Raw genomic sequence first — 70691 nt, 5'->3', positions numbered from 1 at the left:
GCCCACTAGGACAATGCTGGATCAAAGGGTATCACAGTGCTATAATAGCCTTTGGTCATTGTAATGTTCTCTGTTGGGGTTTTCGTGGGGTCTCTGGAGGCAGCCTTCGTTTCAGTTCAGTAATCACCACAAGTGCGGCCAGGGGTTAAAGCCCAAATCCTTTATTGTCTCTTTCATAGTCTTGTCTCCTTTCCTGGAGCCCGGTTAGCTTTCTTAGAGGCCTAGCTCTCTCCTTGGTTCCAAGAGCTTAAACTGCTGCCAGTCCTTTGCCTTCTCTCAGAATTTCAATTCTGGCTAAGGCTCCTAGCTTTTATGTTCCACACTGAGTACAAACCAATCATTACATCACAAGGAAACCATTATTTGTTGTAGGATTTAATCAATGCTAAACTAGATTTAACCACTGTCTCCTCAATTCCACTCAGTGCCTTGTTTCAAGTTCTGGCCCAGAACATCTCCTTGTAGGGTCAGATCCATCATACTGAACCAGGCTAAATTAGATAATTATTGTCTCTATCCATTCCAGTGACTTAGCACCTTGTAAGGATCCTTTGTTTCAAGTTCAGAGTTCTAGCCCATAACAGGTTATAGTTCTAGATTGTTCTTGACCAGCTTCACCAACTCATCATTCAACTCCACCAACAAGGTATTAGTGTCTCAGTTTTTCCACATCCTCTCCAGCTTTCTTGTTATCTTTTCCTGTATCTTAGCCAATTTAAGAGGTTTTCTCACCTTTTTAAATGGTCTAGTCAATCCATTCATCAGTTTCGAGAACCAAGCCTTCACGAACCCCTTGTAGGCACTAGAATACAAGGTGAAAAGATAATTAGTGCCTGCCCTTAAGGAAATGATGTTCTAGTAGAAATAACAGATAGACTCAGACATACAAATACATGCAAAGTGATTTGAAGGGGATTGTGAGTGGTCAGATACTGGGCACCTTCAGTCTTTATTTTTTCCTCCTGGTGACCAGTCAGTTCTGTGATTTCAGGGTCCCCTGGCATGGACACAGCTGGTATTGGTCCATTCATGCTTAGCTGATTTGCATATCTGATTGGGTCAGAAAGTTTTGCATACGTATTCCTCTGTCCTGATTCCTTGGCACACTACCACCATCCAGAAGTCCTGAAAATAACTTTGTAATTTTCTTTTGTTTCTTGATCAAAGAATTTATCACCTCAACACCAACGTAATTACTAGTTAGGAGGCCCCTTCATAATTTGGCTAAATTTATGCCTATCTTCCCATTTATATAACCTAAGTGGTCTATTTTGCCTTTCATGATCACCTCTAGCCTTCATCTGGTTTCGAATTTGGTCCCAATCACGGTATTGAAACATACAAACTTCCCTTCTTCTCCAACCTCTTTTATATTTGGCTATTGGTTCATTTAGAATGGATCATGGTATATGGTATAAGATGCTGGTCTAAACTATTGCATTGTTTTTCTGTTATATCTGCTTGATCAGCAATGTAACCTTGCTTTTGTATTACGGTGTGACAGATAAAGGATCAAAATATCACTTGGGGCAGGCATAGGGATCTGGTGAAGCGCATGAGCCTATGTTACATGACAGGGCATTGTTATCTGCTTTACTGCCAGTTGCCCACGCATCCCTGTTCCTTCAGAACTCCTCGGTCACTGCCTGCTGCGTGGTCCTAATGTTGGTGTTCTCCTACAAAAGTGAGATCGAAGGCGTTTGGCAGGGCTGGCTCATGGTACGTGTGGACTCATCTCTCCCTCTCTGGCACAAGGGAAGGATCCTCGGAAGTCTGGGCTGCCTCTTCCTGGCAGGCTCAGCAGCACCCGCCTGGTCGGCAGTGTTCTGGGGACTCGGGGTTTTTAAACCTAGCTATGTTGCTTTTCACCTTGAAGCTGTGAATCAGACCCTAAATCACAGACAAGCAATGACAGCAGAATTGTGGGGCTCCCGTCTGCAGGACCAAAATTAGCATCAGATCTGGGGCTGATGGAGTGGGCAGGAAAAAAGCTCAAGTCAACAGAATAGTATTTTCCGCCTCCCCTAAGTTGAATTTGTCACTAAAAGATCTTGTTATTCATCCCAGGTTGGGTCAAAAAACTATAGAAAAATCTATTCTTGGATGGCAAACTCTGCTTTCCCACACGTCTCCTTAGGTGGCCTGCTACGTGGCAGTGATAATCTTAGCAGATCTGGCCAACCTGGCCAGCACCGCCCTGACCATCACCATCCAGAGAGACTGGATTGTGGTCATCACCGGGGACGACAGAAGCCAGCTTGCTGGTAAGTCCAAGTCATTGCTCCACCTGTGAACAAGCCCCCATGACTTTATTACCCCGGGCAACAGGGATTAAGGAATGCCCTGGATCTTAAGGAATCATCCCAAAAGGATGAGTAAATTCAGTGGGGTCGTCCACAAGGAATAACTGTGGCTGTGAGAGCTATAACTAGTGCAGGGTGGTGGACCTCTCCTCAGGGTGCTGACGTGTAATGGGGGAGAGAAGGGACAGACTGTGATTTCCTAGGGAATTCGTGGTGAAAAATTCCCTCCTATGACAATTCTACCGAAATTAGTCTTATCCAGTGCCATACCGATTGAACTGCAAGAAATTACTTTCCAGAGCTAGGAAAAATAAGAACAGAGTTCATCGGGGAGAAAATGCAGGTTAGCCCCTAAAAAAAAATTGCCTGGGATCCTGAGAGGCCTTGTTGGTATATGCTACCGATATCACTAACCCTAAATGCAGGTTTTCTGAGCCAGGCAGCGAGATGATTTGGTTTATTCTCCTTTCTAGGGATGAATGCAATGATTCGAAGAATGGACCAAATCATCAACATCTTTGCCCCTCTCTCTGTGGGACAGGTGATGACGTGGGCATCTAACGTCATTGGTTGTGGCTTCATCCTGGGATGGAACTTGGTGTCTCTGCTGGTTGAGTTCCTCTTTCTGTCGAAGGTTTATCAGCTTGTCCCTCAGCTGGCTGCCAAACCTCGGCGGTGCACAGGGGACAGCTTTCTAAAAAGGCAACTGGAACTTGTCAGCTCCCAAGGTAATTTTCCCTTCATCGCAGTTCCCGACTTGGTCTTCTTCCTTGAGTTTTCTCATTCCGATGGCTTTTACTTTCTGTCTCTTAAAAGGTATTCCCTCTCAACTTCTCATCTAAAAATGTGACATTTTATAAATAGATTTTTATCGATATCTTTTATTTTTACATCACCTACATTTCCCTTGAATCCCTCTCTCACCCTCTCAATGTCATCCTTTATTTAAAAAAAAAATTAAAAAGAAGGAAAAAAATGAAGACGAAATTCATATTAAAATAATCTGATGCAATATTTCATATTACACACCTGTAGACTCCCTCCTCCACCCATGCAAAAGAGTTATGGAGGACTCCTCATATCTCTTCTTTGGAATCAGGCTTATTCTTTGCACTTTAGACTGCTTTGTGGTTGTTATTATCTTCAGAGTTGAAGCTACCATATATGCTATTTTCCTGAGTCTGTTTATTTCAGTTCACATAAGTCTTCCATGCTTCTTTGTTTTCATTATGTCCATTGATTCTCACAGTACAATTCCATTGTATTTATGGACCATGACTTGTTCTCCTATTACCCAATATATGGACATGTTTGTCTCTAGGTCTTCACTACCACAAAAAATGCCATGATTTTGAGTCTGAGATCCTTTTTTTCAATGACTATCTGAAGCATAACTTTGCAGTGGGATCTCTGGGTCAAAGGTATGGATATTTTAGTCACTCTGGAAATTGTAACTGTTGAGAGTAATTTTTTCGATAGATGTCCCTACCTGCTTGTTTAGGGAGGCATCCAATGGGGTACCAGCGAAACAAAACTGATCCTTTCCCACTTGATAGGAATCTATCAATCAATTCGTCTTAATTAATTATTATTATTTATTAAGTATTAATATTAAGTATTAATTAAGCTCATTCAAGAATTCCTAATCTCTACTCATGACTTAACTTTTAATGGGGGAGATAATAAGTATATATAAAATATGTACAGAATAAATATTAAACAAGTACATTCAAACTATTTTAATACAAGATGATTTGGGGGGAGAGCAATAAGGGATCAGGAAAAGCTTTTTTTTTTAAATTAAAATGGAGTTTGAGTTGTGTCTTAAAGGAAAAAAGAAACTCTCTGAGGCAGAGATAAAATGGGGTGGGGTATTCTAGATATGTGGACAAAGATATCAGTTCAAAGTCCATATAAAACATTTTTTTCCAAGAAATGGAAACGATGTTGTTCAGTTTTTTTTTTTTTTCAGTCATGTCTGACTCTTCATGAGCTCATTTGTGGCAAAATGAAAACTGAGGCAAACATGTTAAGTGCCTTACCTGGGAAGAGAAGGCTTCCTGACACCAGGCCCAGCCTCATATAGTATAATGCAATATATTGTCTCTATAACAGGAATAGTGTGTTTTTACAGAAAAGGGCAATGGCATTTCTATAACCACCACTTTAAAAAATGTCTTCCTTCCTTCCTTCCTTCCTTCCTTCCTTCCTTCCTTCCTTCCTTCCTTCCTTCCTTCCTTCCTTCCTTCCTTCCTTCCTTCCTTCCTTCCTTCCTTCCTTCTCTTCCTTCCTTCTTCCCTTCTTCCCTCCCTCCCTCTCTCCCTCCCTTCCTCCCTCCTTCCCTTCCTTTCTTCTTTCCTTTCTTCCTTTCTTCGTTCCTTCATTCCTTCCTTTTTTCTTTCCTTCCTTCCCAAAGTGCTGTTTTTTTATTGATCCTGGTTGCCTCCTCTAGCTCTATTTTCTATATTCAAAAGTAATATGGATTGTCTCCAGGGGAAGAGAGTTTGTCATGGGAAGAACTTTAGTTGAGACCACTTGTGAAGAATGCTATGGGATTTGGAGAAGTGTTTGACTAGGTGACATCAAACTGTTAGTTTTGTCCCCCGATTCTTGGACAAGGCACATAAAAAGCACTTAATAAATGTTTTACGAATGAACCAATGAGTGCAATTTATAAGATTCTACTCATCTCTCCTTAATACTATACAATTTCTTGGTTCCTACCAGGATTGGCCACTATTCAGATTCCCTTTTAAATCTTTTTTGCAAAGCTATTTTTTTTATTACACACATGATTTTGTTCTTTTGGCTATTATCTCAGAAAAAAACCCATATCTTACCTTAATGAAAAACCATAAAAGTAAGCAAGCATTATGACATCAAGAAATTTATTATTCATTATAATAGACTACATCTATGTCTCACTACAGGAAAAGCATTATACACACGTATAGGGGTAGATGTATATATGTAAATACAGTATATATAGGTACATATACATGGATGCATTTACCATATATGTGTGTAAAATGCTTATATATATGTATGTAAAAATTGTATTTGATCCTGCCTTTAAGGTAACTTGTCTTTGGAACATGCTCAATTCTCTTCCCATCTGCCCCACTTCCTGACACACATTTAGATCTGAGATTGAGATATGATAGGTCCATAAAATGGCCAATCAGACCACTTTGGAGACCACTGTTCAAGACGATGGGCAGAGTAGTAACACGATCAGATCCGGGCCTTTGGCCAAATCTTTTTCTAGTTCTGTGGGCGAGGAATTGGAGACAAGAGAGATCCAAGGAAGACCCATTTATAGAATGTCACAATAATCACCAGACAGGGAATAATTAAGGTGACGTGAGTAGAAGAGAGGGGACAAAAGCTAGACATACAACGGACGGAACTTGGGAAATGATTGGAAGTCTGTGGAAAGGAGAGCCAGGAATCGAGCGCAGCGCCAGCGTTTTGCTCAGAGAAGGCTGGGACCATAGCTGAGTCCTCAGCAGAGACAGGGACTTAAGGCAAGGGTAGTGACTGGAGAGAAGATGACAAGTTCTCGGTAACATCGGTCACGCAGATGTCCCCTTCATCTGGCTCGAAAATAGGTGGCAAGTTCAGGTGACACTTTTCATCTAAGATCTTTCTGGACTTTTTTAGGGGAAATTCACTCTTGCCCAGCCATGGATGAGTTTGCCAACATGCCCAAGGCTTTGGAAGCACCGGAGGACCAGCCGTCTCCTCTGGAAGCCCAGCAGGACGGGACTTCCAGGTCTCCCCTCGGCCTCCGGAAGATGCAAAGATTAGTGCGGACGTGCTGTGATGGCTGGAAGACGTACTGCAGGCAAACGGTCTTCTTGGCGGGATTGGGTTTGGCCTTCCTGTACACGACCGTCCTGGGCTTTGACTGTATCACCACAGGCTACGCCTACACCCAGGGCATCGGGGGCTCCCTGCTCAGCCTCCTCATGGCCATCTCAGCCTTTTCAGGCCTTGTGGGCACACTCCTCTTCACCAGGTTGAGAAGGTCCTATGGCTTAATCCACACGGGCATCATCTCCAGCTGCCTCCACATAGGCTGTTTGCTGCTCTGTGTCTTTTCTGTGTTTGCCCCTGGGAGTCCTTTTGATTTGGGTATTTTCTCTCTTCCACTAAGCCAGAACTCTTCCCTAAGTCACAAGATGCTGAAAGAGGGCCCAGTACATGGTTCATCCTTCGAGAGGAACATTAACCAGCCTATTCTTCCTGGCCGCTCCACCATCCACTGGACCAATAATACCGTTCTGATGGACGGAGCCCAAGAGAGCATCCAGCCCGAGTCCTATGTCTCCATCATCTTGCTCTTCTCAGGGGTGATCCTGGCCAGAATCGGTAAGAAGCTATTGCTCCGAAGGCTACGCGCGGCCACGAGAGTTGTTCTTGGGGATCAGGGAAAGGAAAGGTGATTTTTTTTCTCCCTATCAGGCCAGTGATCGTTTTGTTAGAGCTGGATCTTAATGGGGTAGTGGATGAGCCCATGTGGAAACAGGTCACTGTTTTCTGTCCCAAGCCCGGCCATCTCACCCAGACAGGCCTTTTCTTCTTTTCAGGGGTTCCTGTGACTCCCCCCAAGCCCTCCCTAAGAGACGCTTCATAACAACAGCTAACATTTCTTAGGCCCTATCCAGCTAAATTTCTAAAGCTTCATCAGGATGATGCCGTCAATATTTTGGCCATTGGAACTATTGAAGGACTGTGGACTTCATAGGCCAGTGTCCCCATCATTGGGGGGAAGGGAGTGGAGTGAGGATCTTGTAAGATGAAATCACAGGTTCTGAAAGAGTTGTGGTATTAAAGTCACTTTATTTCTTTGATTTATTCTAAATCTTTCTCCTGCAGGTCTCTGGTCCTTTGACCTCACGGTAACTCAGCTCCTTCAGGAAAACATCGCGGATTCAGAACGTGGCACCGTGAATGGCGTGCAGTGTTCCATGAACTACCTGATGGACCTCATCCATTTCATCCTTGTCATCCTGGCCCCAGCTCCTCAACAATTTGGGCTGTTGGTGTTCATTTCCATTCTCTTTGTGATCATGGGGCACACCATGTATTTTGTTTATGCACGTAGATACAGGAGTCAAAGTCCGCATACCCAGAAGACACCACAGAGAGACAGAGAAGCCTTTTTAACTTGAGAAATCCATTTGAAAAAAAATCTCCCGATAGAGAATTTCCTCACACAAAACTGATCAGATTTCACAAGCCAAGTTTCTAGCCACTTCCCCACTGGTTCTCCACTCCACATTCATTGATCCATTCGATCCATCACTCATTCATTGACTAATTCGTACAACGTGCTCACCTGCCCTGTTTGGGGTGACTTAATAATAAGGTGATTGCCATATTGTCCAAAATCAAGGAGGTGGGCTAGAAAATCAATTGTAGTTCTCTTTGTGTCTAAAGAGATGTAGAATACAGTCCCTCCCTCTCCTTCCTCACCCAAGACATGAATGTAGAAGAATACCAAACAAATTGGAAGATGACTAAATGAAAGACGTAGAAATGCTATGAGATGTGGTGAGAGAGAAATAACTTCAGACTTTTCGGAGGAAGTAGCATTCCAGCTGGCCTGGAAGGGTGGATAGAACGTACATATTATTTACAGTTTGGACACCGCTACAACTTAGATCAATTCTTTAAAAATCTCCTCTTGGTAATGCCATCTGAGCACGCATATATCTTGTATTGTAGGTTGGTTTCCATAGCTCAGCCACAGGAAAAAGAACCATCTATGTATATAAATGCTACAGCTAAAATTCAAACTTAGACCAGTGTCAGGATTAGCCAGTAGAAGGTCTGAATAATATTTTTTCAATTTTTTTCAATTCAGTCCAACTCTTTTCAACAATGGTTAATCAAGCGCCCATTCTATATGGCACTGTGATGGGCACAAGCTGCACAAATAAAATCCTCAGGGATCTTATAATCTACTGGTAAGGATCTGACAAGTGTACAGATCAGTAACTCCAAAATAATTTCAGTAGGGAGAATGTACTAACAACTGGAGCCAGAGGCTCAGAAAGATCTCAGAAATGGGCCCTGAGCTGAGCCTTGAGGGATGTCAGATATCTTAAGAGAGAGATTTCAGAAGGGACAGCATGGCAAGCGTGGCGACAGACAGGCTACACAAAGGCCCAGTGGTGGAAGATGGACTCTTGGATTTGGGTCGATATTGGACCATTTGGACCAGAAGACAGCGTATGAAGGAGAGTAATTGGGGAAAAGATAGATGGGTGCTAGTTTATAGAAGATTACAAATGCCAGGCTGAGGATCTTGTATCTTCTTCTAAGGGCAATGGGGAGCTTTGAAGAATGAGCTAGTATGATCAGAACTCTATATTGATTGATTTAGAAACTGGACAGATTATGGAAGGGAAAGACTTGAAGCAGGGACACGAGTTAAAAAATTGGGGTTGTGTTTGTGAATGGGAGAAGAGGAAATGGATGTAAAAGATGTTGTGAAAGTAGAATTGACCGGATTTGGTGAGTGATTGGATCTTGGAGCTAGAAGCCCAAATGAGTAGGAAGTTGTGAAGCTGGATGATTTTAACATGAGGGTGCCGCAGCATAAAAGGGAAGCTTGGAGGACAGATAATTACGGGGTGAAATCAAAGCTTTGTTTTAGTCCTGTTGAGCTTGAGAGGCTTTTTTTGATGAGATCTGGGGAGCAAAAGACAAAGCAGGAATAATACTCAAGAGAAAGATTAGGGCTGAATATAACCAGAGACATAAATTCTATATTTATTTATATTTATATAGAAATGACCAGTTTGCCCATAGGGGCAAGTGAGATAATTGGAGAAAAAGAAGATCCAAGAAAGTCTTGGAATACTCGGACCTAGTGAATGGGGTGTGGATGGTGATCCAGTGAAGGAGACTGAGGAGGAATGGTTGGATAGGAGTGGGAGGAGGGCCAAAGCAGAGTAAGCCAGGAGAGAAGAAAGTATAGAGGAGGAAGGACTGATCAACAGTGTTCAAAGTTATCAGGAGGTCAAGGGAAGGCAAGGGTCCCATTGAGAGCTTGTTGCTTAATTGGTGGCAGTGGAGAAGCCCCATCTTCTCATCTGAATGTGTCAACAGCAGCTGGACCTTAAGAAGACCATTTCAAAGGCCCCCATTGCAAATTTCTGCTCTTCAAGTCTTAAAGTAAAGATTAGTCGGGATTCCTAGAGGCTGTTAGCGTAGCAAAATGGTATTTGCCAAATGCTTCTGCTTGTACTTCTGCCCACTCCTCGGGGGTAATTGTAGGTTAGGAATGATCATAGCTCCCTTCTCTAGTATTTTAGAGTTTGTAAAGTACTCTGCTCACAACAGCCCCCATCTCTCCCACCCACTACCACGGGGTAGAACACGGATTCTTTCCCCCATTTTACAATTAAAGAAACTGAGTGTCAGAGCTGATCAAGGACTTGTCCAGAGCCACATAGCTAGGAAGCATCAGAGTCAGGATTTGAACGTGGATTTTTCCTGATTCCGGGTCCAGACCATGCTACCTCCACGACTTACCAGCACATGGGGAAGATCCTTATCCTGTGTGATGAGGACCTCGGAGTGAAATGCCACCATTTGTGATGTCAACAAAGGAGATCATTAAGCTTTATTCATTGCCAGGGAGCATTTGATAGCTAGTGATTATTAGCTGTGACATGTATGTGATGGGCCAGACCCCACATCTGGCTCTCTCCATCCATCCTCACTTTGATGACTGAGTAGGAATTCCAATTATACAAACAAAAACAATACAGAACAACTTTACTAACAGGATTACTGTTGCTTCTAAACACATCAACATGAATGGGTTGTCACCAGTTAAGACTAATGAATCATGACTTTCTTATTAGTTATAAATCACCAACACTGAAAACTGTTGCAAATTATCTTAATTTCTCTCTCTTTAAAAAAATTACATCCAAAAGTAAGCAAAAAACGTGTGTGATGGTTTCAATGGGAAATGACATTAATTGTTGCTTTACTGAGGGGTTCAAATTCTGTGTCTGCTTAGAAAGGAAAATAATATAGCTAGTAACTAGAAGGTTCATTTGGGTCTTAGTCACCAACACCCAAAAGTATTAGTAAGAGGAACTCTAGATTTGGGGACCATCATGTAATTTATATAATAGCATATTAGCTGACTAGCTTTGTAGAGAAATTGAGGGTTAAAAAACTCCATTTTATACCTCAGAAGTATGACAATGAATATCTGCTAAAAGTGCACAAAATGGTATTTTTGCTGTGGAAAAAAAAATGAATGAGTTTGCTATTTTAGAGTATAAAGTTGTATCTCCTACCACTCACTCACCTCCAGTTGAAAACGTGAAAAGGACAAGGATCTTGTGAATATCTTTGCTTGCACTTCTCAGTTAGGCCTATTAACACTTTATATAATAAATCCTGGTGATAGTTGTCTTTAAAAAAAAAAAGACATTTAAGAGAATCAGGAAAGTAAAGTAATTAGAATTGTGTCTCACACAACTTGTTGACAGGGAAATGGTGCGATGACAAGGTGTGAAATCCCAAGATAGGGGCCCTTAATAGTTGTAATTAGCACACACCACATTTATATAGAAAAATCTCCAAAGAAATCCATGTGGCTTTTAATTGTGTTTGAAAGCTTCAGAAGTTTGGCAGCTGGAGGGCTGACTTTAGGTCTTAAGGTCTTTAGGTCTTCTCTGGTTCTTCCTACCAGCAACTTTTGCCCTTTTGAGGGGAAAAAAGCCAACACATGCTAGTTATTTGAGAATTCTGCTTATTTGAGTGCCAATTAACCAGAGCTTTAAAGTATATTTATTCTCAAGGATTTACATCATGGGGAAAACAATCTCTTCCTTCAGTAGAAAATAATCTGCCCTTTAAAATGTTAGAAGAGATTAGTTGTTTGGCGCTTTATATAATATATTGGAATATTGGGCCCACTCAGTTTAATTCAACAAAATTTTATTAAGTGCCTACTATATGGGGAGTATGGTACCATGGAAGCTCTGGGGATTATAAAGGCAAAGATGAAGCCATCCCTGCCCTCAAAGACTGGACGTTCCTTCTGGGTCTGAAATTCTTTGAAATCTTACATTAGACATCATCCATAGAGCCCAAGATTATTCCCCCACTTCAGGACAAGTAAGAGATAGCAAGATCTGAATGCTGTCTAAAGTTGGAGGAGGCAGGAGGCACAATGGAAAACCAGCTGAAATCCTGTCTGCCATATTGGTTCCACTACTCCAGTCGCAGAGAGTGTGCAAGTCTATTTTTACAGACAATGAACACTAATTGTTCTCTGTGTGTGGATATAATATCTTGACAAAAAGATATCCCCTTTGAAAGCTGCCCTTGCAATTTCAGCAGCTCAAGTGACTTCAAGACCTTCCCTTGTAATTTAGGAATGAGGCCATAAGGAAGAAGTAGAAGTTGTGCTATTTATACTAATTCAGGCTCATCTCAGGGGCTAGAAATTGGCACAGGTTTCCAAACCACAGATTTACAAAACTACAACGTCCATTAAGATAACAGAATTAGTAACAAAATGTATTTTAAAAAACAGTTTTTACAACAGATTTTTAAAATCCTTTAAAAAAAAACAAACCCACAACCCTTTCATTCATTTTTCTAGCTGAACTTTTTTTTTTCCCTGAGGCTGGGGTTAAGTGACTCGCCCAGGGTCACACAGCCAGGAAGTATTGTCTGAGATCAGATTTGAACTCAGGTCCTCCTGACTTCAGGGCTGGTGCTCTATCTACTGTGCCACCTGGCTGCCCCTAACTATCTTTTTTAGTCAGGAAATTATAATCTTAGTCCTTCAAGGGAAGAAAAGTGTTCCTTTCAGTTCCTTAGGATTCACCTCAGCATTAACATCACACATTAATTCTCTACGTACTTGATAAGCTCTCCAATTCCTCTTTTCCAAAGAATTCTCTTTCTGATTGTCCTGCTTTGGCCAGATGGGGGTTAAGTCTTCTTACAGGCCAGAAAATACCAGCTTTTTCTGATATTTCTTGGGTTCTCCCTCTTTTAGGCATCTTTTCAAATATATATACAGATAATATTCTCATATTATATTAATTATATTTTTCTCCATCTATAATATTAGAGAGGATGGGAGTTTGTATTCATCAATTCACTGAGCTTCCAGACTAAGTGGATTGCAAATATTTTCCTCCTTTGTTCTTAAAAAACTCCAATGAATTCAACAAATACTTATCAAGTATGGACTCTGAAGCAGGAAGAGAAAGACATAAAGTGCTTTGGGCAGGAGGGCAACATGCATAAAGATGAATAGTAGGAAGAAGAAATGCACAGTCACCTGAGGAGCATCAAGTGGTGACATCAGGAAAGGCCTTGGCAAGAGGTAGTACACGAACTGTGCTTGGAAAGAACTTCACAATTTCACAAGGTAAACCCGAGGGAGAGAATGGGTCTTGAGGGAGATTTAAAGAAAAATATGTAAGTTTTATTTGAGGTTTAAAAAAAAACCACAATAATTTCTAAAAAGCTCCTCTTTCCTAAACAAACAAACAAACAAAAACATCCTTTGTAACAAAGACATCAAAACCACCGGTCACAGTAGCACTACCTGACAACGAACGCATCTTACCATCATGGTCCCCCGGCAATAATAACAACTTCATTTATATATATAGCCCGGACTCCTCTCCAGGAACAATGCACCATGTTTGGTTTTTCATTTACTCAAATCTTGATTTCCTTTTAGTCACTTTTGCACTGATATTACTGAAGTCATTATACATAGTCTTCTTCTGGCCTAGCGGTACCTGGCTGGCACAGTAGTAGAGCAGTGTGCCTGGATTCAGGACGATCTGAGTTCAATATCATACTTACTAACTAAATGACCTTGGGTACATTGCTTAATCTCAGTTTCCTCATCTATAAAATGGGCATAATAAGAACCTCCCTCCCAGAGTTGTGGAGACAATCAAATGAGAAAATATTTGGAAAGTACTTGAATCCTAGTAAGAACTATGTAAATACTAGCTAATATTCTTTTTCTCTGCATTGGTTTTTTCAATTTCTCTATTTTCCTCTAAATTTTTCATATTTATAATTTCTTACTACACATTGTTTTTATTTGCCCCAGTTTTTTCAGCAGGCCCCAGTCAATGGACACCTGCTTGGCTACCAGAAAGAATTCTACTATGAATATTGGGGGTGTTCACATTGCATTATCTGGGCCCCAAATCTAGAATACTCTTCCTTCTCACCTGGATCTTAGAATTCCTGGCTTCTTTCAAGACCAAGACATTTCCCAGTCTCCCCCACGGCTTCTTCTCCTTGAAGATACCTTGTCTCTACTCTGTAGAGAGATACAAAATCTCCCTTGAGTTGTACATGTTGCCTCTTCCATTAAAATGTTAGCTCCCTGAGGACTCATAGGAACTGTTTCTGCCTTCAAATCCCAGCATTTAGTACAGCACTTGGTAAACAATAAGCATTTAATAAATGCTTGTTGATGAACTGATTCCTGTATTGGGATATGTTATACTATTATACCTCTGTTTCTGTCTTGGGGTCTATGCTGAGTGGTAGGATCAGTGAATCAAAGGGCACTTTTCTGGCATAATATGGAAGATTTTCACAGGTTTTGTCTCTCACTCATTTGTCAAATTGACCATTAGGGACTCAATTTTTAGAGACTTTTTGTTCTATTCTGAAAAATGCACTGAGAAGATTAACTCTTTTAAAAAAAAAAAAAGCTACAGTCTTGATCAACTTTGCTGTTAATATCAGGTAACCGAGACAAATTGAACCTCATGGTATTGAAGGCAGCCAAGGCAGGAGTGAGTCCACACTTATTTGGGACAAGAATATTTGCAATATATGTCTTCAAAAACCACAATGCCATTCTCCAAGATTCTATCTTGTACTGATGTAAGTAAAAAGACTTAGAATTGTGAATATAATATTCTATTATGCCCTGAATATTATCAAATATTATATTAATGTCCATTTTGATTTATAATTCATTACATCATCAAAATTATTCTTTTATACTATAAGGATCTCTAGAGAAGCTGCATCTTGTAGGTAATGGAGCATAAATCTTGAAGTCCCTCAAACTTGGGTTTGGGTCTTGCCTTTGGCACATGCAGCCTGAATTATTTTGAACAGTTCAGGCAGAAGGCTGCAAACCTATATATTTGCATCAATTACCCCCAAACATGAACAAAGCATGGGAAAGGTTTCCAACCTTAATCTTCCCAAGTCCTCTCTTTTCCAAGCTGAAAATCCCAGTTCCTTCATATGGAACTTGAGGAACTTTGCCCTCTGAGCTGAACCTTCTCTGGTGTTGTCCATCAAAACAATATCCTTATAGTATTATTATGTAGGAAATGATAAGCAGGCGGATCTCAGAAAAACCTGGAAAGACTTGTATGAACTGTTGCTGAATGGTGTGAGCAGAACCAGGAGAACATTGCACATGGTAGCAAGGAGATTACGTGATGATCAGCTGTGATGGATTTGGCTCTTCACAGCAATGCAGGGATCCAAGACAATTCCAATAGATTTGGGAATGAAAATGCCATTTGTATCCAGACAGAGATCTGTGGAGAATGACTGCAGATTGAAATGTAGAGGCCAGAACTCTGGAGAAGTCTACTTGAAACAAGGAGACTTACAACAAGGTGTTAACTCAGTGGAATTGATGAGATGATGGTTCTCTAGTTCCCATAGATACTGAGTACTCAGCATGGTGATGTCATGGTTCTCTAGTTCCCATATATACTTAGTGCTCAGCATGGTGATGTCACGGTTCTCTAGTTCCCATATATACTTAGTGCTCAGCATGGTGATGTCACGGTTCTCTAGTTCCCATATATACTCAGTGCTCAGCATGGTGATGTCACGGTTCTCTAGTTCCCATATATACTTAGTGTTCGGCCTGGTGATGTCATGGTTCTCTAGTTCACATATATTCAGTATGATATAATGATGTAATTATAATAAGGTATATAAGGACTAAGAAGGACTGGGAGACACTCTCCTGCCCCCTGCACTAAGATCAAGACGAGAAGACTGGTTGAGACTGGCATACTGGCAGACTGCTGGAGGAGACTGGGTCAGACTATGACAGATGCAGACTGTGTAAGAGACAATAAAGACTTTGGACTCGATTCTTGTCCATTCTCTTGGTGTCTTGGGCCCTTCCAGAGGAGCTCCAGAAAGCCAGCCCAGACATTACATCAAAGCATAGTATTTTTACCTTTTTTGTTTGTTTTCTCTTCCTCATGGTTTTCCCCCTTTTGGATTGATTTTTCTTTTACAATATAACAAATGTGGAATTATGTTTAAAGGGATTGTACATGTTTAACTTATACCAGATTGTTTACTGTCTTAGGGAGGGGAGAGGTAAAGGAAGGAGGGAGAAAATGTTGGAACACATAGTCTTACAAAAATGAATATTGCAAACTATCTTTACGTGTATTTGGGAAAAAAAGAATCAATGACCAGCAGATCTAGTTCTGTGAAGGACTTCACTGATTGTTTCCAAACTTAAGGCTCTCTATACCAATAAATACTAACAAGTAAAAACTAAAAAAAAAAAAAAAAAAAAAAGGGGGGGGGAGGAGAAAAGAAACAACCTTCTTCCCACCATGTCTGCCCAAACTTGAATACCCTACAGCAGATGGCAAACCAGAGCAGGCTACGGGGCAGGACCTGTGCTCTCCATCACTGGATGACCCCCTTCTCTTTATGTAGACAAGGATCTCACTGGCTTTTCTGATTGCCTTATCACACACAGGGACAGATATGCCCCACATTCCCAGGTTGGTTCCTACACTGGCTGGTCTTACACTTCACTAAAAGCTGAAGCCACTTTTTTGGCCTTTGGACTTGGTTTTTTGTCCCAAGCAAGGACAGCTGGTCGCTTACAGTGTTTGAGACTTGCTCGGGGCATAAAGTGACTTGTGTCCAGAGTCCCCTAGTCCCTGCGTGTGAGAAGGGGAACTTGAAGTCAAGTTTTCCCAAGACAAACTGGCTCCCTGCTACAGCCAGCTGCCCCCGCCAAGACCTTTTCCACAGGAGCTACTTCCTTGTCTCCTACTTGTGAGGTCGGTTTTCAAAAGTCCAAGGGAAAGGTGAAGTTGACATCCAATCCCATGTGGTTTAATTTTATTAAAGTCAATCCAATGTTCTCACCTGTCAAGGCCTTTTTGGATCCAGGCTGCCTGTCATCCAGCCTCTCAATTGGCCAGGATTTCATTTGGGGCCCACATGGTAACAAAAGGCTAGAAAGTGAATCCCCAGCCTTAATTGAAAGTAACGAGTTTCGAGCTGCCCTAATTGCATTAAGCAATGGAAAGAGCCCAGCCTAGCTGAGAGGCGGCGGTACAAAGCAGAGCCTGGGCTTGACTGCTGATGAGCCAGGTGGCACAAATTTCTTCTTTAAATGTGTACAAGCCAAATGAGAACATCCAGAACCCCCAATTTATTGGGGTGATTGGAAGGAACACTGGATGCTAAGCCCTTGGAAAGCCACAAGGCAGGATGTGGAAAACAATCATCTTGTGAGAACAACAATCATGTGAAAGACCCCAACTGGGAGGAGCAGGGAGAACCTGCAAATTTTAGTTTTAGGGGCTAAAGTTGGCCCCAAACACTCACCTTCCAGTTAGACAAATAACTATCCTGCTGGGCAGGAGGCATTGAGATGGGACCGGTCAGCATCACTGATCTGCGTCTGCTTCCCTTGGGTTACAGAAGATCCTGGGTCACTGCAAAAACCGGACATCTGGACCACACCCGGCTCCCTCTGCCCAGCTCTCAGTTCACTTATATGCACTATTACACTTGGACTAGACTGAAGGGAGCTCTGAGGAAATGACACCATATCAGAGCCTCCTCTGATACCTCTGTTGGGGATGGCCGTAGCCTGCGAAAGGAATGGGAAAATGTGACTGTAAAGTTCTGTTGTCTCTCAGTTGTAATCCTTCTCTGGGAGGAGGTTTCTTTTCTGTATAATCTTTTCCTCTGTGAGCAGGTTTCTTGGGAGGCTTCTGGAGCCTTCCCCTCCAAAAGTGTGGGATTGCTGGACTTGCGAATCCATGGGACATTTCTCTTTGACTCCATCCAGACCCCCGTCCCAACTCAATGTCCCAGTCTGGACTGACTTCAGACTCAATGTTGCCTTCTTTTATCCTCCAAAGAAAGGGCTTGTGAGAACTCAGGGGCTTGTGGGAAATACTTCAACCAATGAACTTGCTCCTTTTAAAGGTGTAAACTCCTTTAAACATGTAAACTCCTTTTCCAAAGTCTAAAGGTGTAAACTCCTTTTAAAGGTTTGAACTAAAGGTGTGAATTCTGAGCTAGAGAATTGTTTAGATAACCTGAGTTAGCACCTTGTAATCCTAACATGTGACAACCAGTGTAAGGGGGTGGGGGGTTGTGGGAAGCAGGACTTGTTGGTGAGCCCTAGGGTGTGGCACAATGGAGTGGGGGGGAATGATGCTATTGTACAAATGTCAGAGCAGCTGCCCTCACCCAGTGGCTTAATTGGACAGAGACCTCAGCTTGCCTCCTTTGCCTGGCAGCCCATGGCTCATGCTACCCCTTCTTTCAGCAGGGCTGCCCATGGAAGGGGGAAAGAGAAACTCTTCTCTGTTCCAACTTCTCGCCTCCCCCACAGAACGAAGGGCTCTGATAGCCTGACTTGGGGTGATCCCCAAATTTTGCTTCAGCTTTTTGGGTACCTCAAGTCCCACCATTTTGGTTCTCTATAGACCCACAAAGGCATACCTTGTGTACTTCAAGATCAAGACCCTACACATATGGAGGGAGGGAGGGAGGGAGGGAAGGTATGTGTGTGTGTGTGTGTGTGTGTGTGTGTGTGTGTGTGTGTGTGTGTGTGTGTGTCAGAGAGACAGAGACAGAGAGACAGAGACAGTGAGAGACAGAAAAGGACAGACAGACAGAGAAAGAAAAAAAGAGACTGACAGAAACAGAAAAAGATAGGCAGGCAGAGGCAAAGAGAAAGACAAAAAGAGTGACAGAGAGATAGAGGGACAGAGTCAGAGACAAAGAAATAATAAAGATTAAAGATAGAAACAAAGAAAGAGAGACAGGCAGAGACAGAGACAGAAAGATAGAATCAGAGACAGATATAATAGAGATAGATGAGAGAGAGAAAGACAGGGAGACAGAGACAGAGATAAACAGAGAGAGAGAGATAACCATATTCCTTACAAGGTTGAAGGAAGGAGAAACTGAAGAAGGAGCAGAGCAAGGGCCCTCTTGGGCTGCTGCCCCGGGGCTGGCTACAAAGTCTGAAGGAATCCCAGGCTCCAGACCATATGAGCTGCTGGCCATTCTGCCTTCTAGAGCTAAGCCTGCAGCAGCAGGAAAGGAAGTGAGGAGCTGCTGCTGCTGCTGGTGGTCAGCCTGGGAACACCAGGGCCGGGCCCTCAGCCACCAGTGGTCACCAACTGTCTCTCATGTGTCAAGCTCTGGAGAAATGGTGACTGCCCTCCCGAGGGAGCTTGCTCCCACCACGGGCCCCACCTTTTACACAAGGAATCTTGGTTTGAAGCAGAGGGAAATGAAGTCAAGGAGAGGAGTGGACGAAAGGGCAAGGGCCAAGTCGCTTTACCCTTCTGGGTCTCAGTTTCCTCATTTATGGAATGAAAACATTGGTCAAGGGGACTCCAGGTTCCTTTCAGCTCTAACTCTCTGAGCCTTCGAGCTCTATTATTGGACAAAGGATTATGGAACACTTGGCCTAGAAGGATCCCTTGAAGTCATCCAAAGCAAATCCCTCAGGCTAAAAGTGGAGAAAATGAGGTCTGGATGGGGAAGTCATGGGCCCAAGGTGTCACTAAAAAAAAAATATATATATATATATATATAAGGGAGGCAGGATTTGAACCCAGTCCCATAATCCACATCTGGGACTTCTTTGGACCTGTCAAGTCTTTTGCCTGCTTACCAACAGCCCATCATATTGAAAGTTCTTAGAACCCATGGTAGGTAGCAAGGTATCAAAGGCATCTGGGAGGTTTGTGGGTAACAGAAGCAGGCTTTCAGTCCGTTCCTTACACGCCCATTTCCCTGCAGCAACAGTTAGAACTTTGGGCCACTCACTGCTTGGAAAACAGTTCATCCAGTTTCTCATCAATTCTGGTTGTCTGGAAGAAATATCCTTATTTGGGTTTGCACATGGCTAGGGCTTATCCTCTGGCCATGAGACACAATGAAAAAAAGCCCTGACTTTGGAATCAGCTGTCCTGGATTCCAATCCTGCTTCTGATGTTGACTGCCTTGTCACCTTGGGCACATCCCTTCTTTTTGGACCTCATTTTCCTCGCCAGTCAATTGATGGCCCCCAAGATCCCTCCTAGCTTGCGCTTTATGAGTCCATGAGGGAGAGAACAGCTAGAGCTAGGGATACCGAGGAAAGTTTTTAGTGAATGGGCCCTCTGAGCTGAGCCTTGGAAGAAACAGAGGGAAGAGTGTGAGAAGTATTCACAAAGCTCCCAATTCTCTTACCTCATGGGGTGGTCCTTTGTACCTTCCCCCACCCCCAGCTTCCATCATTCTTTCCTTCCCCAGTCCAGAATGCAGCCACCATCTTGGAGCTGGGAGAGCTCCAGTATGGGAGCTGACAAGCTGGAAAGGGCCACGATCCCCCATCAGCAGAGACGTGGTGTTCTTGGCAGCCAACGTGGAACATGGTATGCATTTTTTCCCATAGAAACACTGTTCCGCTGGATGCTGAGGGTCCCTGGGCGCGACCACTTGTTACACGGGTTACACGGGCATTCACTGGGCAACTTGGGAACCATGCAGACCATTGTTTCTATGGGAAAATGTTTATCAAGTTCCAAACAACTGACCTAACACGCTAACTTTTGGATGGCAACCCATTTGTAATTAAGCCAGAGGCGGAGGAATAAGGAAGCTTTGTCTGAAAGGCCCAAACAAAAGGATTTGGTGACTCGTTAACCCAGGTACCATTTGAGAAGACAGCTGCGGCTCTGACCACCAGTGTGCATCTCAGCCCCTTTGGCTCAGTGTAAAGAGGGAGAAAAATCGCATTAGCCTCGGAATCCTGCGTGTCCTGGAGCATTGCTGGGAAAGCAGCAGGTACCACTCCACATGTCATTTGCTGGCCCGGGCCTCCGGTTCCTTCTCGCCCACTCCTCAGCCCACACTCTCCCACTGTCGGTTTTAAGTTGCCACCCTTGTTTGCTTTTGGGGATCCCTAAGCTCCAAGGCTCTCCCCAAGGCTTTCCTTCACCTCAGATGCCAGTCTCTGAGGCGTGCTGAGAGGCTCTATGGTACAACTGGAGGTGGAGGGGTCGCCATGCCCCGTGGAAGGGAAGGCCAGGGGCTCACAGCTGGGAAGGCACAATCCCAGTCCTACCCCAGCTGAGGGTCCTCTGCCCACTTCAGCTGCTTTCTGTCTTAACTTCTCACTCATTTGTCCACTAAGCTAGAAAGTCTACTCTGTGCCAGACACTGGAGAAATAAAGGGAAAATATGGTTTTTTGCCGGAGGAGCGTGGCCTGATGGGGAGGCAATGTATTGACAACTGGGTACAGACAAAGAATAAGCAGGATAAATCAGAGGGCAGACACAGGAAATCCCCTGGGATTGGGACGGACTCCTGGAGAATGTGGGAGCTCGGCTGGAATCTGGGGGAAGCACGGGGAGTCAAGAGACAAAGAGAAGGGAGAGCATCCCGAGTGTGGCCCATGCTCAGGATGGAGAAGAGGGCTGTGAAGAAAGGCAAGGAAGCCAGAGGCTGGGGGTCACCCCCTGGAGGTGGAGCAGAGGAGGGGAGGCCTGAAGAGGATGGAAGGGGTCAAGGGAAGAGAGTGAGGGGATTTGTGAAGAACTTGCAGAACCAAATGGGATTTACATTTGACTCTGAAGGCGATGGGGAGCCACCAGAATTTAGTGATTGGACCCACGTGTGAAAATGTCTATAGCGGCCTTTTCTGTAGTGGTAAGAAACTGGAAACTGAGAGGCTGCCCATCAGTTGGAGGATGGCTGAATAAATTATGGTATATGCATGTTATTATGTTATTAATATTATTGTTCTGTAAGAAATGACCAGCAGGATGGTTTCAGAGAGATCTGGAGAGACTTGCAGGAACCGATGCTAAGGGAAGTGAGCAGAACCAGATCATTGCACACAGCACAATATCTTAGATGATCAATTCTGATGGGCGCGGCTCTCTTTAACAATGAGAAGATTCAGGCCAGTTCCAATTGCTCATTGATGAAGGGAGCCAGCTACTCCAGAGAGGACTATGGGAACTGAGTGTGGGCCACAACATACCATTCTCACTTTTTGCTGTTGTTTGCTTGGTTTTTCTTCTCTTGCTCATTTTACCCTCTTTTGGATCTGATTTTCTCGTGCAGCATGATATTTGGGGAAATATGGAGACAAGAATTGCATACATTGAAGCTATTTTGGATTACTTGCTGTCTAGGGCATGGGTTGGGCCAAAGGGAGGGAGAAAAAATTTGGAACCCAAGGTTTTGCAAGGGTGAATGTTGAAAATTATCCATACATGTTTTGAAAATAAAAGGCTTCAGTAAAAAATTAGCATTTATTGATTAGACATGGTTTAGTGGAGAGAGCCGACCTCAAGGCCAAGGAAACCTGGGTTCAGATTCTGCCCCTGACAGACACTGACTGGATGGATACTGACTCTTGGCTCTCCCAGGCTTCTCTTTAGCCTCTAAGTTACCGGGGTGTCAGCTTGCACTGGCAGAGGGAATTGCCCATCTTTCAGTACAATCTAGGACCCAGACCCAGCCTTCCTCTGTGTCAGGCAAAAATGAACCAGTGCCTGCCTCCAGGGAGCTTACGTTCTGTTCTCTTCTCCCTGGTCTGTGCCTTACCATCAGCCCAGCTCTGGCTCTTTGGGTTGGTCAGAGCTGCCCCGATTCTGCTGGGCTGCAGTGCCAGTGAAAACGCCCATGTGGGGAGATGTCAGCCACATGGGCAAGGCTGAGAATTTCTGCCCATGTGGGATATTTGCCACTGATTCCAAACTTTGAAATTGTGGATGGAAGTTAGAAGCAAGTTCTTGAATTGTTTCCTTCCCTTCTCAAGGACCCTGAAAACACCTTCCAGACCACCGCCCCCATTCCCTCTTCCCCAACCTTACAAATGAGGAAGCCAAGACTCGGGGTCAGCCAACCAATCATTGAGCCTTTATTGAACACCTCCCTTCATCAGGCACAAAGACATAACACCCCCTCCCCCCACCCAACAGTTCTAAGGAGTTTACTCTATAGCAAGGAAGAAAAGTGGTTGGATACAAAGTAAATGCAAAGTTTAGTTTTAGTTGGGATGGAGCATGGTCAGGAAGCAGGCCTGTGGCTAGGAGGGCTGTGGCCAAGGTCGCAGCCAGTGACCTGGCCAAGGCTGAATTCAGGGGTTGCCTGACTGAATTCCCTGCCTTTGCCAAGACATCCGGCTCGGAATTCCGGATCCAACATTCACTGAGCGTCTACAATGTGCGAAGCACTTTGCTCAGGCCCAGTCAAGCGGGCCTGCCCTCAAGGATCTTCCCCTCTCCTGGAAGGGGCCCACATCTTCTCTTTACCCCTCTCCACCCTCCCACCCTGGGCAGAGAAAAGACTCATTTAGCTCTAGAATCTGCACGTGCCCAGAGCGTTTCAGAAAATCAGAGCAAGGGACCTGTGAGAAACGGAATAGACAAGAACCAGCCTTAAAGGTTCTCACTAAGCTGGGGGCTGCCCCAGAACTGAGGGTGCATCTGGCCACAGCCATGTTCACAAGGCAGGATGTGCTGTGGGCTTGGTGGCAGCTGAAATCTGTTTCAGAGGAGAAAGAATACAGGACTCCAGGCAAAAGGCCTCTGGACCGATTTCCAGCTACACCAGGGGTGACCTCGCCCAGGGACACACCCTTCACTTCAGGCCCCTAAGACTTCTTGTGGCTCAGTCCTGAAGGAAGCTGGGACATGGGACTGGTGCCATACTTGGGTCTGCCATCTTGGGCTTTTTAAGGATGCCGTGGCCTTGCTTTCCTAACTGGAATTGCAGAGGGTACCTCAAATTCCCCAAGGAAAGACTCCCTCCCAAGTAAGAACCTCACAGTGAATGGTAAAGGGTACAGTAAGGGAATGGCAGGTCCCAACCCAGTTCTGCCATGGTTACCCAGAGACCTTGACCTTGTTGTCACTTCGCCTCAAGAGCCACAAACTCGTCTCCGCTTTCTCTCCTCCCAGGCTCCCGGAAGCCCTTCGGCGGCCACCAACTCGTTGTCTGGGGATCTTGCTCACGATGACAAGCTTTCACTGCTTCTCTCTCATCCAAGGTCCAGAGCTGGCAAAGGAAAAATGTCATTCGTTATCTTTTGGGTCTATGGAAATGAGTGATGAGTGGTAATCACAGGGGGCAGGTGAAATTCTCTATGGGTCTCTGCTTGATTGGTTGTTTCAGATAAAGGGATTCAATAACATTTAATGACTTCTGGGGGTTTCCTTCCAAACTCATCACCCTATCCTTGTATTCAAGTTGTAGCATAAAAACATCCTGCAAACTTAAGGCAGAGGGGGGCTGCTTTCCCCTATTTCTCCAGATCTTCCTGGGGGGGGGGAGGACTCACTTATCTTGGCCATTGAGTTTCTGGCAATGAGAACCTTCAGTAAAGGCCATGGGCTGGAATGTCCCAAAACCAAGCTCAGCATGAGTTTGGTGATAAAACCTTGGCCTTTGCAGGAAGGCAGGTGGGAGATATTCAATGACCAAATCTCCACCCCCAAGGAAAAATCTTGATATTTCCCTTAGTCTCCATGACTATCTCCCCCTAGAAGGCCCTTGGTTCTACCCTGTCCCTCTCAGGGCCCATTTAATTTGAGGGCCACCATTTGGTAATGACCTGGGCCTCCAGGCTGCCATCTTATAGCCAAGAAGTCAAGGGTCACCCGCAGGAAAGGCTAAGGAAAACTGCTTACAAGGGGAGATGTGGGGCTTTCCAGGGACTCAGACCCCAGGAAACAAGTAGTCACTGGGAAAAGAAGCACATTCGCTCACCTGACTTAGCACTGGGCATAAATATCTCATCATATACAAGATTTTTTGTAGATAAAGCATAAAAAACAAGAATCACCAGAAAGGCCTGAGGCTCCTTTAGTGAAGAGGCCCAAGTTCTACAAACTTCAGTAATCCTTGAGAACACAGCATCACTGCATGTCACAGCCCCAGCAACTGATCATAACAATCAATCTTCAAGAAAAGGTAGTCATTCTCCTAATACTCTACTTATTCTGTCAGGAGAATGGTCTACAATTCTGAAAAGATTAGAAAAAAGCACCAAGCATTGACACTAAAAGTACTAAGTTTTTTACCTGGAAATTCACATTTTCAGAACATCTGATGGAGGTGGGAAATGATGCTCTAATGAGCTTTTCTTTTTATTTTTTTTAATGAGAACCATCACTGTTCAGTTGTAGGCAGCTTTTGTGCTACAATGATTCCCCCTGCCAAGCAGATTTTCTCATTTTCCCAACATCTTAAATATCTAGAAGAATGTTCATGTGGCCTCAGGTAAATCCTTTAACCCATCAGAGCGCATGAGCTATGCCCAATCAGACTGTGGTTTTCATCCTCGGCCAAGTATTTGATTCCCCTTCCAACCCGGGTTAAATTACACGCCGTTGCCCCGTACCTGAAATGACTGGAAATTCACCATAAGCCTGCCTTGTTTTCCTCACGGACCCTGGAACAAAAAGAAGAAAATAAACAACTTTATGCTTTTGTTCATGTGTGAATGCAGGAAGTCAGGCGGGAGATATTCGATGACCAAAATTAGTCTAGCTTTTCCTGGGCTTCCAGGACTGTGGAGACCTTCTGGCTGCTGGCAGTCTTAACAGGGGCAGCCCAAACACTAATTCAGACTCCCCACGAGGACTTTTGATGCAGCACTCGGGCTCCAAGCTGGGCCTTAGATGGGTAAAGAGAGGTCACCAAGTCCAGACCACTCCAGCCCTACTCCGCTCTCTACATCAGCAAGGTCACCCCGGCCCTATCAGTTCCACTCTCCATCTTGTCAAAGCCATCCTGGCCCTATCAGTCCACTCTCTTCATCATCAAGACTACCTTGGCCCTACTATTCTGCTCTCCATCTTGTCAAAGATGCCTCAGCCCTATCAGTCCTCTCTCTTCATCAAGACTTCCTCAGCCCTATCAATCCGCTCTCTTCATCATCAGGACTTCCTCAGCCCTGTCGGTCCCCTCTCCAGAGGGATTCCTGCTACAGTCACCCTACCAACCACCTAATCAAACTCAGATTACCTTTTGTCTCCCCAGCGCCCCAGGACTCCGGGACTAGCCCTGGAATTTCCCAAACCAAACGCCCCTGCCTTTGCCTGGCTGCCATTCTTGTCTATGGACATCTCCCCCATGAGACACCGAGTTCCTTCAACTTTCAAAGCTTCAGGCTAAACTTCTGGTGTATTTCAAAGAAAAGCAAACTGAACATAACAAATATCTGGTTTCACGGACAGTCCCCTTTCTGTTCCATTACACAGAGCTGCCCATCTGTCTGCTATTTGTTAAGCTTAGAATAAAATGAACTTTAGGATCTAGGCCCCTTGTTTTGGTATTTCCAGTCAGGGTTTGGCTTATGGTAGGTATTTAATAAAAAAGCAAAAGACAGGATCTTGTAATCTACTGATTCAGGGAATTCTCCCATTTCACAGAAGAGAAAGACGAGGTCCAAAGAAGGTCATGGAGGTCAGAAGGGGCAGAGGTGGAATTCCACATCTCCTCCCTTAACTCTAAGTCCTTTTACCTTGCAGCTCTCCTCCACCCCCAAGGAAAAATCTTAACATTTCCCTTAGTCCCCGTGGCTATTTCCCCATAGAAGGGAAGTTCCCTGAGGGCAGAGGCACTGCATTCCAGCCTGTATGCCCTTAGCTCAGGAGACTTATTCTCCCCCTCCTCCAAGAAGATTTAAAAAATTCTGAAGTACTGATTCCCCTTGAAGCTCTGGGCATGTCCATTTAGCTCAGGGAAGGGAGTTAGTAAGGGCCTGCCTTTCCATGGCAGATCGCCGACCTCAGGAGGCTCCTGAGCAGGGGGCTGGCCTGCTGACCAGACTCAGATTCCTCTAGCGTTATCTCCCTAATATGGAATCCCCTGAAGACTACTCTATTATAGAAGAAACTGTATAGTCAAAGGGCACAGATCTGAATAGAGGCCCTCTTTTGGTTGTGGCCTTAAAGCATGAGGGAATGATGGTTTTTCAAACCTATTAACAGAGCCCCAGATTCAAAATCTGTGCTTTTTCTGCTCTAACTGCACTGGGTTAACCTTGTACTAAACTAACCCTTCTCTGGGCTAACCTTGCACTGAGCTATCCTTGTACTAGGCTAACCCTACACTGGCCTAACCTTGAAGTGGGCTATACTTGGACTAAGCTAACCCTTCTCTGGGCTAACTTTGCACTGGGCTATCTTGTACTAGGCTAACCCTACACTGAGATAACCTTGAACTGGGCTATACTTGGACTAAGCTAACCCTACACTGAGATAACCTTATACTAAGCTAACCCTACACGGGGCTAACCTTGAACTGGGCTATCCTTGTACTAGGCTAACCCTACACGGGGCTAACCTTGAACTGGGCTATACTTGGAATAAGCTAAACCTTCTCTGGGCTAACTTTGCACTGGGCTATCCTTGTACTAGGCTAACTATACTGGGCTAACCTTGCAGTGGGCTATCTTTATACTGGGCTAACCCTGACCTTCTAGAACTCATATTTCATGAGAACATTTGATAATGAAATCATCTTTTTTCAGGTCATTTCTGTAAAATGAAGAATTGGATTGAAGCAGGCCTTTTAAAGACCTTTTTGACTCATAGATCCCCTATCCATCCCATTCTTTGGGCAGTCTGGTGAAGATTAGAGACCCCTTCTCAAATGTTTAAAGTTCATAACTGAAGGAAACATTCAATTCAGATTAGGGAAAATAGAAATGTAATTTTGTTTACCCTTCCAAATTCACGGAACCCTTGAAATCCAGTCTGGGGGTCCCAGGTTAAGAAGCCAAGGATCTCACAGGGGCCCTCTTGGACAGCATCCAATGGGCCACGGGCACATGTAGGGGCACGATTCGGGAGAAGTCAGATGCTGTTGCCATGGGCGTCCCAAGCCTTAGCTCAACAGTCAGTTTCCAGGACACAACTTCCTCCAACATCACTCTGTCCAGCATCCCAGCAGGCCTGGCCACCATGCTGACCAGAAAATGACTGCTTCATGATTTCCCTTTGCTCGAGTTTCTAACACACACCTCTCTCTTTCTCTCCCTCGCTGCTTAAAGAGTTTGTGCTTAAGAGCTCTAGCAGGGGGCATTCACTCCCAGACCCCCATTTAACCAAACTACACAATAGCAAACAGGCTGGAAGTGACTGTGTAGGAGAAATCAGCTGCCTGTTGTTTGTAAGGACCTTTTCTTCTCAAGCTGAATGCTGCTCCAATCAACGGGTCTTTTACCCTCCCAGCCCCAAAGTGGGGGTGTAATTATCTCTATTATTCAAGGCTGGACTTGACGCACGGGAAAATGGTTTGAAAGATTTGGCAAAATGGATTTCAGGATCATAGAATTTAGGACCAGGAGTGACCATAGAGGGCATTTCCTCCCACTCCTTTTTAGACAAGAGAATCAAGGGCCCTGGGTGGGCACTGTAAAGTTTTAGCTGAGCTCAAACTCTGTTCTCCAACTTCTGAGATTTGGGGTGTTCTTCGGGTTCTCAAGGGGCAGCAGCAAGCCCAGATACCAGGTGCAGACTACCCAAAGTTCAATTGAAGGAGAGGTGGGATCCAGACCTAGGGCTCCTTCCATTTCATGATCCATTTATCCTGTCTATTCCTTCTTAAGATCACAGCCTTTAGAGCTAGAAAGTATCTCTGAGGTCACCTAAGCACAAGCCTCTAGTTTTACAGATAAGGAAACTGAGGTCTAGAAAAGGAAGCCAATTAAACTCATTGTGCTCCAGCCCCAGGCAGCCTTGGCTAAGACTATGCTGCAGGGGTAGAAGGTGCTCCTGGGAGCACTTGGGAAATCACAGGTCCCCTTCTGGCTTGCATGTCCTTGGAACACAGTGCAGCTATTTTCAGAGATCAGCTGTCCAGTCAGAGAGAGAGAGGGAGACACCTTTCTGGAGTGCTGGTATCTACTTGGGGAGAACAGACAAAAACCTAGAAAAATCATGACTCAGAAAAGGGGTAATTAAGCTGCCTTTAAAATGGGGGGAGGAGGAGACATTCAAGTCTCATCTGGAAATGGGAGCTGGGCAAGTTGGGACGCTGTTTTAGACTCTGGAAGGCCCAAATCTAGGGCTTCTTTCCTCCCAAAGGGACACGAGGAGATCCTGTGTGCCAGAACCCAAGGCCCACTGAGCTGGGCTGAGTAGGAGAAAAGGGCTTCTGGGACCATCTGGGTCTCTTGGGGAGGAAGAGGTGAGGGCTAAGGTCTTTGAGCCCAAGAACCAGGTGGATTTGGAAGAAAGCACTTCCCTCTTGTAGCCAGGTTTTGGTAGAAATGGCCTGGAGCTAGAACGTGGGGCCTGGGGAAAGGGGCTTCTGTTACCACGTGGGTTCTCAGGGATGGGAAGGAAAGACAGCACCATGTGACTCCTCTCCTGAGTAAAGGAGTTAGGAGTCGGGGGCACCATGTGTGACTCCACTCCTTGGGGAAAAGGATGGGGGGCTGAGGCTCAGTCACTATGCAGCCTCCTCTTTAGAGAAAGTGGGCAAGAAACCCGGAGCCCACATGGCCTCCTTCCTCCCTAAAGGGGATGGGGCTCAGACTCCCCCCACATGTGGCCTCCTTCCTTGGTAAAAGGGATAGGGGGACAGGGTGCCACATGGCCCCCCCCCACGTGGCCTTCTTCCTTGGGAAGGGGCTGGGGCTCAGATCCCCACCACGTGGCCTCCTTTCATGATAAAGGGGCTGGGGGCTCAGAGCACCACATGGCCTCCTTCCTTGGGAAGGGAGGAGAGGAGCAGTTTTCTGGGGCCCCACATTTGTGGGCTCCTCCCAGGTTAGGCTCCCAGGGCCTGGGGCTGACAGGGCCAGGCGGGGGCCACTTTCCCCCCAATTCTGAGCCCTGCCGGGGCTAAGCCCACTTAAGTTCCCAGGAAGGGGCCCGGTTCACCAGGAGTGCAGGGACGGCAGGAGGGAGGCTGGAGGGACTTGGGACAGGAGGGCTGAGCCCAGTTACTCACCAATGAGACTCAGCGCGGGAAGGGGGCCGGGGGCCCCTGGATGCCCCCCCCCCCGCCCGCCCAGAGCCTGCCCCTGAAAAACGTCCGGTGCCTTGGAGACTTGGTGGCCGTGTGCCCAGGCGCGCCAGGGTGCCCAGAGTCGCCAGCTGCGCGCATCTGGCCCAGAGCTGCAGAGGCGCCCGGGCGGGGCCCAGCGGAAGCTTCCCCCCACCCCAGCTCCGCCCCCAAGGGCCCCCCGCCCCTCGGCCGCCGGCCCAAGCTCCCCGCCCTGGCCCCCGGGACTTTGGGCTGACTTTCCAAAGCCGCAGTCCGCCCGGCCCGCCTGGAGCTCCCAAAACTGGCTCTCGCTTGCCCCCTGCCGGCCTTGGCCTTCAATGACACCTCCGAGCCTCCCGGCCGCCAGCCTTCACCCGCTGCCGCCGGCCTGAGATGGGTGTGGCTCCCATCTCCCCTAGTGGGGCCCCGCGGTTGTGGGGAGCTCTCTCTCAGGGCCCCAAGAGCCACAGAGGGCAGCCAGCTCCAGCCCTTCTGGGGGGAGGGGAGGGAGGCGGTTCCCCGGGGTGGCCCACCCTGTGCGGGGCTGAGCCCGCACCCCCAGCTCCTGAGCAGTGGCTGAGGCTGAGGCAGCGCGCAGAGGGGGGGGGGTGGGGTGGCTAGCTCTCCATTTCTAGGGCCGGCCCGGCCTTCCAGTTTCACACCCCTTCTCTCCCAACTTCTCCCGGGAAAGGGAGTCACTCCCAGCGCGAAGGGGACAGCTGGCCAGGGTTCGGGGGTGACCAGGTTTCTGGGCCCGCCAGCAAAAGCCTTCTTGTCCCGGAGCCATTTCAATTCCAACAACTCAGTGAAATGCAGCAAGCATTCTTAGCGAGGGTCCGCTACTGAAGGCTCAGTAAATAACAAATACAAATTCGATTAAACCAAAGAAGCCATTTCTGCTCTGGCGGGACTGAGCCATGTGCTCCCTGGGACTCAGTTTCCTCATCTGTAAGATGACCGGCTGACCAATGGAGCCCTTGCCCTAAGTTTCTGAGCCTACACTTTGAAGAGGGAAAGAGAAATAACAAGTGGGAAATTAGGAAAGGGGCTTAAGGCCTCAGAAAGCAGGTGGCTGATCCGGCTTGCTTCCCAATCATGTCTCCCCTCTTCCCCTCTCCTTTCCAGCTGCCACATTAGTCACCACCATGTGGCTGCCCAAGCTTCCAGGAGCTTCATTTCAATCCAGGTTTTGTTTTGTTTTTTAAACAGATATTTTGATAATCCATGGCTCAATATAACTGGTTTTCTTTGTAATCCTCTGTATTTTATTTTACATTCTGAAAAGGGCTCCGTTGGCTTCTCAGACTGCCAAAGGGAACCACCACACTAATAATAATAATAAGCATTTATATTTATTTTATTTATTATATCATATTTATATTTATATTATTTACTGCTTACTATGTGCCAGTCACTCTCCTAAGCGCTTTATAAATATTATCAGATCTCACCACCACCCCGGGAAGTAAGTGCTATTAATATTCCCATTTTACAGTTGAGATAAACAGGTTAAGTGACTGTGCCCAAAGTCACACGGTTTGTTAGGATGTGAAGCTGGGCGGAGAAGGCCTGCTTGAGGGAAATTGCAATCAGATGCAGACTTATTTACTTTTTATGGTTTGGTGCAAATTCTCATGTAACCACAGGAGGTTGTTGGTTAGTGTCAACAATATGGATGATGAAAAGGAGCCCTTTGCTGTGGGTGGTATTGGCATTTATGTCACGAGGCTGTTTTCCAGGTGAAGAGGCTTGTTTGAATCAGCCTGTCTTCTCCGGAAGAGCCGGGAAATAGTGTTTGGTCAAGTACTGGCTTTCCTCATGCATCAGAATTCAGTTCAGTACAAGAACGTTAAAGGGACTGCTGTGTGCCAGGCCCCGGGCTTGAAAAACCATAAACAAAAGTTTTTTGCTCTCAGGAGATTTAAATTCTACCACTGGTATTCCCACTGATAGAAATAGTCTGAGCCTTCCTGATTCAATAGCTCCTGAAGTGCCTCAATGCACCTAGACTATCCTGGTAGTCACAGGGAAGCGGTATTTTCTCCCTCCCAGCTCAAGAAATACATTGACCTCCTCCAAGATCAGAGCAGAAAGGGTGTGGAGGATTAAACTCCATTGGAGGATGAGGAAACTAAGGTTCCCAGAGGTTCAGAGACTTGCCCAGTATAAGTGATAGAAACAAGAACCAACCCCAGGACCCCTGACTCCAAATAGAGAAGATTTCCACTGTCTAATTCTTTTAGGTAGCATGACTTTTTCTGCATTTTCTGTGTATCCTTGGTTCAGTTGTAGAAAATATAAATATATAGATTTACACATAAAGAGTTAATACCATAAGCAAATTAAAAGAGCACAAGATAATTTATCAGATTTATGGAGAAGGGAAGTACATTAGAGAAGATAAAGAGCATTACCAGATGTAAAACATAATTTTGATTCTATAACATTAAAAAGTTTTTGCACAAACAAAACCAATGCAACCAAACTTATAATGAAAGTAGAAAAGTGAGGGGGGGGGCGGGAATCTTTGCAACAAGTATCTCTGATAATGCCCTTATTTAGAACTAAGTTATAAAAATGTAAGTCATTTCCCATTTGATCAACAGGCAGTTTTCAGATGAAGAAATCAAAGTTGTCTATATAGTCATATAAGAAAATACTCTAAATCCTTATTGATCAGAAAAATGCAAACTAAAACAACCATAAGGTACCACCTCATATTTATCAGAGTGGCTAAGATGACAACGAAGGAAAATATTGGAGGGGATGTGTGAATTGGATGTGGGGAGACGACACTCATGCAGACACATACACTATTGGTGGAGTTGTGAACTGAGCCAATCATTCTGGAGAGAATTTTGGTTCTGTGTCCAAAGGTTTATAAAACCACGTATATCCTCTGATCCAGCAACATCACTGGACATCCAACAAAAGGAAAAGGACCTCTTGGTACAAAAATATTTACAGCAGCTATCTTTGTGGTGGTTAAGAATTGGAAATCAAAGGAATGGTTTGGAGAAGGGCTGAAAAGTTGTGGTACAGGATTGTAATGAAATATTATTCTATAAGAGATGATGAGCATGATGATTTCAGAAAAAGCTGGACTTGCATGAACTGAGGAATAGTTAAATTGAACAGAACCAAGAGCATGTTGTATACAGTAACAACAATACTGTTTGATGAAGAATTACAACGCAATGATCCAAGACAATCCCAAAGGATAATGATGAAGCCCACTCTCTGCCTCCAATGAAAGAATTGATATTGATTGAATACAAACTGAAGCGTGTTATTTTTCACTTTCTTTTCCTTTCACTTGAAGCTTCTTATAAAAAATGAATTGCATGGAAATGCTTTACCTAATCGTACATGTATGACATATATCTGATTGCTCATGAACTCTAGGAGTAAGGAGAAGAAAGAGGGAGGGAGGGATAGAATTTGGAACTCAAAACTTTAAATAAAAATGTTAAAAAGTTAGGGAAGGGAGAGAAAATATTATGTCTATATGCTATATAAACAGAGATATAATGTATTATATATAAATACATACACATATATACCTATATATTTTTTAAAACATAGAAAACCTGCCTGAAAACCTGAAGAAATCATCTCACAATCTGAAAGTCATGGGGAAAAATATGTTTAAAATGTTCCTGGACTGTTGGGGAAAGAAAACATGATTTTCCAAGTTAACAAGCATTTATTAAGCATGGACTCTATGCACAAATACTGTACTAAGTTTTGGGAAGACAAATTCCAGTAAAATGAAAGACAATTCCTGCCCTCAAGGGGCTTACATTTCTTCTCCCCCTGCCCCACCAAGAAGCCAATTTAATAATGACTCTGGTGTGGTTTGTCCTGATGTTTCTTGTCAGCAGCTGTCTGGCAATTCTTTGCAGGTCTCTCTGTCCCTGAGGGGTCAGCTCCCAATCTCCAACCTTGTCCTTCTCCACATCTTGAGGCCCTTCAGGACATGCAGGACCCTTTGGGCTACAGATGAACTCACATTCTAATGGGGAAACAGGTACCAAAGGGACCTGAAAGGGGAATGGAGAAGAGGGTCCGTGTGCATGATGAAGAACGGGAGTGGAGCTAGGAGAAGAGGGAAGAGTAAGCTTGGGCTGGCTCCTCAAGACAGGTTCCAGGAGGAAACCATCAATCAGATAACAGATGGCAGCAGTGATGGCTTCTTCTAGGCTGGGAAGGGATACAGGCCACAGACACTGGCAGGTCTGCACTAGCTCGGAGAGGAAGAGGTGTCGTCCACTCAGGGGGAAAGGAGCAGAAACTACGGAGGAGTGAAGGGACATTTTCTTCTGCTCCTAAGTTTAAGAAGGTGAGTTTTTAAATGCAAATATGTCTGTTTATTTTAACTTGGGAGAGATACCACAAGTGTTTCCAAAGGATAAACCATTTATGCGATCAATTCTGGAATGTCCACACAGGGACAGATGGAAAATACCCCACCGTTGCCGTTACTGGCTGTGTGGATAACATTGCTCTTTCTTTGGACAAGCACCACGACGTGGTTTCTATAGTCTAGGAAATGCCCTCGTGTGGCTGGGTATCAAGGGGCAGAGAAGTTGATCCAGTAGATTGGGGAAGGGGTTCAAATATTAGAAAGTAGAGGTCAGAATATTCCACTGGAGAAATGACCTTCTAAAATGGCTGCCTGGAGAATAAAGAAAAACAGTGTTTGTCTGATGGCAAGATCTTGGACTTCTGCTTAATCTCCATACAGCGCAGCCATGACTCATATGTACCATAAAATGCTAGGCTAATGCTATGGAATACTGCCTGTAACATTCCGTCCTCTGGCTTTTCCGGCCCACTTGGTATATATAGCCCAACAGCTGCTCCAGGTTCTTGGAAGCCTTGTCAGGGCATATAATGGCACATCTATTCCCGAAATCCACAGCCGAAACATACTTCAAACATATAAAAAGTCATTTATATTGGCCCGTTTCCTCTCAAAGAATCCATCAACTGACAGAGATTTATTGAACGCACATCCCCTCTTCCCATTCGCCACGGCATCTCTGCCCTCGGGCCGGACTCGGCCATGTTCTGTCCGTCACTCTCACGGGAGACCAGCGGCCCCTCGTGGCTTAAGTGCCCCCGAGCCGGCGGCTCCTTCCCCCGACTCTCTCCCGGTGGCTTTGGTCACACACCAGGATCTCGCTTCTCTTCCTTCCTGCCCGTTCCATCTGTCTCCTCTCTTGGCTCCCCCTCACGTCCCAGGAATGTGGGCATCCTCCTCAGTTTCACTCACTGGCGTTTTGCTACGCTTTGTCTTTGGGAAATCTGCAGAAATCTCATCTGTTCTTCTGGCTTGGGGAACGTGGAGCTTCCTTCCAAGTCGGTGTCTCTCAGCTCTAGCCCTCAGCCCCAGCTGCCTGCCGGCCATCTCCAAATGGAGGTCTTGCCATCAAACTCCAGAGTCATCTCGGCCAGAAGCTAATCCATTTCCAAATGCCGTTCATGCTCATTTGCTGGAGGGATTAGCCCCTCGGCCTATGAAGTCATTCATTATCAAATCGGTTATTTCTTGATTGGCATGCTATTCAATGGAGGATTTGACTATGAAATGAGAACATGCTAAGGCTGATTAGGGGGACTCTGGGAGAGATCTGGGCATGAAATCTATTAGGACTTGGCTCTAGCCAGGTGTCCCTCCGAGCATCCCACTAATGTGATGGAGGGGAAAGGGCACGGGAGAACGAGGCAAGCCGTGTACAAGATGACTCCAGGAGAGGGACGGGCCTTGGGATTTCATTAGTGTAAGGAGCTCTTAGGTGAACAAATCCCTGGGACCCCTCTGCTGTCTTTGATAATCTTAGAGCACTGGGAGGCTGCAATGGTGAAACAGTGCAAGTCTGATGAAGGACTTGAATCCAGACCTTCCTGGCTTTAGTCTGGCTTTCTAACCACTGTACCGCACTGCCAACTTTGTGCCTCTTGACAACTCAACTAAATAAGACAGCTAAGCTCAGATTAACTGCCATCAGGTCTTGATTCTGGGTCATAAAGGGTTTGTTACATGTTGCACTCTCTTTGTAAGGAGGTAATGGGCTTTGGGGGGAGAATGCAGTCTCCATGGCTAGCCCATGTTGCTTCGGGGTGCTTCAGGCCACAGCTGTTACCAGGAAGGGGAGGAGTTAGGATATAGCCAAATAAAGGAATGGATGAAGGGGGAATAGGAGGAGAGAAAAAGAGAAAAGAGAGGAAGAAAATGGAAGAGAAAAAGGAGAGGAAGAGAGAAAATAAGGAGAGGAAGAGAGAAACAAGGAGAGGAAGAGAGAAACGAGGAGAGGGAGAGAGAAGACAAGACAAAAAGGAGAGAGGAGAGGCGAGGAGAACGGAGAAGAGAGGAAGGGAAAAGAGAGAGGGGAGAAGAAAGGAAGAAAAAGCTTAAGAGCAGAGGAAGAGAGTAAAGGAGAGGTGAGATAAAAGGAGAGAGAGAAGAGAGAAAGAAAAGGGAATGAGAGAGGAGAGGAGAAAAGAAAAAAAAAAGGAGAGGAGAGGGGGAGATGGTAGCATGGTGAAAGAGTGGCAATATGGATAGAGAGCCCTTGTCAGAGACTAGAAGTCCTGGGTTCGAGGCCTGCTTCTTTCATAGCCTAGCTTGTGGTCCTGGGCCCAAGGCATCTAAGAAGTAATTTAGTTAATGAGGAGCTGCTGCTGTGAGGCAGAGGAGGGCATTTCCACACCCAGAGTTCTCAGCATTACTGTTAGCATAGGTAGGTCTAGCTTCTGTCTTATCAATTTTCCTCCAAGCTAATGTTCCTATTCTTTTGCATGGGACCTGTCCCTGTTACAGGGTCTCTCTCTTTCCCCTCACCACTCCATCACCTATATCCTTCTCTGGCTTGAGTTCCGAAAGTGGCCTCCCTCCTAACTGGGGGCTTTCAGCCTCCACTCTGGGATTTAGGTTTTGTTTGTTTATTTTTAACGTTAAATCACTTCCAGATTTAATGACGGTTATCAAGACTTCTTCCCCTGCCCTGCCGCCCCCCACCTATCTCCCAAAGCATCCGAGGTGGTTTACAAAGGCTGAAAAATGCTGCCAAATGGTATATTTAAGATGGAAACCAGAACGGAGGGGACGGAGGAAGAGTGGAGATGGCAGATGCGCTCGGGAATGGGGAGGAACTCGGTACGGCCGTTGGCACTAAATCTGGCTCGCCGCTCCTGGCAGGGCGGGCAAAAAGGGAAACACGTTGACTTACATAGGAGTCATTGTCTGACCAAAGGAAGCATAAAAATTCATTTGCAGACGGAGACGTTTTTCCTGGAAAGCAAAGGGGACTAGTGGACTGGGCTTCTCGTGTGAAGGGCATTGTGTGGCCGCGGTGGCGAATGACTTTAGCTATGCCATTACAGCAAGCAGACGTCAGTCCTGGGCACAATCCTCCTATTGACAGTCACGAAAGGTGGAGGAAACACCATCCAGGGGGAGTCGGGGGAGGATGGTTTGGGGGGGGCAGAGGGAGAATCAGAATCGTACTTTTCTGGCACTTTGCTTGCTTGTCCTCCATAGGCAGCTGTGAGCTCCAGCCTCGGACAATTCCCAATCGGGCGACTCTGGCCAAATCACTGGCCCTTGTTTGTCTCAGTTTCCTCAGCCGTGAACCAGGGATAATGTTTAATATTATCTCGCAGGCTAGTCATAAGGATCACATAAGGTGCTATTTGTAATGGGCTTAGCCCAGTGCCTGGGACGTGGTGGTCAGAGCCGTATAAATGTTTATTCTCTTCCCTTTCCTTTAATAAAGGGGCACAAAATGAAGAATTTAGATGAAATAGAGTTAACATGTGTCCAACACCAAGGGGAATGTTTAAATTGTGATACGCTAATGTAAAGGGACCCAATTGATAAGTCCCCCACAGACCCAGCAGTCCTAGGATCTGGGCTTGCTTCACTTCACAGCTCTCAATTCAAATTCCCCTACCTTCAAAAGCTTATGATCTAATGGGGGAGTGGCGTTCAGCACGAGGAGGAGAGACTTTCTTTCTCTGAGATGGGAGGGAAGAGAAAACCCCAGCCCTTTCATTCATTTTTCTAGCTTTTTTTTTTTTTCTTCTTTTTTTTTTCCTGAGGCTGGGGTTAAGTGACTTGCCCAGGGTCACCCAGCTAGGAAGTGTTAAGTGCCTGAGACCAGATTGGAACTGGGGTCCTCCTGAATTCAGGGCTGGTGCTCTATCCACTGCGCCACCTAGTTGTCCCTCCCAATTGATAAGTATAAGGAATACACAGAAATAGAGAAAGGAAAGCAGGGTGGGAAAAAACAAACAAACAACCCTATGCTGTATGTTGGAATATACACTCACTTCCACTGGGGAAATTAAATAAGGATGGAAAATTCCGAGGGGGAGTTGTAGACAACATGGAGACCGGAAGTGCTCAGATTGAAATTTCTTCATTTACATGTAAGTGGTCACTGAGCAAATTTAGGTGTTAGTAGTGAAGTTCAAGATTGTTTTTAATCGAACATTAAATATGCAGTGTGTGTAATCCCTTCAGGACAGCCAGAGATCCCTTCCTCCATGTTCGCACAGAATCCCTCAGAACCAAAGAACTGGTGAAGAGAGAGAGGACCCAGCACTGTCTGTCCCTCAGGGACCGTTCTTTCTGGAGGATTGTTGTCTGGAGCTGGGCAGGGAGTGTGGATCTACTCATCAAGCTTAGCTCTGGGCCCCCATGCGCTCCCCCTTCTTTTGGTTATGGTGTATGTCAGCGAATGTCTGTCCCTTGTCCCTGACATTCTAGAAACATACACCGGAATGATATGTGCAGCATGTTTACTTTGGGCATGAAATCAGTAAGTAAATGAAGAGCAGTTACGTACAACAACAAACATCAAGCAGCTGGTTTCTTTAAGTTGTGTCCAACTTTTTGTGACCCCATTTGGGCTTTTCTTGGTGAAGACACTGAAGTGGTTGGCCATTTCCTTCAAGAGCTCCTTTCACAGGTGAGGAAACTGAGGCAAGTAAAGGGACTTGACCGAGGTCACACAGCTAGTGTGTGTCAGGTCAAATTTGAATGCAGGGTCCGTGCTCTACTGTGCAACCTAGCTGCCTGCCCAGCCTTATGTCACCCCCCCAAAAACCCATCTGAATTAAAGGATCCTAGGATATACCCAGCCTGAGCCCTCCCTTGAGCGAGCCAATAACTGGGTCCTCCCCACAGTTCCCCTGGGATGGTCAGGGCACCACAGACCCAGCAGTCCCAGGATCTGGGCTTGCTTCACTTCACAGCTCTCAATTCAAATGAAAACAAGTCCCCCAACCTTCAAAAGCTTAGGGTCTAATGGGGGAGTGGCGTTCAGCACGAGGAGAGGAGACTTCCTTTCTCTGAGATGGGAGGGAGGAGAAAACCCCGTCTAGATGATGTGGGTGATGGGCCTGATGACAGCAGGCACCAAGAACTGGGGTTCCGTCATGGGAAGGGTTCACAATGGCCGTTCTCTTTGGCAAAAGGTGGATTTATTTGGGGAAAAGGTTATGGACAAAAGGAAGGGATACACCGGGAGTGGTAAATATGAAAGACAAGCTCCTCAGTGGAACCGCCATTCCGCAGTAGAAAGGGAGCTCCCGAGAGGTCGGGTCATGCCCTTCACTGGCAGGATAAATCCCGAGAGGGACTCGGCTCCCCAACGGAGTAAGTTAGCTGCAGGGAGGAGAAGGGGGGCTGGGAAGCACAGGGGAGTCAGAGGAGATACCATGTGTTGGGAGAAAAGGAAGGCAGAGGCAGCGTGTTCACTGACCTAAAAGGGCAGCAGCCGGGGAAGGCCCATAAGTAGATTTTTATGGGGGGAAGTTAACCTCAGGGACACGACTGGGATTTCTGACAGGCCCCAAAGGTGAAGCTGCCTAAGACCCCCGGGAGGGGGGGGTGTCTCCAGGGTTTGACATAACTAGGACCACCTCCTGAGGGGAGGGGGGAACCATGGAGCTAAGCCCATCCCTCTGGGCCTTCTCCCTGCTTGCCTCAGGATCAATTCCTGACTTTCAGTCTAAACAGCATTCAGGCCTCCTCTAGGAGGTAGGGAAGGCCCAGAGCAGAAGCTGTGGACTCCTCCCCACCCCCAGGCTCAGTCCTGCCCCAGCTGCCAGCACTGGGCTCCCAGTAGGTGCTTTATATTAGTTGACTGAAGCTTCCAGGGAAGCAGGAGGAGATCCTCTTTGCTGAGAGTGGATCTGAGGGTTTGGGGAAAGACGTGAAGGAGCCGGACCTCTCTGGCCCTTTCCCCTCCCATAAGACATTAGACCTCCTAAGAGCTGGAAAGGGCGTCCAGAGCACATTTTACAGATGAGGAAACTGAGACTGAGCTGAAGGGACTTGTCCAGTTCCAGAAGTCTCCCGCTGGGCTCCTAAGAGAGGAGAAGGGCTTTGGGAGAGGGGAAGCTCGGTCTGTCCTCAGAGAACCAAGCCCAAGCAAGTTGCTCAGAACCGTAGCCCACGTTTTCAGGGCCTTCAAGGCCCACCAGGCCCGATGAGGAGGGCCGCATAATGAAAGGGAAGGGCCGGGCTCTGATACGGCTTTCTGGGGGCCGCAGGCTCCCGCGTGTGTGTGGGGGTGTCACAGAGCCCCCCCACCCTCAGCCCCGACTCAAAGAGGCAAACTCGACAAGGACACCCGGTGCTTGGGAAACTTACAAGCTTGGGGCGAATCGTGAGTTTCACTGCCTCTGGCTTCCGCCCCGTTACCAGCGAGGGCCGCAGATTCAGGTGGGGTCGTTGGTCAGCGGAGAAGGGCGGCCACTTGGAGCCCTGGGGGCCGGGGCTGAAGCCTGGGGGAGGATGAGAGGCTCTGGGGTGTTGGGAGGGGAGGGGGCGGGGCAGAGGCACGGTTAAGAAGCGGTGGGAGAGGGTGGCCCCTCCCCGGGAATCTCCGGAAGGCCTCTGGGTGGGGGATGGGTGTGTTCCGTTGCTTCGGCAGCAGACACATTGTAGCCGTTAGTGGACTCCCTGTAGCCGTTATGAGACACACTGTAGCCGTTAGCGGACACAACGTAGCCGTTAGCGGACAGATACATGGTAGCCGCGCCCGAAGGTGATTGCACTCCGGAGATCGCCCCGGAATGTCTGGGATGACTAGGGAGGCCAGCCAGTAGCTCCATAAGCATTTATTAGGCACCACTGTTTTGCTAGGGCTGGAGCTATAAGAGGGGTGGGCTCCCCTCCTGGGGGAAGTCACGTCACGCAGGGGGTTCCACGGGAAACTTCCAATGTGAGGTAGGGGATGAGACCACATGGGGACCGAGTCTCTCAGGGACTGTGGCTTCCCCTGCCTGGGGGGGTCAGGGCCAGAAGTGGCATTGAGGGGTCCTCGAGTTCCCACAAGTCCGTAGTGTGACCCCTAGGAAACCCGCGTGACTTCTCAGGACCTATCACCCTGCCAGGAAATGGGGAGGGGAAAGCGAAGCTCAGAATTCCACGCCCCGCCCCGTAACTCCACAAAGACCTCAGTATGCCCATCTGTGAAATGGGAGCTGCTAGGGAAAGAGGAGGAGGGAATTACGACGTCCTGAAGCCGATCGCGACACCTGAGTCGTAAAGCGCGGCGCCCTGATGCCGGCAGCTGTACTGCGCCTGCGCGACGCGCGCACTTTCCGGCCGGGGCGTGCGGAGGAGGCCGCGGGAGTCCGAGCTGCCGGGGGCACCGCCATCGCCGCCGCCGTCGCCGTCACCATGGTGAAGCTGAGCAAAGAGTCCAAGCAACGGCTGCAGCAGCTCTTCCGGGGCGGCCAGTTCGCCATCCGCTGGGGCTTCATCCCCCTCGTGCTTTACCTGGGTTAGTGCGGCGGCGACGGCGGCGGGCGGAGCGGGGACGCGCACAAGGGGGGGGAAATGTAGGACGGACGGGGACGTGCACGCGGCGGGAGCGTGATGACGTCATCACACGGGGCCCTAGCGGAGGGGCGAGGCTCTGGGGCCCTCTGCATTAGTTAAGTGCCTACTGTAAGAAAGGACACTACACGGACACTAGCCCCTCCCCACCTCCCCCGATGAACACACCATACTGCGTGCAGACCCCCTGCAAGGACCCCGTGGGTAAGCCAGCTTTGGCCAGCTTACGTGAAAAACCACACGCATTTATTAGGCGCCTACTGTGTGCTAACCCAAACCCAGAGCGGAGGCAGGCTGAGAGCCCCTGAGGGATGGGCGCCTAACCCTGCCCCGAGGTTGGCCCTCAGGCCGGCGCCATCAGCGTCCCATTGTACAGAGGTGCAGGTCGAGGCTCCACGGCCAGAAAATGCCCCTGAGCCTCTGGGGTGCGCCCCCCCTAAGCCCCGCAGCCGGGGTCCCTGGCTGGGCATTAGACTGAGTGGCGTTGGTTCTCGTGCCTCAGTTTCCTCATCTGTAAAATGGGAGTGTAGGAGCCCAGGGTTGGGGCAGAGCCCTGCCAGGCTTTTCCCGAGGCTGACCCTGCTCTGGGGGTCCCGGCCCGTGGAGCCCCCGGCCCAGTCCTGTGGTGGAAGGGAGCCCCAGACCCGAAGGGCGTCCTGGACCCCTTGGGGCTTAGTCCGACTTGGGCGGCTTCCCTGAGACACCCCCAGAATGTCCCCCCAGCCCTGGGCCCTCCCCCATTAAAATAACAAAGCGGCCTCCCTTTGAGGCCTGACCTGGGCTTGCTGGGGGCGGCCTGGTCTGCCCCCATCCCCCCCTCTGCCCGGGCTTGCCTTGGGCTTCAGCTTTGCGGGAGCTTTGATTAACAGGCGCTGCAGCCCCCGGGCGTGAACTCGGGGAGAGGGTTTGGTGCCTTCCACCCCGCCGAGGCCGCCCTCGTTACCGCCGCAGACCCCGCGGGCCCCCTCCTGCCCCGGCCTCCGGCTGCGGGCCTTTGTGACTGGGGGAGCCGCCCGGGACGGTGTGGGTCAGGGTCCGGCTCCCCCCTGGGTCACGGCGGAGGGCCCGGGCTCAGGGAACCGTCCCTCGCTTCCGTTAGTTCTTCCACGAGGCCTGGACTCCCCTGTCACTGCCAGACTCCCCCCTGCCAGACTCCCCCCTTTGTGCCCCGCTCTCTCATCAAAGGCAGCAGCACTGCTCATAGGCTGATCGTTTTTCTTGCCCTTTGGGTTAGTTTACGGAGCCCGCCTTTATTTCCTCTCCTTTTGGGGAAGTGAGGACTGAGTGCCTGATGAGGAGGCACTTCCGGGGGGCTCGGACATGGCCCAAGGGGGCGCAAGAGCAGAGAGACTTGGGCCGCTGTCTAGTCCCGAAAAGCAGACTTTGTGGAGATGGCGTTACCGGCCAGACCTGAGTTTATCCGGCTGGGCTGGCTGCTCTCCAGGTGCATTCTGGGGACCCTTTCCAGGGGTTCTTAAGGTCAAAACTGTTTTCATCATGGTGACCTTTTAATTTCTGATTTGGCAAATAGGGAGCTGTAACCATGTCCACAAAAGCTTTTCGGGGTCCCCAATTTTTAAATGGGCAAGGGGATCCTGAGACCAGAAAGTGTTGGAAACGGCAGGTGTGCGGCGGCCCTCACAATGCCCGGAGCGTGGGGCGGGTGAAGTATTCTCCCCGGGTCACCTGGGACACCCTCCGTGTCCGGCTGACCTGGCCTCCCTCAGACCCCTTTGCTATAAATGGTTTTAATTGATGACTTTCCTTCTTATGTGGAATTTTTTCTTTTTAGGATTCAGGAGAGGTGCGGACCCCGGAATGCCCGAGCCAACGGTTTTGAGGTACGGTATTTGCAAATTCACAGGCGTCCAATTGTAGATTAGAAAGTTGACACAGGACAAAAAGCCCCCCCCCAACAAACCCAGGGGATGGGAGGTGCTGAAACTGGCTCCAGATGAGCTGCCTCCCTCTGGCCTGAGGAGCTCCCCGGGTGGCCGTGGGCCGGCTTGGAGAATAATGGCCGATCGGGAGAGGGTCGGGGCTCCCCGCTTCTCCCTCTGCGGCCCCTTCCCTGGGAACCCTCCTTGCGATGTCGGGGGCTGGGGGTTCAGCCTTTCCCCTCGATGGAGGAGGATTTCTTGGCGTCCCCCGGCTGCCTCTAACACACGCCCACGCCCATTTGCACACACGTGCACACTTGCTCTTTCTCTGGGAGCTCCAGAGAACTTTTTTCAAGAACAGATTTTTATGGAACTCTTTATTGTTATGGCCCCCAGACTTTCCCCTGTAACCCTCCCTTTCTGCTTTCCTTGAGCGCCATCCCAGGGACGCCTTTTAAAATTTTTTTTAAAGATGAAGTAATGAAAATGCCCCAAAACTGATCATTGCAATTGTGAGTGCCCTTCTAATGATCAAACCCAATTGCCTTCCTGGCAGTATGGCCTCCTTTAATTTGCTCTGTGAGGGCAGGGAATGCCAAATGTGTTTAAGCTTCTTTCTAACCCCCAGGGGTTTGTGACTTTCTCCAGTGGAGAGCCATGTGGACAGTTGCTCCCCACTTTCCTCATGGAGGGGTCTCCGAGGGGGTGGGGCTCAGTCAGTGCTTGCTCCCTTGCATATTTCTTCTGGGTGATCTGCACATTTATGTGCCTGTGACCTCTGACTTCTTAGAGCTCATCGGCCCCACCTGGCTTATTTTACAGATGAGTTGAAGTGGTCGGCGTCCCCCAGTGAATTAGCGCCATTCCCGGGTCCCCTGACTCCCTCCTGGCCAGCTTTCTTTAGATTCCTTTTGTTTTGAAGCCCAGAAATTCGAGAGGGTCTGAGCCCCTTTGCCCTCTGACTCCTGCAGTCTTGTGGTCTCCATGCCTCGACACTGCCCCCCTTCCTGGTCCCTGTCGCTCCTGGGATAAAGCAGAAGTCCCTGGACCTGGCCTTGGGGCCCGGCCACCGGCCCCCTCTCCCCCTGCTCGTATGCAGACCCCTCACTGAAGCCCATGCCTCCAGCCATCTTCTCCCAGACATGCCTTCTGCTTCTCCTGCATAATCACAAGCATCTTGTTGATTGATGCTTTGAGGTCCGGGTCACACTCAAACGTGCTCGGAGCAGCCGGTGTCAGTGGCCACGGAGTCTCTGTGAACCCCCCATGGCCCCGGGCTCCCCCCGGCCCCGGGCCCCCCTCCGGCTCAGCCGCCCCAGGAGAGAAGGGAGCGAGCCCGAGTGGCCGCTGCTTCACACGGCTGAGAGGTGGCAGGAGCCCCGTCTGTGCACATCTGCGGACTCATTTGCTTAGAAGAAAGTGCCTGGGCGAGCACAGTGGTGGTCTTTGTGTTAATACGGACTTGTGAGCTTTTGTTTGCTCCTGGCCGAGGCCCGCTGGGCTTGGTCGCTCGGGGGCCTGCCTGGGCACGGATCGGATCTATCTGTCCCTCAATCGAGAGGCGGCGTGGGGTGGGCCGGAAAGTCCCCCGGGTCGCCTGGCTGCCGGGGCCCCTATGGCTCCTCGAAGGCACTCGGGCTCTTCTGGGCCATGGGCTAGTCCCACATTTGGGGGAGGCCCACTGAACACTAAGCCAGGAAAATAATTGATTTCCTCCTCTTTCCCGGCCCCATGTTTTTGTTAGAATTCACACGATGCTCCGCCTGAGCCTCATGCCTAATTAACAATTAGCTGTTAATAATTCAGTCTACTTCTCTCCTCTCTGGGTGAGATCCTTGCGGCCGGTCTGGCCCGGGCTCCGGGCTGGGACAGGCCGCCCCCTGTGCCCCAGGCTTGGGTCTCTCCTGCTTGGCTGCCCCTCCACAGGGTCCCAGAACAAGTTTTCTGATGCTCTGAGCAGCTGAGGCTTAAGGGGAAGGGGCAAAGTCAGGCTGCCTGCTCAAGCTCTGGGCCAGTTGCCCTTCTGGTCACTCCTGTGGTTGGGAAACATTTTGTTTTTAAGGAGATGTTCTGGGAGAGGGGAGCACTTACTCTAAAGCATAAATGTCTGCTTGGGGAATTTCTGGGAACCTTCAGGGAGAAGGTTTGGTTCAGGGTGTAAGGGAGCCTCAGAGGCTTTGCTCCCCGAGCTGAGCTCACCGGTCGTTGCTTGGCAGGTGATGGGAATCATTTTGTCATCTGGGACCACTTTGCTTATTCGCCGTTGGCTTTCAGAATGGACAACGGAATTCATTTAATTTTTATTTTGATAACTAAGGGACTGTTAAGAATGAAAGTGAACTTGATTACCTTCCTACGTAAAAATACTTAACCTGAAGAATAATCTTAAGAAGTCTTCATTCTGTGTGTTTGCAAAGCTTTTCACTGAGCTTTATCTTGGTTTTGAAGGTTGACAGCTATTAGGAGGAGACCTTAATACATGTGAAAAAATAAGGGAAGTAAAGTATGCAAAATTACTTGGGGATTTTTAAGGGGGTTTTAATACCATTTACAAATGAAAATAGAAATAAGATTAGTTGTCTCCAGGTACCAGCAAAATCTCTTTTTAATAAACTCCACAGGACATCAGAGCAGTGGGTTGTATCTCATTAAACTGAGCATAGTGTTAGAAATCACATTTTCAAGCGGCAGGACGAAGAACCCTCCCCCTTCTCCCTTCCTCCCTCCCTCCTCAAGCCCTGATCTTTTTCTTTGTTTAGCATTCATGGATTTTTTAAGACTAGGTTTTATTTCTTCAAGTGTCTGTGGGAGCTGTGACAGGTCAGTGCTGCTTAATGGCAGGACAAAAGAATTTTAACTGGTTCATTTAAGTTCTATTCTAATACCTAAATACACTTAGGGCCTCTACCTACTGAGAATGACTGGGATTTGAGACCAAACCTTGAGAAATGGCCCACCCTTACTGCCCTGCTTTTACCACATAAAGTTTTCTCTCTGTAGCCCGTCCTGGGGACATGAAAATAATTTTCTGAGTCAGAATAGTGTGTTTTTTTTGTAAAGAAATTTTAATTCTACATGGGCTGTTAATATCACCTCATAGATTTTTTAAGATGATTTTTAAAAAAGGAAAAATCATGTGAATGAATCCATCTGTGTAAGGAGAATTTTATAATTATCTAGTGAGGGTACAGGTGGTATAACAGAATAGGAGTGACAGTTTGAGTTTTAAATTTCAAAATCTTATCAGAGGCTGATTTGGTCAGCGTTGGGAATGGCTCGGTGGCTGCTGGGGTGGCAGCCGGGCTGCGGTGAAGGCGAGCCCGAGCCCGTCCTCGGAGAAGCTTGATGAGAAGTGATTGAGAGCAATTGGCCATTAGGGCCGGGCTCTCTGCGAGGGTGCTAATGACACTCGGAGGCCATGTGTAATTTACTTTAGGGAGGAAGGCCCTTATTCTTTTAGCCTCAAGCTTGAAAAACAGAAATTGATTTGACCCCAGAGAAGTCTTCATTTAGAGCTCGGCTCTCTAATTGAGGGTGTCATTTGTCCTTTGCGGAGTGTCAGACCTTTATTTGTGAGGAAGGGGAGGCCGTCCCCAAGCTGCTCAGCGGCAGACCAGCCGATCGGGGGCTCCGGAAGGATTCGATTAACCGATCGATCAACACGTATTTATGGAGTGGCTACCGAGGTGCTTGCGCTTCCCTGGCTGCCAGCCCCATGTGTGGGCACAGGCTCTTTGTCAGGGAAGTGGGGCTGGGGGCGAGGGGGGGCGGTGTTTTTTCTTTACCATGGAGATGAAGCCAGAGTGGTTAAAGGACCTTTCTGTGGGCTGCGTCCTGTACCTGGGGCTTGGCCCTCAGCCAGGATTTTCCTACTTTTTCCTGAACCAGGTTTGATTTTACTCTTATTTGGTTTAAAGCAAAGCTCCTAGTTTTAATTAGTGAGTTTCATGACACTATTTCAATAAACTAGCCATAGAAACTTTCTTTTTTGTTTGGATTTAATTTATTTTTTTTTCCTCTCCACAAACATTTTAGCTTACTTTGGGGATGAAAGACTATGTGAACATCTGCATTGGAAGGAATCAGTGGACGAGAGAAGCCCGGCCCGTGTACACTTTGACCAGAACAACGAAGAGAATGGGCCCTAGAAACTCCTTATTTGGATGCTCCCAGCTAGTTCTTCATGGCATGTTATGGCAAAATAGTTCTTTTAATTAATTCTTGGAGACAGAATGTATTGAAATAAATAACTTAAACCCTGATTTATTGTCAGTCTTTTAAAAAGTCAATATAATGAAACAAGTTATACAAAAAATAAAAGATTTTTATGAACATTTGTTTAAAATGGGACATATAAAACTCTATATAACATGTACATTTTTGATTATTAGCCTATTGGCATCAGAAATTCCCAAATATAATGTTAGGAGAAGACTTAGCCAAAAACTTTATTATTTTTTCATTGATCACTTTTCTTTTTTACAAAACCAGGATTCCTCTCAATATTTTTACCCCCCTGCTCCCTCCAGAGAATCAATCATCCTATATATCAAATTCTATTTTTTAGAGAAAAAAAATCAGTAAAATATATTTTTAAATTCCAAAAATATGTGCACTGTTAAACTGTAAACTCTTATGTTCTGCAAAAAATACTGAGTGGGGAGTAGGTTATAGACTTTTTAAAAACTAAACTTTTCATTGTTTTCCCAATTCCATGTAAAAATAAACTTATTTTAAGTCCTGAATCCCAAATTTTATTTCTCTTTTTTCCTTCCCTCCTCCCTGAGACAGTAAGTTATATATTATCAATTATGTAAAACATTTCTATATTAGTCATTTTGTGCAAGAAGAATCAAATTTGGAAAAAAGTGAAAAAATAATTTTCAGACATCAGTTCTTCCTCTGGAGGCAGATAACATGTTTCATCATGAGTCCTTTGGGATTGTTTTGGCTGATTGCATTGTGAGAATAGCTGAGCCATTCACAGTTCTTTCATCATCAACGTTGCCGTTACCATCTGCCAGTTCTGGTTCTGCTCCCTTTACTTTGGGTCAGTTTCATGTAAGTCTAGCTATTTTGGAAATTGTCCTCTTTGTCATTTCTAATAGGGTAACACTCCGTTGCAGTCATTTATCAGGACTTAATCATTTGCCAATCGACGGGCATCCCCTCTATTTCCCTTTCTTAGCCACCACAAAAAGATGCTAGAAGTATTTGGTCCTTTTCCCTTTTAAAAAATCATGCAGTAAAAGGTACGCGCAGTTCCATAGCCCTTTGGGCAGAGTTCCAAATTGCTTTCCACAATGTTTAGATCAATTCACAAGGGTCAAACTCTCTCTTTTAAAAAAATACTCTTAAAAAACAAAAAACTTTGCAAATATTTATTGCATACCTACATATACAGGGCTTTGTAGGGGTGGAAGAAATAAAGATGAATTTTATTTGCTCACAAGAAGCTTATGATCAAGTGAGGAAAGAAAAATTGCACATTTTGTATCTGTGTTTTTACATATTTCATTCTGAGCAGTTGCTTTCTGAAGCTGAAATCCTTAAAACCATAAACAGGATTTCTGTGTACTGATACTGTTTAGCCTCCACTCTTCATTTGGAAAAGATTCCATTATCAGCTTCCACATCCAGGCTTTCTGCCTCCTCCTTTTCCTTCCTTCCTCCTCATCTTCCCTTCCTCTTCTCCTCCCCAAATATTTTTTGATGATGATGATTGATTTGCCATTGATCTGGAAATCAGTAGATCTTGGTGTTCTGGTACTTACTGTAAATAAGCTAAATTTCTAAGTACAAGCAGCCACCCAATTCTTAATGAACTGCAGCCCAGAAACTGATTCATAAGATGCTGGTTTAGAATGATGGCCCCATCTTCCGATAAAACTGCATGCTAAATCTTTTTGTTCTTGATGGTTTCCTGTATCATAGACTCTGGGGTGAAACTCAGATACCTCTCAGAATAATTTTTTAAAATGTAAAAAAAAACCTAAAGGTTTACCAAAGAAATAATTATATTGGAGTAAAAATGTTTTCTTTTTGCATCTGAGTTCAAAGAGCCCCCGTAATTTGTCCACAGACCTTTGGTTAGGAATTTCTGTTTTAACGATGGGTTAAATTTCCTGACTAGACCATTAAAAATGACTTAAAGTGTAATTTAGCATTAAGAATAGCTTCAAGCTCTGGGATCTTAATGCCCTCAGCTCTTTTCTGCTCAGCTCTCCTGTGACCACAGAGCCCTATCAGGGACCATTTTGACGGACAGCCCTTACTCCAGGGTGTGTGGGAGTGGGAGGGGGGGAGTACTGGAGGGGTCCTTCGAGGGGCATCCTTGTGCATTTGTAAGCCGAAGCACAGAGGGGCATCCTTGTGCATTTGTAAGCTGAAGCACAGCTTCCTGAAGTAGTAATAAAAAACCCAGAAGGGTGTGGGTCATTGGGGCATCTAGGGATGGTAGTGCACTGTCCTGGAGTTGTCAAGATCTGATTTTAAATCCTTTTTCAGCTCTATGACCCTGGACAAATTGCTTAACATGTTTGCCTTAGTTTGTGGGTGGGGGGCACGTCATAATACTCCCTCCCAGGACTGTGTGAAATAATAATTGTACAATGCCCGGCACGCAGAGACACCATGTTGATATTAACTATTATTAATAGCTGTTGGGCAGAGGGATAGGGAGCATTGTGGAACAGCAGCTTTTGCTTTCCTGGGCCAAGAAGGAAAAGCCTTCGATGCCTGTGACTTGCCACTTTGGAAAGTTGTAATACTTTGTAAAACTTTCTTTTTTCAGTTTTCTTTCTAATATAGAAATTGGCCTGATTAATTTTGGAAGACACAATTCCTTGGTGAAAATTAAGATTCCCAAGCCAGTGCCGAAGGAATTGAGGTAATTGGGCCCTAGTTAAATTTCTTAGTAATTTGAGATTTTGAGACACTGAATATTATTAGAGTGGGTGAGCAGAATACAACTTTCTCCCCATACCTTAGACCAAAATCTACCACAAAGATCTTCCTTATGTATATAAATATATACTTCCATATAAATATACCTCCACAGGATGTGACAGCCATTTCCTTGAAGTGTGGATTTCCCTGCCTTTGAGATGGAGAGCTGTGGGGTTAGGCTTTGTAAGGGAATAACTTCCGTGGAATTCTTGCCTCAAAGACCCCTAGAAAGACCGAACCTGAAAGTCCATCCCCCTCTTTATGGGGGTCAGAACGGGGACCCAAGTAAGGACCGGACTTGTCTATGATCACAGCTGAGACTAGAATGTTTTCCCTAACTCCCAACCCAAGGCTTTTTTGCTTTTCTATTGCTTTCTCTGTTCCTGCAAACCATTTTAATTAAGCATTTACCAAAATAGCTTTTTATCATCTGGGCCAGATCTGCTCAGAGCTGTGACATTCAGGATTAAAGTGATGTGAAACTGACTTTTGGGGATTTTTTTTTTCCCCATCAAGCTTATTGGAGAATTTTATTCTTCTTTCTTAAAGCAGCACATTAATGACTTGACCCAAGTATTGACTTCAAGGGAAAGAGAGGCTTCACAGTATTGATTCCCCTTTAATGATTCCATCAAGGCTTCCTTGGGGGCCAGCCCCTGCCTTGTTTTTTGTTTTTTGTTTTTTTTGGGGGGGGGAGAAAAGGGGATTGGCACAACAAATTTTTCTCCCCTCCGTTCCCATTTCAGAGCTGAGTGATCTTCAGCCTGAGATCTGGAGGGATCTTGGCAAATTTCCATTTTGAAAAATCCTGGATTGCTTAGGTAGAAAATGGATTCTGTGTTTCTTGTTGAACTCTCCTATACTTTTCTGGGCTGTAGAATATTTTAAGAGAAACAGTTTTTTCTCTCCTCCGCAGAGATAGACCTCTCCCAGTTGAAATTGTTCTATGTCTCTGCATTTCTAAAAAATATTCTTCTCCTTGATCATCACCTCAATGTGTTTCTAGGTACTGGCATTGTCAATCAAATTATCATAAAGCAAGGTCTTCCCCCCCCCCCCCAGATGAACAAAATTATAGTTAGAGATTATGTTCAATACTAAGTTTTCGGCCTGAAATCATAGACATGATTGATCTCATATTGAAAACAAATATATAACAATTATAAACAATAATTGAAGATAGTAAGATAATATTCCTGAGCCTAGAAAATGGGTTGAAGTGCCTTATACATTGATTCTGCCAGTGGTTCTAGGCTAGACTGATAGTAAGGCCCAAACTGTAAGCCCTTGTGGCCTAGATCTGGCCCATTTAATCAAATATGATGGAGAAAATAAGACTGGCTCTTCACTAACTTTGCTTTCTGTTAACTGGCAAAATCAAATTTTGATTCAGTCGTTAAAAAGTACCCCTTAATTTAAAAAAATAAAATTAAACCATCAACTCAAGTATGGCATGTTTCCATAGTAATAATATTAAAATTTACAGCATTTCTTTTTGTTGATTCTTTGTGCAGTAAAAGGTCACCAAATCAAACCATCTTAGAACTTAAAAAGGCTTTTTAGGGATGATTTGTTTGGCCCATATTCATTAGAAAAATTGCTCCTGGAGGTTTGAACTGAAGCATATACTCTTATGTGACCTGAGCTATTGAGCATCCATTATTTATATATATATATATATATTCATTTATTCATTTATTTATTTTTTAATTTTATAATTATAAAATTTTTTGACAGTACATATGCATGAATAATTTTTTTTATAACATTATCCCTTGTATTCATTTTTCCAGATTTTCCCCTCCCTCCCTCTACTCCCTCCCCTAGATGACAGGCAATCCCATACATTTTACATGTGTTACAATATAACCTAGATATATGTGTGTAAATCCCATTTTCTTATTGCACAATAAGCATTAGATTCCGAAGGTACATGTAACCTGGGCAGACAGACATTAGTGCTGACAATTTACATTCGCTTCCCAGTGTTCCTTCTCTGGGTGTAGTTCTTTCTGTCCATCATTGATCAACTGGAAGTGAGTTGGATCTTCTCCATGTTGAAGATTTCCATTTCCATCAGAATACATCCTCATACAGTATCACTGCTGAAGTGTATAGGGATCTCCTAGTTCACTCAGCATCAGTTGATGTAAGTTTCTCCAGGCCTCTCTGTATTCCTCCTGCTGGTCATTTCTTACAGAGCAATAATTTTCCATAACCTTCATATACCATAATTTACCCAACCATTCTCCAATTGATGGATATCCATTCATCTTCCAGTTTCTAGCCACTACGAAAAGAGCTGCCACAAACATTTAGGCACATACAGGTCCCTTTCCCCTTCTCAGTATTTCTTTGGGATATAAGCCCAATAGCAGCAATGCTGGGTCAAAGGGTGTGCACAGTTTGATAACTTCTTGGGCATAGTTCCAGATTGTTGAGCATCCATTTTGGTGACTGGGGACGGCAGGTTTGAACTACCACGGAGTCTGTAGATAGATATCAAGGGATCCCAACCTAGATGGGGAAAAATTAACTCTTACCTAAAACTGAAATTTAGCATTTCCTTCAACTACTTAAAAATGTTTTTCAGAGAAAGGGCTTTAGGAGTCTTCCAAAGGATTGGCAGCACAGGAATGGTTAAGAGTTCTTTCTACATTTGAGCTTTTCTCAAGAGGCAGACTGAAAAAACAAAAACAAAAACAAAACAAAACAACTCCCCAAAGTGCCAATACAGTCCCTAAATATTTAAAGAGCTTCCTGGGGGACACTACTACAGAGTTTGGTGATCACAAGCTTTTTAAATGTGTTTCTTTTGTTATTTTGTCCCCCCCCCTCACACACATACACACACACACACACACACACACACACACACACACACACACACACACACACACACAAAATTCTCAAATGACTGGCTTGCTGAGCTGGAGTGAATGGACTAATTGTATCTTATTTCCTTTCAAAACACGACACTAGCAGAGGTATGGTGAAGGTTGTTCCTCAAGGAACCAGTGAGGATATTCCTCGCCGGGCAGTGTCATTGGGTGGGGGTCTTGAGGCCGAAGCCATTGAATTGGGAGAGAAGGGGCTGGAAGAAGCTCAGATGTTCATTTGTCAGCATGGACTGATCAGAGCTGAGAAATCTCAAGTCTTCAAAAGTGGGGATTGCTGTGACTCTGGCTTGTGAGAATGTGGTTTGGTGGAATTTCTTGGGTTTTTGTCCTTCTCTCAAGACAGAATCAAAGCTTCTATTGAACACAGAGCAGTGATAGAAGGGATGGGGAGTTTCTCAGTCAACAAATATTTGTTGAGAGCCTGCTCAAATGTTTTAAGGATCCAGCTTTTTTTTTTTTTTAATTAGGTGTTTGGACTCGTATACTCTTGACTGGGGACCCATCAACAAGCACTGATGAAGGCCTTTCTCTTGTTGTCTTTTCAGTTCAATGTCCCAGTGTAGCCTAATTGCAGCGTTCACACTGGCGGGTCCGGGAGGTTTTGGTCCAAGTGCAGCTACAGTCCTAAGACAAACTAGTAGAGAGGGAACCCTTCCACTTGTCACCCTGAGCCCCAGGGGCCTGCTTCCCATCTCAGTCAACATGGCACTGCTAACTCTGCACAGGAAGCATTTACTTACTACATTGTTGCTCAACAGAAGCAAAAGCTTGATAATCAGTCCCCAGCTAGTTATGATGAGAGATAGGAAAGGGAGAACCCCGTTGGTCGGCGCAAAGATAGTAAGTCCCATGAGACGCAGTGTCCCCTGTAAATGAATTTACAGGCCCAAAACCTAGATTGATAAAAAAAGGTTTATTGTAGGAATTTGGAAGTAAAGTTCAGTTAGAAAGACTCCAGGGCCAGAGGTGGCTGCTGGGAGGGCAGGAATCCTTACATGGCTGGAAGGATACCATGTTTGGGGGAAGGGCTCCTGCAAAGAGAGAGCTCCAGCTTGGCTTTTTTATACCTAAAAGGGGCTTGTGGGCGGTGCCCCAGGTTCTGGAGGGCTTTTCAGTTGGCTCAGATCCAGTGGGGGCTGGAGAAAGCCCGGATATCATTGGAATTCAAAAGGGTGCTTTTTGACCAGGATTTGTGAATCAAAGGTCAGCCCTGGGGGTTGGGAAATCAGAAAGGAATCTTAAAGGGACCTCAACCCCTATCCGTTACTCATAGAGAGCAAATCAGAATATGCCAGTCAATCCATAAAGCTGGTGCTGCTCTTCCACCGATGCAGGTGGATCTTGGGTGAATCACTTCTCTGGGTGTTATGTACTTCATCTGTAGAATGGGGAGGTTGTTCTGAATAAAGGTACATAAGGAACGCATTTACTAGATGGGTGGAGAAATGGGAAGATGGGAAGAGGAAGAGAAAGGGTAAAAGTCTTGTAAATCAGCTGTGGAGCTAAGGGAATGGGTCCATCCTGGATCTTACTGGAAATGAAAGTTCTCAAAGGAGCTGAGCAGCTGAAGGAGGAGGCTGAGAGGAGGTTTCTGCAGGACGTCAAGTTCAAGATGGTCATTTATGTCCCTGCTGTCAGATTTCTCCACTCCTAGTTCATTGGGCATTGAATGGCCAGCAGGGGCTTTTCTTTTCTCTTGGGGATGATTGGGGGTGACCAGGAGACATGGTTCTTGTCTCCCAAGGCCTGCCTGACTCTCGGAGGGGAGCAGGACAAAGCAATCCTCATAGGACAATAAAAGACCCCATTGCCCAGTATTACAATGTTTGGACAATAGGGATCAGGGGAAGTTAGGAAGGAAACTAGTATGGTAGGATGGGGCTATTGCGATAGGCTCCCTGGCTGAGATGGCCACTGAGGTGGGGTGTGAAGGCTGGCTAGGATTGCGGCAGGCTAACATGGAGAGTGCCCATCCAGGCAGGTAAGGGGTGCAGGAAGCTGACCAGATGGTCTGATGTGGAAATGGGCCTTTGGTGAGGGAGAGATGGTAGAGAAGTGAAATGGGGCCAGATCACGGGAGGCCTCGGATTCCAGGCTGCAATGCTTGGACTTCATCCGATAGGCAAGGATCAGCCGGGGTATAGTCTGAAAAATTGAACTCGTCTAGGAAAAAAACCTACTGGATAAGTTATTGGAATTGGATAGGGCTCTTCTCTTGTGGTTGGGAATGATCCGGGCTGGAAAAAAATTCTTGTGCTGCTCTTCTCTGAAGAAGAATCTGTTTTCCTCTAATGTATCATTACCCGTGAGTACCTTTAATGAAATCAACCTGCAGAGATTTTAGAAGTTTTAAAACGGGTCTTTATGAGAATGAAATTTAAACAAAAAAAAAGACACCCTCAAGTCACGCTGCGAACCTGACCCAGCGTCGGCCCCAACCATCTAGAAAAAACTCGGTCTCTATGATGTTAATACGTCTCCTTCTGCCCTACTGTTTCCATCATTATAAGGTGAACTTGCTTGGAAAAAGGCACTTTTTCATCCAAGAAAATAAGAGGTAGGATGGGTGGAACCCCCTTTTCCCACCCCAGTAAATGCTTTTAAGATGATGTTATTTTCTGATGGGTTGATGAGATGTGGAATTGGCGTACTTGGTTTGCCTAGCGGTTTTTTCCCCCCATGAATCTGTCAAACAGAGAGAAAGGCATTAATTAATATTGTGAATGTGGGTGGGAAGAGTATTTGAATTTCAAATGCTTGGAAGAAAAACACCCATGAGTTCTCTCCCATAGGAAAGGTCTCTATAGAAGTATCAGTTAATTTCTTTGAAGGCTGGCTTCTCTACGTGGAGCTGGTTTTTCTCACTGTGGGGAACAAATGCATATATGGCAATCTCCTTTTTTTTTAGGTTTGTTTATCTTGAGTTGAGGGAAATTAAAATCTCATTCTCTCTCTCCCCGCTTCACAGAGGGTCAGGAGGTGTTGGGGGGCATGCAGATAGGTGCCTGAAAACGAAGCCCAATCAAATCAGAGCATTTCAGATTTCTTCCTCTGTCTCTTGGAGACACTTAGGGGAAAGTAGGGTGTCTGATGACGAGTTTAAAAAGCCTTTCACTCGGGGCGCTCTGCGTCTGTGCGCTCTCAAATAGATCTTGTAATTTAAATGGTTGACATCTTTTTCACTCATTTGCGTAAATTGTAAAGCGGAGTGTGCTTGAATGCATATTCATTTAAAAGAAATTTAATTGGAGATCCACTTCTAATGCACATCTATATTTGTTCTATCTGGAAAAAGCCAGGCGAACGGGTGATGCTGCCCCCAGCCTTTTAGAGTGACAAGGTGACGTCAATGAAACCAAGGGCACTAATTATGTCCTAGGTAGCGCTGGCGTTGCCCCACAGAAAAAGCTCTCCATAGGCAGCTGCCTCTCGCATGGGAGCTGCTGGGTGAAGGAGTGGAGGGAGGGTCCTGGGGGACACACCGAGGAGGGGGCATGCTGGGGCACCTGGCCCACCGCCAAGCCCCTGGTCCCTCGATTGAGCAGGAGAAAAGGTTCTTAAATCGTTCCGTGGCTGTGCTGTGGCCCCTTCGGACCCCCAGCCTGGGGAAGCCCAGGGAGCTCTCCCAATGAGTTACGGTGCTCACCTCCGTCCAGAATGGAAGGAAATGGGACATTCCAGTGAGAGCTTTGCCCAATGTCATTTCCCCCCCAGTTCCAATTCAAAGACCCCCCGAGCGCTATCCAGAGACCCTTTCAGTCTTGGGCAGAGAGGAAGGAGGGGAGGAAGGTAGGGACTCATTCCAAGAGTAATGACTGAGGCTTGTGATGCTCTTTGTACGGTCTCCCTGGAGCCTCCCTGTGCCTCCTGAAGGCAGCTCATCAGTGTGTTCTTATCCCCAGGGTAGGGCTGGGGGGGTTTGAAAAATCAGATGCCGAACACTGCACACTTTTACACAGACAAAACTCATTTGGGCCCCCCCAACTGTCTTGTGAGATTGTCTGCACTTTATGGGAGAAGAAACTGAGGCGCTGAGAGTTAATTGGTTGCCTGAGGTGGTCCAGTAAGTGTCAAAGGTAGGCCCCGAAATCCATGGTTTCCTGACTCCAAGGAGGGGCTCTGTTGTCCACGTGGACATACAGCCTATGTCTAAGAGCCACGGCTTCATTCCTAAGGAACAGGGGGCTCATTTCATGTGGCATCTTTAAGGAAACAAACAAGGCTCAAAACAGGACTTTACATTTGATCTCCAAGGCAGGTAATCAGGGATTTGGGGGACCAGAAGGGATCATTGGATTTACAAGGCAATGCATTCGTAATCTTTGAGAGAAGAGCTTTATTAGAGTGACTGTGGGAGGGAAGAAGTTTGTACGTGGCTATTTCAGTGGAATACTTTGCACCTACACCGTGCCAGGCTTTGGAGGAAGGCCTGTCCTGCCTTCAGGGAGCTTACATTCTAGTAAAGGCAGTATGAGGTCCTGGAAGTAGCTAAGCTCCCAAGCCGTGCACCATAGACTCAGGGCAGGGAGATCTGGGATTGAGGTCAGGTCTTGCTATGTCCGTAGCCTGGGGAATCTTCTTAAGCTTTTTGAAGTGTGTGAAATGGGAGGAGAATCATGTTCTAGTTCGCTCTCATAATGGTTGTCTAGTGGCCAGGAGAAATGTGAGCCACTATTGCTGTTAGATCAAGTGCACACACACACACACACACACACACACACACACACACACACACCTCCCCCAAACTTTAGTACGAGAGAATTTCATAAACGTCTCCATAGGAGAACAAAGTGAGGGGTCCGTGGGAGAGGTTTGTAGCAAGATCAGGCAAGACTTCCTGCAGGAGGCAGCATTTGGGGTAAGTTTTGGTGGAGGGATAACTTTTTTTTTTTTTTTTAACACACATTTTAAAAATGAGCATCTTTTGTTTTTATATAGTCCAGATTTCCCCCTTCATTCCTTTCTTTTGCCTCTTCCAGCTACCCCTTATGACAAATAATATTTTAAAAAAGGAAGAAAAATAATCAACAAACTGATGAATATATTGAAAAACATTTGACAGTTAATTCAGTGTTTCTGACCTGTGATCCATCCATTTCTGCAAAGGAGCTGGGGTAAGTGTCACCTCAAATCTTTTTGTTTGGACCAACCTTATTCTTGACAACGTTACAATATCCACTGAGATTGTTTTGTGCTGGTTGTTTTTTCTGTTGATGCTGTTGCAATCATTGTCCTTAATATAATCTGAATCATTCATATAAGTCTTTCTCCCCTTCTCTGTATTCCTCAGGGTTCTCATTTCTCATACCTAGTAATATTCCATTACATTTGTGAACCCCAATCTGTGGGCCATTCCCAATTCCAAATTAATCTACTTTATTTCTAATTCTTTCTTATCATAAAAAGGTGGCTATCGCTGTTTTGTGGTACATGATGGTTTTCTTTTAGTTAATGACCAGCTGTAGAATCAATGGCTCAAAAAGGGTATGGACATTTTAGCCACTTTATTTGCACAATCCTAAATTGCTTTCCAGAATGATTGTTTGAATTCACAGTTCCACCAATAATACAACCCTAAATGCCTGTTATTCCAGTCTCTCTCCAATACTGACTCTTTGGTAGATTATATTTCAATCAATAATAAGCTGATATGGAGAGGAAGGCATTCCAGGGGAAAGGAACGGAGTGAGCAAATGTATAGGGATGAGAAAATGTAGGGAACATTTATAGAAAGCAAGGACTTCCCTTTGTCTAGAACATAGGGTATGAATTGGGGGAAAAATGATAGAGAATGTTGAAAGATATTGGAGCCATATTATAGATGGAGACTTGAGGTTTGGGAATTTGGGAATAAAGAGACAGAATTTGCCTAGAAAGATTAAGATGGTCGTGGACAGTTATACCTAAGATGATTTATTTATTTGTTTTTTGTTTTTTTCTGAGGCAATTGGGGTTAAGTGACTTGCCTACAGTCACACAGCTAGGAAGTGTTAAGTGTCTGAGACCAGATTTGAACTCAGATCCTCCTGACTTCAGGGCTGGTGCTCTCTCCACTGTGCCCCCTAGCTGCCCCTTATACCTAAGATGATGAGGGTGGGGCATTTAATTTTTTTTTTTTTTTTAAGAAAGGAACTTTTGAAATTAGATTAAAGGCACTGGTGGGAGTGTATAAAATAAAATTTTAAATAAATTTAATAACTTAATTTAAATAAAAAATTAAAATGGGGATATGAGATAGACCCCATTTTGGGCTCCTCTGTAAGGTTGAAGGCAATGCTTCCCATTGAGTGTGTATTGGGAGGAGAAGGCTTAGAAGAGTTCTTTTAAAATATGTATAGAAAGATATATTGTATTTAATTTATACTTTAACATATTTATCATGTATTGGGCAACCTGCTATCTGAGGGGGGGGAGGAGGGGAAAAATTAGAACAAAAGGTTTGGCAATTGTTAATGCTGTAAAATTACCCATGCATATATCTGGAAAATAAAAAAAAAACTATTAAAAATATGTATAGACGAATGGCACATGTTTAACCTATATTGGATTACTTGCCATCTAGGGGAGGGAGTCTGGGGAAAGGAGGGAATCCAATGGATAACAGGGTGAATTGAGCTGGGTGCTCATGCCAGGCAGTCGGCAAGATGGGAAGAGCGTGGCGCTTATGGCTGGACACCCATCAGAGGTCGAGAAGCCGCAGAGCCCCATCTCAGGGTTTGTTGCCAGCCCTGACCCGGATCCATCAGCCTTTGTTCTTAGTGCCAAGATTTGCGATCAAGGGGATGACTGTGGGGTTTTGGGCAGGGCCCCGAGAGACCATCTTCTCTACTCCTTTCATTTTGCAGATGAGGGAACTGAGTCCCAGAGAGAGTAAGGTTTTCAAAAAAGAGATTCCTGGGCTCCAAGTGCACTGCTCTTTCCACAGTACCATGCTGATTTAATGTGTGGCCCTCCCTGAGGCCATTTGCATTTTAATAGGGATTCTAGAAATCAAAAATCCTTCCAGATTGTGACTAACAGTGAGAGGTAGATTTGGGGGACAAGGGCTGTAGCCTTTTATTTCACCATATTTCACCCTGCTCCAGTGGACCTTGAGAAGCAGAGTCCTTTTGACCAGCAGTAACCCTAGTTGCCTTTCCTCCGGTGGTCCGGCCGTTGAATGTTCTCATTGTGACGCGCTACCGTGCCAAGAAAGAGATGTTGCACAGCATTCGTGCTCTCCCTACGGATCTGCGATTGGATCCTGTCTAATGTATGAATTTTAAGTTCAATGAACTAGTGACTGGTGAACATTATTTGGAGGAAATGAGACAACGGTTTGAACAGATGAGTTCTGCAGGATACACAAGGTGCTTTGCCAAGAAATTCATCCCCTAAACCCGAGAGAAACCAGGAACATTTTTCTCTAGCTGATGTGTTAGGAGTGATTAAATAAATCATGACTTCTGATTATTGTTGTTTTTTAATTCAAAGTCAAAAAAGAATTTCCATCTTGAAAAACAGAATCTAGTGTCCAGGCTAATTTTTTTTGGTACAATATACAAGATGTTGCTTAACTGGTTGATTAAATACCATAATTCTGCTTTTGAATGCTTCCAATATCTTGCAAAACAACATTTGACCAGTTCCAGTTTTGAAAGCTCTCTCTTTTTTTTAAAGTGCAAAACAAAAATCTAGTCAAAATCCCTTTTGTTCAAATAGAAATCCTTTTTCTTGCAATAATTTAGAATTAAAGTTGTAGCCTTCAGATAAGTAAAGGTCTTTAAACAATCTGAGGTATCACACTTTGGAAGAGTCTTCATTATGAACTCTTGCTAATTATTTCAAACAGCGTAGAAAATAATTTTCTTTTTGAAACTAGCCGGGTTCGTCGTCATTAACTGGCTGTGGTCCCCCAAGGGGAGGTTAATGCAGTCTATTAGGAATTCTTAATGAGCATCCTTTGGAAGGAGCAGGGAAAATAAGTGAGATGTGGAGCAGGTGGAGGCTTTGGGGGCAAGCCTGTCTGGGAGCCTGGGTCCCTTTCATTATGGAGATGATTGGGAGGATGGATGTCACTGGGATGCAAAATCCTACTGATCCAAGCAGGGAAATGCCAGATGCTCCCCGGGGTCCAAAGACCGGTTTTTGCTGGGGATCAAGGAAGGCTTCTTGAAGGAGAGGGCAGGAGGGCTGCTGTCAATCCAAGGCAGCAAAGGAGAAGGTTATTCCAGATCGTGGTCATCCCAAACACTGAGATGCTGAGCAAAGGTATAGACAGAGGTGGAGGAGGGAGATAGGTACGGGGCCCTGTATGGAATTGAGACTGGGGTATGTGTGCTGCTTGTATGTGTGTGTGCTTGTGGGCGTGGGTGTATAATGTGAAAGGGGGTCTGCGGAGACTGGGGGGTCCTGGGCCAGGGCGGGGCCAGCGATAGTGCTCACTTGGACTTTTGAGGTCACTAATTCATCCAACATTTATTAAGTGGTTCCTGGGTTTGGCCCTCTGAAGAGCCTCTTCTGAATCCCCTCTTTAGCCCACTCTTCTCCAGCTATCATGAATGACTTATTTGGGGCACGTTGTATTCTTCAGCTGTTGCAAGCTCTCTGAAGGGCATTCTCCCCCAGACCCATTGGCTGCTGTAAATAGGAAGTGAGGAAGACCTCCAGGATGCCGCTCTCCGGAAGCTCCCGGGAGGAGAGGCCGGCATGGGGGAGCTCAGATCCCCAGCCCTTATGCAGACTAGCTGTTTAATGCACGGATGCAAGGCTTCTTTTGCAAGACTCTATGCTAGGCTCTGGGCATACTGAGATTTAAATAAAGGACAGTGGTCATTCCTAGGAGACTGCCCAGGGGAGTGTGGGTACAGGAAGAAGAGAGCAAGGAGAAATGCAGCCTGGGAAACCTTGGAGAATGGAGGAATACTGACTTTCTCACACTGTTTTGTGAGTGATCCAGGGAGAATGCTCCCCTCCTTGCCATCTTTCCAGCCCCCAAACTGCCTCTTGCCAGCCCCCCACGTAGTGTGCATGTGTGCACATGTTTGTGTGTGTGTGTGTGTGTGTGTGTGTGTGTGCTCATAGAAATTTCAGATTTAAGATGAGCTAGTCTAACCTTTCATTTAACAAATAAGGAAACCGAGGCTCCGAAAGAGAACAGATTCCCCCAGGGCCTTCCTGTAGCCCCTCAGCAGATATTTGCCGAGCTCCCTCTTCGGGCAGACCGGCTCAGGGCCAGAGCGAGGGGTGGGCTCTCTGGGCAAGCCCCCAGCGGGCCCACAGTGGGTTTGCTGAGCCTTCATTCTAGTACTTCCCATTCCCTACCTTGAGGAGAGCAGCATTTCCCAGTGGGACAATGGGTCTTCTTGAGTCCACTTGTCAGCAGATCCTGAACACTATGCCCTTTGTGTCTGCCCCACTGGACCAGCCTTGGCCCTTCTTGCGCCCTGCGCTATTGGGTAAGAGAGAAGACGTGACCTCTGGTCTCCAAGAGTGTCCTGTGCGGTCCCAGAGCCAGCCTTCGCCACAGGAAACTTTCGGGTAAGGGCAGCAGCAGGGGATGATGGGAAGGCTACTGGACTTGGATTCAGAACCCCTTAGTTCTACCACTTATTATTGGTGTGATTGTGGACAAGTCTGTGCCTTGGGTTCCTTGTATCCTGAGAACAAATTTGCTTGGAACCATACAAGGTTGTGTACCCTGTAGGGGGTAACTCGACGGTGGATATGGGGTGAAAAAAGGGCATTTCAGGTGGAGGAAACGGTGTGAGCCGAGGCCGGGGAGGCCGGGGCTCCTGCGAGGGGCCCCTCGCTCCGTCTGGCCGACTCAGGGGCTGCATGCAGAGCCTGTCCCCACGGGTCCCTGATTGGATCCTGGCGAGGGCAGGAATTTCAAGTTCAATGAACTAGTGACTGGTGAACGTTATTTGGAGGAAATGAGGCAACGGTCTGAACAGATGAGTTCTGCAGGATGTACAAGGTGCTGTGCCAAGAATTCATCCCCCAAACCCGAGAGAAGCCGTGGACATTTTTCCTAACAGATGTCTGCCCTGGAAAATCACATATGTCTTAGTGTAAAGTCCCAGGCACCCATGTCTTGCCAGTTCTCCCCTCCAAGATCCTCCAGTAAAATCTGGGCCCTTGGGAGGACCCCTCCTCTGCCTTTCCTGGGAATGAGGCGCTCGGCAAGGCGGCTCAGAGTCCTGCCCTCGAACCCCCACCCATTTCCAGCTTCCCACTATTATAGGAAATGGTACCAAAGCCTTCTGAAAGTACTTCTTGTCTCCACCAGCTTTCTCTTGATTGATGACTGAGGTTTATGGGATTATCTGATGATTATCTCCTGTCCTTGAGTAGAGAGAACAGAGAGGACTTTGGCCAGCCCACCTTCCACAGCCCCTTTGCCTGACTCAGGCCCTGGCCCTTGTCTTATTAACCCGTGGCCAAACCTTGCCTTGTTCCTGAGCTTCTATCGGGTCCTTTCTTGTCTCTAGAGGAATGAAGCTTTTTCAAAACTCTTGCTTGTCTAGAACGTGGCCTTTCCCCTCCCCTCCCTGTTGGGGCAGCTCCGTGGCCAAGAAGGTAGAAACTGGAGGCAGGAGGACCTGAGTTCGAATGTGACCTTGGACACTTACTAGCTGTGTGACCCTGGGCCCGCTACTTCACCCCAGCTGCCTAAAAAACAATTGCTTACTAGGTACCAGATACTCTTTTAAACTCTCTTTATTCTTAAAAAAGAATAAAAAAACCAGTTTCTACCCTCAGGGAGCATAGAATCTAGCAGAAGAGTAAGGGCCGGGAGACTCTAGCAGTGGGGAGTAACCAGAATTGACTGAGCAGGGGCCACCCGGTCAGACTAGACTTTAGATCCGTCCCTCTGACAGGTGACCAGAGGATGGAGCAACATGGGAAGAGGAGAGGCAAGTGGGAGCCTCCTAAAGAGAATTTGGGGGAGAAAGAGCCCTGGAAGAAGGGGTCTTCCTGAGGTCCTGACAGGGGAAAGGCTGCCCCAATGTGTGACTGAGAGATCCTTGGTATCTTTGGAGCACTCAGTCCCATTGAGTCAGTTTGGATGTGGGGGGCTTAAGAGATGATGAGGAACCGGCTGTAACTGGCACTGATCATCTGGACCTTCCCCCACCAGGTCTTTATCTCTAACTAAGGCCGGTCTCCAGGGCCATGCTCTTCCTGATTGGCTCTACCCCTCTGCCCACCAAGCTCCTGGCACATGTCTATTGAATTGAATTATGACACGATACTTCTGCCCCTTCTAATGAGCTATTTTCACTATCAGAAATCAGATACCCAAGTTCATTAAGACTCTGTGTAAATTAGGAGTCAGGAGGCTCCGAGAGAGGACTTTAGCCTTCTTTGTCAAGGTGGGCTTCTGAATGACTTTGTTATCCTCCTTTTGACTGTTCAGAGGATCCTTTTTTTTTTTTTTCTGGGGAGATGTTCCTATGACTTGCTATTTTCTTTGAGTCACTTTTTCAGTTGTCATGAATTCATTATTTTGGTTGTAGTCATTTTAAAAGGTGTGAAAACCCTTCCTTCACTCTTTGGTGACAGAATCTTCTCCAAGTTTATTTTGTTGTTGTTCAGTCATTTGCAGCAGCAGCAGCTCTTTAGTGATAGAATCTATCGTCTCCAAGTTTATTTTGTTGTTGTTTAGTCAGTCTGACTCTTGTTGGCCCCACCTGGAAAAAGGGGGGTTTGCCATTTCCTTTACAGGTGAGGAAACTGAGGCAAACAAGGGGAAGCGACTTGCTTAAGTCACTCTGGGCTCTATCCACCAAGTCACCAGGTCTGAAGGAGTGTCAGAGAACTGGAGCTTTGGGAAAACTCGTTATTATTCACAAACAAGCGGGGGTGGCCAGGGAGTCAGCCTGCCACCCCCCTTTTAAGTTTGCCACATCCCCCGATAGTGCCTGGGCTCAAAGAGCTTCTTCCACCAAAGGGTGCTTTGTGTTCGTGCTCTTCCTCTTATCCAGGGAGGAAAGTGGAATAATATGTTTAGAGACATTTTCCTCAAGGGTGGAAACAAGCAGGGTTTCTGAAGGCTCAGCCCTCAGTTAGCCAGGAGATGAAATTAGCCAGAACCCCTCATTCTCAGACATGGCTGGTCACGGAGCGTGGGCTTTTTTGTTTGTTTGTTCAAAAACGGCATTTGGTTCCCCCAGTCTTCTCCTGGCTCTGCTCTAAAAAACAGTCTAGCTTTTCCGGACCCCAAGTTCCAAACACTGACTCCCCAGGGACGGCCTGAAAGGAGAGCCCCACCCTGCCTCCATCACCCGCATCTTCCTGGAGACTTGGAATTGTCTTCCATATATCTATGTAAATAAATATATATCCTAATCCATAACATTTGAGGGCTTGGCAAGAGATACAAGGCAAAGAGAGGGACTCTGGCATCTGAAGGGAGGCCAAAGGGAGGGATGGAGAACACCAGGGAGGCGTGAGTCGGATTTGGGTAGGAGGCCATCGAGAAGGTCTTCACGGGCAGTCTTTTGCTTTGGAGAAAGGAGCGTGGACTGAGCCGGACCTAGGGAACCACGCAGGCCCGTTGCTCGATGGGCAAGACCGCTCAGGGTGGGTTGAAGCTTGGGCTGTGTGGGGGGGTAGGTGGTAAGCAGTGTGTGGATGAGGAAATCAAGGCAGCTTGTAGTGCTCAGGCACTTGAAGGTTGGCACATCCCCTCAGTTGATCCTTACTGCACCCAAGGGAGTTCTGTTCTGGTCCCCATGGTCAGTCCTGAGGCCGAGAAAGGCTAAAGGATCTGACGTAAGTCCAGTCCTCTTAGCCCCTGAGCCGGCTTGCTGTCTTAGATGTCAGATGACCGGAGAGGAAGCCATGAGGGTGGGAGAATGGAAAGAAGTCGTACTACTGTTTGTATCCTGGCTTTCCATTAGCTACGTGGATGACCTCAGATCAGACATTTAACTCTTTGGGCCACAGCTTTCTCACCTGCAAAAGGAAGGGGTCTTCTTCTTGGCTGCAAGGGCATTGATCCAGTGGGAAAAAACACTATGTCAGGAGAAGAAATCATGCAGTCTGTATTCTAGCCCTGCACCTACTAGTCACCGGTGACGTGACCTTGGGTAGATAAGTGAATCTTTCAGGGACTCTCCTTTCTCACCTGTAAAATGAAAGGAATAAACTCGTCCTTGTTGTAGGGCTGCCATTTTTGTTCCTATTCCTCAGTTTTTGAGTTGGGTTAGATGGAGAATCTGGATTCAAGAGACAGAACAGAGTTTTCAATGACAATGTGTCTAGATATTTATTACGCTTGGGTCCTCGAGACTGAGCTGGCCATGCTTGACCTTTGATGTCCCACTCCCCTGCAAGGTGCTGGGCCCAGGAGCTGTTCTGCGGGTCTCAGTCCCCAACTCTCGGAGTTTTGACCTTGACGGCCGAGAGTCTGGGCTTTCATCTCAGGCCTGGGCGGGCCCTGCCACGTTTTCCACGGACAGACCACCTTTGGGGGCAGCCCCAGCTTGGAGTGCTTCCAGAAGTCTGGCACACCATTGAGCCTATAACTTGTTGCCACATTTATTGCCTGATTAGATGTGAGTTTGGCCTTTTTTCACCTAAGTTTAATTCTGGACTCCTAGCAGGAGCTGAGTGCCAGAGCTGGGGTCCAGACTGACCATTGGGAGCCATGCTGAACCATTGGTCATGAGTCTTGGCTTTTTGTCAACAGAGCTCAAGTCCGATAGCGAGTTGACAAAATTAGAAAAAGTCCCAAATGTCCCATTTTTCCTGTTTGCCCTTCTTTCTGGAGGCCTTTCTAACAGTTTACCCACCTAACTGATTCCTGGATTTCTTTTACCTAAATGACAAGAAAGGAATTTGGATTGAGATCATAATGATAAAAAAGAGGGTAATTTTTTTTTCCATTGTTGGAGAAACTCATCGAATGCCATATGGAATATATTCTCATGCTTTCCTTTTTCCATGTTAATTCTAATTGCATGGAATCTAGTTTATCCTGATCCTTAGCTACCAGGAGAGAAGCAAAACCCCCCGTGATTTGATGGAAACTGTGAACATTGCTTTTGTGTCTCCTCGTCTTCCTGACTGGCTTCCACCATCTGGCACTTTCCCCATCCTTCAGTACCTAACCCTGAGGCGCCCCTTTCCGTGCAATAGCCCATGCTCAGAAATGATCTTTCCATCTTGTCCCCATCAACAAAACTCGATTCCCTTACTGCCCTGACCCCGGCTACCTGTCTGGAGCCAAGCGCTTTCATAAATTAATCCGTACAAAGGTGTGACTGACTGATGACAGGCTTAATGTCTTAGCCGGTTATGGTATTAAGCTTTCGTCAGACCCTCAGTGATATGGAATGGAAAACGCATTGGTTTTGGAGGCAGACCCAGGCTTGACTTTTGGGGATGATTCTCTTGCTATCTGCGGGACCATGGGCGAGTTATGTATTTCCTTATGTGAAAACTGAGTGGGTTGTTTTGGGGACCTCTGAGTCCCTCCTAATTCTACATCCATGATCGTATGATTTTCCGGGGAAGGAAGGAACTTTTGCCAAATCTGCAAGGCAGTCCTGAATTTGGAGTAAGAAACGTTGGGTTTGAATCCTGGCTCTGAGACCGTGTACCTTTATCCCTTTGTAGAAGTCACATCCTTCCTCTGAGATTCATTTTCCTTATTTCTAAAATGAAAGAGCTGGACGAGGTGATTGACATTGAAGGTCCTTTGCGGTCCGGAGTTCTAGGATTTCCTTATTCATAAACTAAGAGGCGTGGGTTACATGGCCTTCCAAGGGGCCCATCGGCTCTATTTCTCTGAACCCAGTTGTCTCAGTTATTAGTCTATGGCCCTTGGACCAAAGAGCTGAGCTTGTGGTTCGGAAGAGGAGGGATTTTGGTCCTGAGAAGGGAAATCTCTAAAGATGAAATTTCAAGCTATGGAGTCCATGGTTTGTCCCTTGTCCCTTACACCCCCCCCCCATATGGGAGACTTCACTTGTGAACTGGCTTTAGACCCCATCATCGCTGATGGACAACAATATAAGGAGTTGATGAGATCCACTTGTGTTGCCCAGGAAGGCAAGGAATGATGGCCTGCTCAGTGATCCCATCACACCCTTCCCACATGGCTGGGGTCCTGGGTATCAGAGGGCAGCAGGTAGAGACCTCAGGGTAGCCGAGAGCTCCGCTAGTGGTCTGCTCATTTCATGCTAAGGGGCCAAGGGCCGTAGGCTTTGAGAATGATCTGAGCCTGATGAATCAAGCCACCTTACACGGGGACAGATGTGTCCAGAGATTCTGGAAAACTTTCTCTTCTTCTCCACTCACTCAGCAAATCTTTGAACACAAGAAGCCCGGATGGAGACCCAATATCTCGACCTTTATGGGCTGTGGCCCGGTGGTTTTAGCCTCATGGCAGCTCTGTGCTGTGGAGATATCCAAGCGATGGGCGGCGGAGCTTGTCTTGCCATCTCTCCCCAACTCCTCCTTCTATTTGCACCTTTGTCCCCTCACACCTTTAGGTCCTCTTAAGCCTCCTGAGGACTGGAATGAAGTCTCAGTCATATCTAAATCCCCTAATAAAGTGTCTTTATGTAATCAATACTTGATTGATGTTTGTCAAATGGCTGAAAATAAGGTCCTTCCAAGGGACATTTGGGTGTTTATATGTGAACATTGCTCCGCAAGGGACTTAGTTCTCTGCAAACAGTTGTCATCTCATAAATGGTGCTGCCCCGAATGGAAAGGAGGTAGAAAATCAGAGCATTTAAACAAATAGGACTTGTTATGGGATGGATTGATGTTACTTTCTCAAAGTTAATCTAGAGAGTTTTGTTAAACCATGAATGATTAAAGTTTATAATTATATGTTTGGTTTTTTTGGCCTTTATCTATCTTATCTTTGTCTATCTTGTGTTTGCTATTTATAATAAATAATATATATAATATAATTATAATAAAATCCTTTATCTATAGATATTAAATAGAATTGAAGTCTGTAATGACAATTAGTCGGTTGACAAGCATTTACTAAGTACCTACTATGGTCCTGCTGCCCTCCTTTGGGTCAGTCAGTACTCTGCCTCTGGGGGCTTTCCCCTTCCGCCATGCCGTGGTCTCTCCCCTAACTCCACTAGGCTTCCCAGCCCCACGTCTCCTTATATCTTACTCTTTTGGGGAGCTATGTCCCTTTCAGACTCTAGCCCAGCAGCTAAGGGCCTGCCGGGCTCTCTTTCTGCTGTAAATGGCAGGGAACTTGCCCTTTCCTTCACTGATCATTAAAACCCCTTTCCTATGCTCTCACTTTATTTCACATTTACCATTCCCAGTGTCTATGTCTCCCTTCATTTTGTCTGTAACAAATCCACCTTTTGCCATAGAGAATGGCCACCATGGATCCTTCACTTGATGGACCCCAACTTTGGGGGGCGTATTATAATCTGGTCTCTACGTCCCCCACATGATGCTGGTGCTCAAAGCACATCGGCCCTTCCCACGTTTCTCTGAAACTGTCCCTTTCATCGTTTCTTGTATCTCTCCACTGATTCGTTCCCCAATTACTGGGCGCCTCATTGAATCATGGCATCCCCATGCTAACTTATAAAGAAACGGGTCCTGCTGCATGCGTGGTGGAGGTGGAAACTAGACCCTCGCCAGCCTTCTCTCTTTCCCGGGACTGTGTGCTAACTCTGATGCTTTCCTAAAGGAATGAACCGTTAGTGGCCACCCTGAGCCACGGCTGCCCAGACATCCTGTCCTCGGCCTAGCCCTGCATCCCTTAAACTACCCACACATCTCTGGGACAGGGGGCCTCATGGGCACCCGCGTCCCCATTTTGTCTTCCCGTGCCAGGTTCCAGATGGCCCCTGAGATCCCCCAGACCAGCTTCAGGGTCTTGGGACAGCCCGTTCTGGGCTCCATCCCCAGGCTCGCTCTGGCCTCTTTCGGTCCGAGACATCAGCAACGGTACGGGTTAAGCAGCCTTTGTGGGTTGGCCCAAGAAACTAACCACCATGTATAACATTATTTCTGTGGGAAAATGCCTTCCGAGTTCCAAACGAACTTCTGGAATACAAACTCTTTGGAACTTTATATTTTCCAAATTAGAGATTGTTGGCAGATTATTTGTTAGTCTCTATAGCATGGCCATGAGGTGAATAGTGGATGCCTTGATTTATTCCAGCTGTTTACTGGGGCACCCCTGAGGGGGATAGCCTGAAGTCAGAACGGCTTGCTATTTGGGAACATTGTGCTTGGGGTGGAGAAGAGTCCCCAAGACAGTGGGGCAGACCTTCTCTGAGACTGCTCCCTGGAGGGGACAGGGCCCCACAGCGTCGTTACAACGAAAACCCTTTGCCTGTATCAGAAAGCACACACACAAATGTGGGGATCAGGGGCTAGCTCTGTTAGCCTTCTTGAGAGGGGCTGCCTGGAAAGTAAGGGAGAGAGACTAAATACAGTGAAAAAGAGCGTGGTCAAAATAATTGGAAGAAAGGATGGGGCCCTTCTTTTGGTTCTCTCTTCAGGAAGGGGGAA

The 70691-nt window shown here is 46.3% G+C and overlaps 2 protein-coding genes, 2 long non-coding RNA genes and 1 other non-coding gene across 5 annotated transcripts in view; 2 read left to right on the top strand and 3 right to left on the bottom strand.

Moving 5' to 3' along the window:
- Window positions 1–7848, top strand: part of LOC141543769 (solute carrier family 40 member 1-like) — a 13419-nt gene extending 5571 nt beyond the window's left edge. The window contains exons 4-8 of the mRNA XM_074269494.1: window positions 1604–1719; window positions 2138–2264; window positions 2777–3031; window positions 5967–6677; window positions 7185–7848. Of these exons, the coding sequence (XP_074125595.1) occupies window positions 1604–1719; window positions 2138–2264; window positions 2777–3031; window positions 5967–6677; window positions 7185–7480 (1505 nt within the window). The 3' untranslated portion in view covers window positions 7481–7848. The remainder of the gene's footprint in view (window positions 1–1603; window positions 1720–2137; window positions 2265–2776; window positions 3032–5966; window positions 6678–7184) is intronic.
- Window positions 7849–22496: 14648 nt separating this feature from the next.
- LOC141542831 (uncharacterized) lies at window positions 22497–41215 on the bottom strand. The gene is made up of 3 exons (XR_012482257.1): window positions 40271–41215; window positions 25004–25054; window positions 22497–23658 (listed from the first exon to the last, which is right to left on the bottom strand). It is a non-coding gene; the product is annotated as an uncharacterized LOC141542831 (long non-coding RNA).
- On the bottom strand, window positions 24874–24950 carry LOC141545258 (small nucleolar RNA SNORD93). Its single transcript, XR_012482944.1, has one exon. It is a non-coding gene; the product is annotated as a small nucleolar RNA SNORD93 (small nucleolar RNA).
- On the bottom strand, window positions 25816–27323 carry LOC141542832 (uncharacterized). The gene is made up of 2 exons (XR_012482258.1): window positions 26873–27323; window positions 25816–26824 (listed from the first exon to the last, which is right to left on the bottom strand). It is a non-coding gene; the product is annotated as an uncharacterized LOC141542832 (long non-coding RNA).
- Window positions 41216–47606, top strand: TOMM7 (translocase of outer mitochondrial membrane 7). The gene is made up of 3 exons (XM_074267438.1): window positions 41216–41408; window positions 43257–43305; window positions 47380–47606. The coding sequence occupies exons 1-3, from the start codon at window positions 41306–41308 to the stop codon at window positions 47393–47395; spliced, it is 168 nt and encodes a 55-aa protein (XP_074123539.1). The 5' UTR covers window positions 41216–41305; the 3' UTR covers window positions 47396–47606.
- Window positions 47607–70691: the final 23085 nt, after the last annotated feature.

The sequence above is a fragment of the Sminthopsis crassicaudata genome, chromosome 5 (assembly GCF_048593235.1).
Source record: "Sminthopsis crassicaudata isolate SCR6 chromosome 5, ASM4859323v1, whole genome shotgun sequence".
Classification (NCBI taxonomy): domain Eukaryota; kingdom Metazoa; phylum Chordata; class Mammalia; order Dasyuromorphia; family Dasyuridae; genus Sminthopsis; species Sminthopsis crassicaudata.
The sequence above is the reverse complement of the archived record's forward strand: the minus strand, read 5'-3'. Positions and strand labels throughout refer to the sequence as shown.

Excerpts from the sequence above, each read along its gene's own strand:
- TOMM7 (XM_074267438.1), top strand. The coding sequence starts at position 41,306 with ATGGTGAAGCTGAGCAAAGAGTCCAAGCAACGGCTGCAGCAGCTCTTC. Across the intron at positions 41,409-43,256 it reads CCCCCTCGTGCTTTACCTGG|GATTCAGGAGAGGTGCGGAC; the intron begins GTTAGTGCGGCG and ends TTTTCTTTTTAG.